This window comes from Coccinella septempunctata, chromosome 8, assembly GCF_907165205.1.
Source record: "Coccinella septempunctata chromosome 8, icCocSept1.1, whole genome shotgun sequence".
NCBI classification, from domain to species: domain Eukaryota; kingdom Metazoa; phylum Arthropoda; class Insecta; order Coleoptera; family Coccinellidae; genus Coccinella; species Coccinella septempunctata.
The window spans coordinates 7,333,874-7,405,962 of NC_058196.1; the positions used below are offsets into that span (position 1 = coordinate 7,333,874).

The window sequence follows — 72,089 nt, forward strand, 5'->3', positions numbered from 1 at the left end:
GAAATCACTACCTGTTATCATGAAAAGGTGGTTTTTCATGTCAAAGACGAAGTTTTTTATGCAGCAGTAAATAACTACAGAAGCCGTCCAGATGTTATAAATTCCAGTTCCAGAGGCCCAGTCTCAGGGTTCTCGAAATGGGAGGCAACGGCAACATCGAAGAAGGAAACGTCGACGCGGAGAAGAAGCGCGCAGGAGCGGGAGCAGCCGTCAACGTCAGACAAAACTAGAACTGACAGAAGCCGAAGTTCCAGATCTACTTGTAGAGTCTGTGGGAAATTTAATCATTTGGAAGATAAGTGTTTTTTCACAAATTATACATGTAGAAATTGTAATACTAGAAAACACTTAGCGGTAGTTTGCAGGTCCCATGAACAAAATTACTTAGCTTCAGAAGATATTGATCAAATTTATTCCTTGTTTGCAAGTAATAATAATCCACCAGTTCCATTGAACGTTGATATTGATAATAAGAACTTTGAATTTGAATTAGACACGGTAGCATCGGTGTCAGTAATTTCATTAACATTTCAAAAAGATTATTTCAAAGGATATGAAGTTCACAAGACTGATAGGCGATTGATTAGTTATACTGGCACAGATATTGTACCTGTAGGTTACATTGTAGTAAACATAAAATTCAAGGAGATTAATAAGGAATTGAGGTTATATGTAATTGATAACGGAGGACCACCCTTGTTAGGTAGAGACTTTTTGTATAATTTCAATGTAGGGTTGAACATGTTGAAGGTAGTTGAGAATAATGATGATATAAAGAAGAAGTTGACTTTGAAATTTCCTAATGTTTTTTCGGGAGTTTTAGCTGTATATTGAGGCGGTACAATGCACCTTCATATCGTATAGGATTGTCATCCCACATTCTTTAAACCGAGACCATTACCATTTGTCCTTAAAAGTGGAGTTGACACAGAACTGGAGCGATCAGTACAACAGAACATTTTAAGTCCAGTAAGTCATAGTGAATGGGGTACTCCTATTGTACCAGTGGTAAGGAATGATCGCACAACTAGAATTTGCGGAGATTATAAGGTAACAACAAATCCTTTTCTGAAGATTGATAAATACCCTCTGCCACGTATTGAAGATTTATTTTTCAAATCGCAAGAGGGAGAGGAATACACAAAGATTGATTTGTCACAAGCATATCAACAAATAGAATTAGATGAGGAATCTCAGTTGTTGACAACTATTAGTACCCATAAAGGGCTTTTTGTTGTTAATAGATTAGCTTTTGGAATATCAAGCACACCAGCCTTGTTTCAGAAAAAGATGGAACAAGTTTTAGGGGATTTAGAAGGGGTGGCTATATTTCTTGACGACATTTTAATAACTGGTAAAGATAAGGCGGAATATATGAATAGAGTTTACATGATATTAGAAAGATTAGAAACTTGTGGTTTAACGATTTCCTTGAATAAATGTCAGTTTTTTGAAAAATCAGTTACATATTTGGGTTATGTTATCAATAGGGAAGGCATGCAGACTTGTGCCGACAAAGTAAAGGCTATTGAAAAAGCACCTGCTCCAGAAAATTGTACACAACTAAAATCTTTCTTAGGGTTGGTTAATTTTTACAATAGATTTATTCCTAATGCTGCAACTGTACTTCAACCATTATACAATTTATTACGCAAAAATGTTAAGTTTGTATGGTCAGATTCCTGTGCACAAGCATTCAAAAATATTAAACAAATTCTGAGTTCGACTGATGTTTTGGCTTACTACAATCAAGATCTACCATTAATATTAACAGTTGATAGTTCTTTTTATGGTATTGGTGCAGTTATATCACATCAGTACAAAGACGAATCTGAACGTCCTATTTCGTGTGCTTCGCAAATATTAACAAAGGCTCAACAAAATTATTCACAAGTGGAGAAGGTGGCATTAGCCATTATGTTTGGAATAAGAAAATTTTATCAATATATATACGGTAAAAAATTCATTTTGAGAACTGATGCAAAATATTTAGTTTGGCCCCAAAAAGGCAAAGATGGGCCTTAATTTTATCAAATTACTCATATGTTATGTATGTTATTTATTGAAATACAACTATCAATCAAAAATTATGTTGTTATATGTTGACTTATAACTAAGTTTTTGAATTTATTAAATGTACACTTTAATGAATTCTTGATATGACCTGGCATGCTATTAAAAGTTGTCAAGCTAGCATATATGGGACCCCTCCTTCGACTTTCCGTATTTGCTCTATACAGGGTCTTTCACGAGGAAACTCACCCATATTTATACGGGAAACTACTGAACGTATTTTCATGAAATTCAGCACTTATAAGTATTTCACGATGCTGATGAAATCTAAAATATTTTTAAGGCATGCGCACCTCCGGTTTTTCCGGAAATGACATCAACTTCCGTTTTTCAAATAAGAACACCATTTTTTTATTGCAGAAATAAATTCCTTAGAAAATTTCAAGTTATTTTGATGTAACATTTTTCAGTTTTGGTTGGAAAATTCTCTCTGAGCGGAAAAATTCGAAAAAAAAATCGAAAATAGAGCTCCGCTGAAACAAGAATAACTTCGAGGTTTTTGGATGGAAAATTTTCATTTTTGGGGATTTTTTAAGATGTAAAATTGATGTATCCACTTTAAAAATCGAAATCGCGATTCATGATACAGGGGGTTAAAAAATCGCTTTCAAAGATAGGGATGACAAAATCGTGAAAAATCAATTTTTTCAAATTAGAACCCCATTTTTTTATGGCAGATATTGAATCTACGTTAAAAAATAATGTGAGTGTATGCATCACACCCTTGCCCTAAAATGGATATTTTCTGAGTTATTCACAAAAAACTGTTTTTCGTCTTGAATTTTCAGCTATTTCTTCTCCCTTCACGCCAAAAAGATGAAATTTTCAGGAACTGTTACTTGAACCATGCTGTAGATTTTTCACCCCTTCTTGAAACCGACTTCAAGTTACTATTAGGAGAACCATGGCAAACTCTCGCAGTTATAACTAGAGAAGATGCTCAAAGTTTTGACCGTTAATTTCTATAAATTTATTTATACGTCTCAGGAATGCTTCGTGCCTTGCTCTTCTTATTTCATCGGGAGGAAGAGATCTGCAAAAGTGTTTGAAAACCAAATTGAGTTTCAAAACTATGAATCTAAAAATCTAAACAAACCCGAACGCATTTCTGACTCATTCTATGCAGTCCTCTTTATCAGTCAGGGGAGTTGGGAAGACAATATTTTTTATCCTACCCCAAACATAATAGTCTAAAGGAGTTAAATCGGGAGAACGTGGTGGCCAAAGATGTGGACCATTGTTCGCCAACCATCGATCTTCAAATAGCCTGTAGAGGATATTTGACACATTGAGTGAATTGTGTGGAGGCGCGCCATCTTGTTGATATCATAAGTCATTATGGTTCTGTACTAGCGGCTCAATTATTTGAGTCAATATGTCAGAATATCTGTCTCCTTAGGGAGAACATTCTTTAAATAATGCAAACATGTGTAGTGTTCTATCTTACCAGTTAAAGTTCCATCATAAATGTGAACATCGAGAATTGCATTATTTTTGATGGCGCAAAAAACATTGAAACTCCAGGTCTCCTGTAAGTTCCATTACTTCCAGCATTGATTCACCTGGATACAACATTTCTAAGGTAGTGAGTGATATTTTAAGTAACCTTATACCTTCTTTCAAATACAATGTTAAAAATTCCATAGTAGTTGTTGAGAAATTGAAAAATGTAAAGATTCCTGTCGGTTACATTTTAGTTTCCTTTGATGTGGATAGTTTATACACAAATATAGGTCACAGACTTATTAAATCTCTTATCATCGATAAATGGCCCACTACAACAGATTTTTGTACTTTTGACCTTGAAACTGTTTTAGAGTTGGTTGAGTTTTGTTTTAAAAGTAGCTACGTACAATATTCCAATAAATTTTACGAACAAGTTTTTGGATGTCCTATGGGAGCTCCATGTTAGACAATTTTTGCATACTTAGTCATGAACTACATAATTAATGAAGTCATTTGTAGATCTAACATATTTTTCTCATTCGTATTTATTTATGTCGATGATATTTGCATGGCTATCCCGAGGAGCTTGTTGGATTATATTTTGAATATTTTTAATAGCATAGAGCCTAATCTCAAGTTCACATTTGAATTAGAGGATGATGTAAATCTCTCATTACCCTTTTTAGAAATCCTGTTAATTAGAGATCCTAGTAGTAAAAGTATAAGAACGAATCTGTATAAAAAACCCACGAATACATGCAGGACAATTAATTATTGGTCCCAATATCCATTACATCAAAAGATGAATATCATTAGACAGGGATATTTGTGAGTGCTTAGAATATGTAGCCCAGAGTTTGTGTCATGCAACTCAGATATTTTAAGAAGTGACTTAGGTAAAAACGGTTATCCAATGAGATTAAAGTTGTAAATTCTAACCCTAATGCTATTCCAGTGAACGATATTAGCCCAAATAACATAGACAATGATATTGTTAAATTTAACACACAATCTGAAAAGAGTTGCGACCTTTCGTCACACCAAAACGCAAGAAATACCCGGGCTGCGAAGCGAGGGTATCCACGGCTCACTCAGTGAAGATGAGGTGGGTTCAATGTTAGGAACCGACAAAAGAGAAGTAGGGCGCCAGGTAGATTTCTTTCCCCAGTAAATACCCTTAGGAACAGCAACAACCCCAAATCAACCAAACGAGTTGTACTGGAGAACGATTTATTCAGGCAGCAAAGAAAATACACGGGCCTACTTGTATGGCTATAGTTGTATTGAACGCCAAGGGGGGTGTGTGGTGTCTAATAATAATTGTAATACTTCAAAAGGATGGCCTTTATATAATTATCCGAAATCGCGTCGCTTGAGCTCAGGCGCAGCGCGAAGTTCTTCAGAAATCCCAAATGTACGAACAACACTAATATACGTTCAATTTAACTGCACAGAATATCAACGTCACCAGGATGACGTACTCTAAGTAAATTAATCTATATCTCATTCCACAAGCAATAGAATACGATAATAATAGCAATACATTATGGTTTTACAATATAAACCGTTATCGTTAAGGAATGCAGCAATATAATACGATATGCAACTTCTATAATACACTTGCGTGTCCTGAGAGTTCTCTCTTTCCGCTCCTGAATGGGGGAGACGGCCTCTTCGTTATGAAATTCTACAAGGTTTCTGTTGTAACGGCTTCACTTGGACTGGATTCCACGAGTAGTTCTAGAAGGCTCGACTTGGACTGTGACTTCTGATCTCGGTTGGGTGGCTGCGGCTGTCCACGATTACTCTTTTTACGCAGCTCTTCCAGTGTTTCCAACGCCTTATCTGTAGTTGCCTTCATTTGTTCAACTAGTTGTAACTGTGTTGTGTCTGCAGTGACAATAAAGTCCAGCCTTCCTTGAATGTGTATTAATCTGGTGTAAATTCGCGAAATTTCGTTAGCCGCATTCTCATGATTGAAGTTCTGAAGGGATTCCACCAAATCGGTGAGTTTATTTTGGCAAATCTCAATCTCCGAGGCGGGATTCAATGATGTTGGGGGTATTAGAGGTTCATTAGACTGAAGTACTTGTCGTAGCAGACTCCGTTTAGTCATCATAGTACCCGGTATCGATTGTCCCCTCAGTTGTAATTCGTATGTAAGTTCATCACTGAGTAACCGGTTCACATCCATGTTCGACATATTAAATTCAACACTAAGTCCGATTCAGAACGCACTAATATTTGACACTCGGTATGTCCTTCACAATCCGTTTGTTCCAAGTCCGACCCGGTAAGTTAACCGTTAGCCAACCTATTCACTTGAGTTTGAAGTGGGTATCGGTGTACCACGAAAAAAAATAAAGTCTAAGTCCCGGTGTATCAGAAAAAAAAAGTGTAAGTCCCGGCGCACCAAAAGCAATCTAAGTCCCGATGTATCACAAAAAAAAAATTTACAAGTCAACCCCAAGGGCTATAACGCACCATGACTGATAGCGAAGAAAAGGTCTATTTTTAGCGCAACTACGGGATTTCACTGACGACGAGCGGTATCTCTTATTCTCTACCCCAAGGGCTATAACGTGCCATGACTGATAGAAAAAGAGAGATTTCGGATTCAACACCAAGTGGAAGACTGAAGTAAAAGAGCAAAAGTGACCGTCGCGGGGGAAAATTTGCTTTTATAGGCAAATCCCCCCACACGTTAAAAATCTGATAATTCCAGAATGCAACAAGAATGAAAAACGTCGTCAGCTCCGGTTTATCGCAAATCAACATCAGAAAAACGTTGAAATCTTCAACGGCATGCAAGAAAAACAACGTCAAACACAGATAATAGGTTTTATTACATTTACTCTGCCCATCGGAATGAACGTTCTGAATATTTGAGAATTAAATATATTCAAAGGCGGAAATATGAAAACGAAAGGAATGCACTAAAATGAACTCCAATTTTCCTCAGAAAACTGGGATTCATTACAGAACTGTAACCCTGACGAAATCCCGATTGCTTTGATGGAAATAAATCAAATTCAGACAAGTGCCTTCTAATCTGTGTCTCCATTATTTTTTCAAGAACCTTTGAAAGTGTAGGTAAGATACTAATAGATCTCAAATGACTCAGCTCATTTGGATGACTGATTTTAGGAAGAGGAATAACGTCAGCAAACTTCCAGGATTTTGGAAAATATGATTTCTGAATACACTCATTAACTATATGTGCTATAAACGGTATTATGAATGTACAATTTATGTACTCTCATAAAACACCTTCTGCTTTTCTAATAGACTTGCTATTCCTGTAAGCGTTGGTAATCATCTCTCTCTCATTCTGTCTCATTATACCTGTCTCACTACATTACATATCTCTAACTTCTCAAGTTGTCACTGCAACCTTCTGTTTTTCTGATAGCGAGACAGTTTATGAAATCGTAAACTCTATCACTGTAAACGTTGTGCTTGCATGATAACACTCACATCAATTTATAACTATCAAGCTCAATTATTATGCAACTCAAAATACATAGACACGTTTTTAAGTAGATCTATCTCAATTCTCTCAATTCTTATCAAACGCATAATAATTGATCTTGTTACTCGATACATAAAATTCACTCAACTTGCTCTTTCTCTCAAGCAAATACAACGTTGATTTTCTCGTTGATACATTACTCTCAAATTCTCTCAATAACTTCTCAATGCTTGTAAATAGGTTCACTCTGTTTAGATGTTGCATATAATTTTACTTCATGCGAGTGTCTATTTATTATGTGACGTGTTTGATATACAATAAAGATTTTATTTTACCATCTCCAACTCAATCATTTGGTAACAGTCCACTTTTAAGTAATTGCCAAAAATCTCAACACCCAGATTTTTGAACATTTGGTCCTTCGGGCCGGATGGTTGAGTTGGAATAATAATTCATTCATATCACATTCATCTCAAAAAGGTCATGTCTCAAAAGTCGGGAAGATCTTCTCCATCTCCAAAAGTGGATGACACTCAACTGCAGGTCCCTCCTACTCGATCGTCCAGATCTTCCACATCTTCGCAGCCTGATGTTGGACCTCGAACTCGCTCGGCTGGTCTTCCCACCAACCTCAAATTAAAAGTCGCTACTCAAATGAGTAGACTACAACTCATGAAGGACATCTTCTCCAAGCTCTCCAACGTCTCAACATGGACTGTGCAAGACCTGTCCCACACTCAAGAACAACTGCAAGACCTTCACAAGAACTTCTCAAAAACTCACTCGTATTTTGAGTCAGCGTGGCCTGAGTCGTGTCTCGACCACGAATACTTCGCATCCTCAGTCTTCTTCGAGGAATACTCTCTATACCAATCAGCCATCTCGAAATTAATACAACTCAATATGTCACTAAATCCTGTGGATTCACAGCCATCCACTTCTGCTCAAGCCCCTCAGCCTTCTCAAACTCGTCCTCGATTGCCTGACATCTCAATTCCCACCTTCTCAGGCGACTTCTCAAAATGGCCTGCATTCCGAGACCTTTTTCAATCACTCGTGATCAATAGCACCTCAATTTCTGACATTGAAAGGTTACATTACCTTCGGACATGTCTCTCTCACGAACCTCTCGACACCATCTCTAGTCTTCCCTTAACGGAAGTCTCGTTCCCCATAGCTTGGAAGAAGCTTATGGATAAATATGAAAATAAAAGGCTGCTCCTCTCTTTTCAATACTCAAAACTTCTCTCCTTCTCATTGGCGAATCAGAAAAATTCTACCGCCTCATCTCTTCGTCAATTTATTGACAGCATCGTCAATCCTCTCCAAAGTTTGAAAGCTCTAGGTGAAGATCTAGAGCAGAACAATAATCTTTTGGTGTTTCATATCATCAACCGTATGGATCACGCCTCTCGAACACATTGGGAAACTCTCATCTCCTCTAATAACGAATTTCCCTCCTTCGCTCAGTTGATGGAGTTCCTCCAATCTCGCTCCAGAGCTCTAGAATGGACTGAGTCCAACCAGAGACAGTCACCTCAAGAATCATCTCGCTCTCGCACAACAGTGCATACAATTTCTCAAAAGGCTACAGCTCAAACTAAACCTTCTCCATCACTCACCTCAAGCAAACCGGCCTCCTCGAACACTCCAATCTCAAAAGTCTCTTCTATGCACAACTACACCTGCGATGATTGTGGACACGACCACTTTATTGCAGATTGCCCTCGCTTCTCCAAACGCTCACATCAAGAAAAAGCTGATGTAGTATTACATCGCATCCTCTGCTCTAACTGCCTCGGTAGACATCATCGCCACTCTTGCAGAACGACAAAGATCTGCAAAATCTGTGGAAGTCGTCATCATACACTTCTACATGATGCTCCTCTCAGCAGTAAACCACACTGCAAAGTTCCACCGGTACCCCCTCGAGTGCTTCCACAATACGCTCTCACATCTCAAAAATCTGCTCAAAGGGAGGTGAGTTCTAGCAACTCAGCTCTAAAGCCTTCAAAATAGTTCGAAGAAGCGTTGAATTATTTTTCTTCAGCTACCTCAACCACGACTCAACACTCTCCTCGCCACTGCCATCGCCCATCTCATCACCTCAACAGGATCGCACACGGTTCGACTACTCATCGACAGTGGATCCGAGCTGACCTTCATCTCTCAAGATCTAGCCAGAAAACTCAACATCTCTAGAAGGAAGTCGCATGTTGTAATTGTGGGAATTCATGGAAAGACTTCTAAGACACAAGGATCTCTCGCCCTCACTCTCAAGTCGACGTATGACCATCAAACCATAAATATTGATGCTCACATTCTTTCATCATCTTTCTCTAATTTGCCTTCCTTCTATACATGTTTTCAGCAATCTCTACATCTCCAGCATCTCAAGTTAGCTGATCCAGAATACCACATCTCAAGAGCCATCGACATCATTTTGGGTGCTGATGTATATGGCTCAGTTGTTCTTCCTCAGATGAAAAACGGCCCTCCATCATCTCCAATCGCGCAACTCTCAATCTTCGGCTGGCTAATCCTAGGCCCTGTGTGTCAAGAACAGGAACGCCTTCCAATTCAATCTCCAATGTTTCACACCATCTCACAACAGTCACATACGGAACTAGATCAGCTCCATTTTTGGCAGAGTTCTTCTCCAACTTCTCAAAGATGAGGGTCACAACTTTCCATTAGCCATTCCTCCATTAACAAAAGGTCGTTATGTTGATGATATTTGTGGTGGAGCAGATACTGAACATCAACTTCTCGAAATTGCCAAACAACTCCAGAACCTTTGCATGGCGGCCGGCCTTCCGCTAGCAAAATGGCAGTCAAACGTCTCAAGTCTCTCTCACGTCGTTCAAGAGGAAGAATCAACGCCCACTCCAATCTCATTCGACGAAAGTTCTCACTCAACTAAAGTGTTAGGTCTAATCTGGTACCCTCAAGAAGACTATTTCACTTTTAAAGTCAGCTCCAATCTATCTGGGTCTTTGATCACCAAGCGATCAGTTCTATCTCATATTGCTCAAATATTTGATCCACTCGGTTTAGTCTCCCCTGTTACGATTAGGGCTAAAATATTGTTGCAGGAATTATGGCTCCAAAAGTTATCATGGGACGAACCTCTACCTCAACTACTCCAACAGAAATGGTACGACATCAGTGAAGATCTCTCCAGGCTGGCCAGCATCACAATTCCAAGATGGATTAACACTCAAGAGGGTTCTTTCATCCAACTCCATGGCTTCTCTGATGCATCTCAACTCGCCATTTCAGCCGTTCTCTATCTTCTCGTTCGAACTCCGTCCAAGGAATGCAAAGTTATAATGCTTTGCTCCAAAACCAAAGTATCGCCTTTAAAACCACTCACAATCCCGAGACTCGAATTATCAGCTGCTCTTCTCCTCTCTCGACTCGTTAATTATGCGCATAATGTTTTAGCTCTCAATATTCACTCAACCACTCTATGGACGGACTCCTCAATCACTCTAGCTTCACCCTTCACGTTGGAAGGACTTTGTACGGAACAGAGTTGCAACAATCCAAGATCTAACTCCAAGGGCCCATTGGAGGTATATTTCCGGCAAAGACAATCCTGCTGACTGTGCATCACGAGGGTTAACTTCATCTCAACTTCGCAACCACTCGCTATGGTGGACGGGACCACCATGGCTTTCCAAGTCAGAAGAATCATGGCCAAATCGTCAGCCGGCACCGACAACCGACCATGAATCAGAAGCAAGACCAGTCATCTCTATACTCACCTCCACTACGTCAGACTACTCATGGGATCTCATCTACAGGTATTCCAATTTGAATAAATTGTTGAGAATTACCTCTATTTGTTCAAAGGTTCTCGCACGACTCCAACGCAAGCTGGATCCAGCACACCTCACACACCTGACTTCAACTGACTTGGAAGCATCTCGAATTTTCTGGATAAAGGCAACTCAAAAAGTCTACTTTCCACATGAACTCAAGGCTCTTCAATCACACACTCCACTTCTCTCTTCACATGTATTCAGTAGACTCACTGCATTCCTCGACAACAATGGTGTAATTCGTGTAGGCGGACGAATTTCCCATTCTCAACTCGACCCAGATAGCAAGCATCCAATTATTCTCCTCGACACTCTCAATTTACTTCTTTGGTTATAGATGAAACTCACCAAACAACTCTACATGTACAAGGCAATGTGGCACCGCTCTCAACAACTCATGGCACAACTACCCACATCTCAAGTGCAGCCATCTCATCCATTCCTCCACACTCTGAGGATTGAAAGCAGTCTTTTCGCTCCAGTTATGGGTGGATTGAGTAGCTCAGACACTGGAGTGATGGATTGCCTCAACTTCCTCACAATGGATAATTTACGAAGACCTACTCGATTATAATCAACTCCGTTAATTATGGCGGCCGGAATGTTAAAAATTGGAGTAATTTTTAACCCAACTCTATCAGCTCGATGCACATCTTTAGCAACTCAGTGACTACGTTTATCGTTACATGCTTCTGTGAACGTAACCTTAAAATCGCTGTCAATCAGCTGTTCAAAAAAAACCGGTGGAACCTGTTGAATCTGCTCAATTCAATTCATTCTCTCCAGATTCTTCGTTCGCTCAAGTGAATTGGAACTTGGTGTGAATTCTTAACGTGATTTTTTGTTGCACTCTCAACTTTCTCAGTCTGCTCAAATCTAATCATATTATTTTATATTATAATAATCAATCGATTAACATCTCAAAAAGGTACAGTACTTTTTTCACTCAACAAAAAATGTAATCATTTTTTGCATGTGTCACGTTAGAATTTCATTCTACATAATTTTCCTCTCAACATTCACTCCATCGCTATGCATTTTCTCACAATTACATTTGCAATATTCTGCTCTACATCTCTCTATCATATTTGCATGTATATTTTCTCAATTTTCTCCAAATCTCTCAATCAACCACGTGCTCAATGTACCTAACTGCTTCAACCTCCTCAAAATGCATCGATATTCCATTCACTTAAAATCACATCACCTCGACAACCACTCACATTTTAATTTCTCTAATTTTAGCACCAAGTTCACATTTCACACCACTCTATTAGAAGCTTATATACTTGTATTCACTCTCATTTTGTATACATGTCACCTCAGATTAACTTAACACCTCTTACGATCAGACTTCTCAGGCCTCTTAAGTTTCAGGTACCTCTACGCTCAAGTTGGACACTTCGAAGGCTTCTCATAGACCAGATCGAGATCCATCTCACTACACTCAGAACTCTGAATAATGGAATACACTCTATCAACTCTATTGGACAGACTGGTTTGTGATAATGCTCGAGGAGGTCCAATCTGATTTCAACTCAATAAGTATAATTTATTATACACTTTTGCATGTCTCTATTACCTGAAACTTACGATACCTTATTTATTTTCTCTAACGTTGTGAACTGCTCTTCTTGTTTCATCTCAATTATGAATACTATTCATTAATTCTTTCTACGTTTACAATATTTCATTTCTCTACATTGCATTTGTAACACAACTGACCTCAATTTATGTACTCTCATACAACACCTTCTGCTTTTCTAATAGATTTGCTATTCCTGTAAGCGTTGGTGATCATCTCTCTACATTACATTTGTAACACAACTCACCTCAATTTATGTACTCTCATAAAACACCTTCTGCTTTTCTAATAGACTTGCTATTCCTGTAAGCGTTGGTAATCATCTCTCTCTCATTCTGTCTCATTATACCTGTCTCACTACATTACATATCTCTAACTTCTCAAGTTGTCACTGCAACCTTCTGTTTTTCTGATAGCGAGACAGTTTATGAAATCGTAAACTCTATCACTGTAAACGTTGTGCTTGCATGATAACACTCACATCAATTTATAACTATCAAGCTCAATTATTATGCAACTCAAAATACATAGACACGTTTTTAAGTAGATCTATCTCAATTCTCTCAATTCTTATCAAACGCATAATAATTGATCTTGTTACTCGATACATGAAATTCACTCAACTTGCTCTTTCTCTCAAGCAAATACAACGTTGATTTTCTCGTTGATACATTACTCTCAAATTCTCTCAATAACTTCTCAATGCTTGTAAATAGGTTCACTCTGTTTAGATGTTGTATATAATTTTACTTCATGCGAGTGTCTATTTATTATGTGACGTGTTTGATATACAATAAAGATTTTATTTTACCATCTCCAACTCAATCATTTGGTAACAGTCCACTTTTAAGTAATTGCCAAAAATCTCAACACCCAGATTTTTGAACAATGTGCCTAAAACTATTTGATAAACTTCCGAGGAATTATCAAATTCTCGATGGTAATAAGTTCAAGACTAGAATCAAGAAATTGTTGATAGAATTGGAACCGTACGATGTGAAGGAGTACCTAAATCATAAATTTCAAATCTGAGCGTTTTATATTTGTTCAGTTGCTTCTTATATTGACGTATTTTCTCTTCAATATTATTTGATTATGGAAATAAATATTATTATTATGACTTTAGCCTTGCGGCTTTCACACTCCTCTCCAGAGGAAAATTCACTTATCCCAGATATCTCAGATATCAAAAGGATTAAGCTCTGTTGGAGCCCTTTCCAGGTTTTCGGGCTCGTGGTGGTGGTCGGGTTCGGGTCGCTCCTCGGCTCCCTGCTGTAGGTTGGATTCCTGCTCCACCTGCACTTTCTGTCGGAGCAGACGGTGTTCCTCTCAATTTCCCATGTACATGCGTACAGTTCTCGCCGTTCCCAGCAGTACCGCCTTCTGCATGACTCTATAGATATTTTCGTCCAGCTGAAGTTTATTTAAGTTCTCTAGTAGTTTCTTCGGTATCAGGCCTGTAGATGATATGACAATAGGGATTGTCTTGACATATTTCAGCTTCCACTGTCTCCTGGTTTGCTCCTCGCTATCTCTGTACTTTGAAATTTTTTCAGTGTGCCTATTTAGAAGATTGTTATTATTTGGAATCGCCACATCGATGAATAGTGCTACGTCCTCATCCTTATTGAGCAATATGAGGTCTGGTCTATTGTGGGTTATTTTCCGGTCTGTGAGAACCGTGCGATCCCAGTATAGCTTGTGATGTTCATTTTCCAATACAGCATCCGGATGGTAATTGTAATAAGGAACCTTTTTCGAACTTAGAAGTTGGTGTTTTAGTGCCAATTCTTGGTGAAGAATCTTGGCAACGGCATCATGTCTATTTTTGTACTCCGTGCCCGCGAACTTCTGACATCCCCGGTGATGTGCTGGATAGTTTCATGTGTCGCACAGCCATAACGACAGCTATCGTCCGCCACTGAGGCATCCTTGGCGATGTATTTCATGTAATTTCTCGTTGGAATCACCTGATCCTGGATGGCGAGCATGAAGCCCTCTGTCTCAGGAAACAACCTTCCGGAAGTCAACCAGTAGTTCGACACAGATATGTCGACGTAATCATGGTTGACCTCGTTCTGGTGCCTCCCATGCGAAGGTTTGCCAATCAGTTTCAGCATTTTACTTTCTGTAGAGTGTTCGACGGTTTCCAAGTGATCCTGTTGTAGCTTTAATGGTGTAGAACTATCAGCAACACAAACTACTCGATGGAGTTCTGACGAAGCTGCCTTGCTCAAGAAATATTTCCGAAGTCCTTCAATTTCCTGGGACATACGGTTGGACAAATCAACAATTCCTCTACCCCCAAGATGTCGTGGCAGCTCTGTCCGTTCTATTGAGCTTTTGGGGTGATGTTTATTGTGTTTAGTCAGCATCGTCCTTATTCTTCTCTGTAAAGCTGCTAAATCGGTGGTCATCCAAGAGATAATACCAAATGAATAGGTCAGCGCCGAGCAAGCGTAGGTGTTAATCGCTTTTATCAGATTCTTGCTGTTAAGACCAGTTCTCATTATATTCCTCAACCTCCGGGTGAACTCCTCCGTTAATTCTTTCTTCATCTGGGTCTGATTGATTTTTCTTGCCTGCTTTATGCCTAGATACTTGTATGTGTCTCCTTCCTTTAATGCTTCAATTTCTGCATCTTCCTTGAGTTTGAACGTACCATCTTCTATTTTCCCTCTCGTTATGTTTAGCAGTCGACATTTTTCTAGTCCAAACTTCATTTTGATGTCTTCCGAGAATTCTTCCACCATTTTCAGCATCAGTTGCATTTGTTTTTTGGTAGATGCGAAGAGTTTCAAGTCGTCCATGTAAAGGAGATGATTCAGTTTCATCATAGTTCTACTGCCGCTCTTGATGTAAAATCCGTAGTCCGTAGAATTCAATCTATGAGACAAGGGATTCAGGGCCATGCAAAACCACAGAGGGCTCAGCGAGTCTCCTTGGAAAATTCCGCGTCTTATTGGAAAAGGTCCTGTTGTAATGGAGCATTCTGCTGCTTTCATTTGAAGACTAGTACGCCAGGTTGACATGGCGTTTTTCAGGAACTTAACAATATTGGGATCCACCTTATGAATCTTCAAGATCGTCAAGAGCCATTCGTGAGGTATAGAATCGAATGCTTTTTTGTAGTCTATGTACGCAGCGTAAAGATTCCTTCGCTTGGAGAACGCTTGATTGCAGATAACTGAATCTATTATTAGTTGTTCTTTGCACCCTCGGCTGTCTTTGGTGCATCCTTTCTGTTGCATGGCGATGATGTTATTCCTTTCGCAATGGTTGTGAATTCGGTTTGAAATGCACGATGTGATTAATTTGTACATCGTTGGAAGACATGTGATTGGTCGGTACTTGGATGGGTCTTCTGTATTCCTTTGGTCTTTAGGTAACAGGTATGTTGTGCCATGTGTAAGGGATACTGGCATTCTTTCAGGATTTTCAATGACATCATTTATTGCGGAGGTCAATTTGTCATGCATGATCCAAAGTTTCTTGATCCAGAAGTTCTGTAATCTATCAGGCCCAGGTGCTTTCCAGTTGTGCAGTCCTCTGATAGCTGATTTTACTTCTTCAATTGTGATCATGTCATGCTGCATCGGCTCATATTTTATAGCTTCAGATTTTTCATCTTCAATCCATCCGGTATCTCCATTGAATTGAGGTTTCGTTTATAATTGTTCGGTCCAGAATTGTTCAATGGCTTCCTTTGGTGGTAACTTTCCATTTTCCCCATCCGACGATGTGAGTAACCGGTAGAAAGATTCTTCCGACTTTTCGAATGAATTATTGTCTCTTTTCCGGCTATAATTGCTCTTATATCTCCTCAGGCGTTCTGCATACAGACTTAATTTTTGCTTCAGAGTGTCCAGGCAATGGTGAGCTGTAGCATTCTCCGTCTCTCGTTTCGTGTGTGTTCTGTTTCTATCCATGATTTCCTTGGCAGCTTTCACAACCTTTCTTCCGCGATTCCCGTTCAAGTACTCCGTCAGTCGCCCAATGTCTCTTCTTAGTTTCTCTGTTTTGTGTTGAAGACGTATCTGCCATGGTGGCGAATATAATTTGTGTAATTTTGGACCATCGTTGTTCGTTCGGCGAATTTTTGCCCCCATGGTTTTCGCTGTCGTTAACGCTGCACAGTGAAAAACTAGATGCAGATATTCCAATGAACTTCGGTTTTGTAGGTATTCAGGTAAAACGTTCTTGTTCAAGATGTCGATTATAAGTGACAGTTTCTTGGATGTATTGAGTCGTGGAGGTGCTACTCGATGAAGAGGATCTGTTCCTTTCAGTTCGGCAAAGTATCTCCTCATGTCAGAGTCAACTTGTCGGTGGAGCTCTTCCCTATCGTCCTGGTGTTCAGGCTCACTTGCGTTGCAGGATGGACTTTCAGTATCAATTTCTTCTGCCTGTTGTTGCCCAGGCATATGAATTTTATCAGAGGTGTTGGTGTTATTCTCTATTACTAGCGAACGCTGAAGTTCTCATTTAATTGCGTCGATTCGGGCCGTTGGTATTAGTTCATTTCTCAGAATTACGCGGTACTCGTTGTTCAGTGACATTGACATTTGGGTAGGCGTTGCAAAATTCCTCATGGAGCCTTTTCCTATAGTTGTTCGTGTTCTGCCCTAGTCCCGTGATGGAGTTATATATGCGCACAATAGTTTTATTCATGGACGTTGTCCACATGCGCTTTCTAACTAACCCCGCTTGGGTGAGCACTGGCTGAATATCCTGCGCAGCACCTTCAGCGGTTCGAGTCGGCAATTGAATTGGACTCGTTGGTTGCTGTTGTTGCTTTGGAGCTGTAGCTTCTTTTGCAGCAGGAGCCCGCTTCCTCAACATCCTGCCACCGACGTCCCGCATGCTGTCATGTCCAGCTGCGGCTCCAGATATGCCCTGACGATCCCCAGGCAGCGACTTGTTTCCGAGGCTTCTCGTTATCACCATTTTCATGGGTTTGTGCTCCCCTTTCTCGGATTGGGTGAGGGGTAGAAAAATGAGAGCAGAAAGAGCACCCCTATAAAGGATGTGAAAGAAAGAGGAAAAAGGAATGGGACTGCGGACAGCAGGCGTGGCTGGCTGCACTGTCTACGTCGTTACGATGGCTACCTGGCAGGCCATCTACCAGATAGGTGCCAGGCAGGCCAGACATTACATTATTATTATTATTCTTAACATTAACATTATAAGACTTTAGAAAATTGGTAACTTCCTTGGAACGAAACTGCACGCCATTATCCAAAATGATGGAATTTGGACACCCAAAGATAGGAAAAACATGGGTATCCAATATCTTCACAATCGACGATGCGGTAGCGAAACGTAACGGGAACAGTGAAGGGAACTTTCTTGTGCAGTTTCAAGATTTTGTTCGAATTAATCCAAAAGTTTTCGAGGAATTTATATCACACTTCGCCGAATTGACCGCTGAAATCTCCCTATCTGAACAATCGAACTGAAATTCAACACATGCATCTCAATTCGAAAACTGTGTACAGTTTCGAGATTTTGGTCGAATTGATCCAATAGTTCCTTAGGAATTGAAATGATACTTTGTCGAATCGAAATGTCCATTCCTATCAGAACTATCGAACTGAAATTCAACATGTGCATCTCAATTCGAAAACAATGTGCAGTTTCAAGATTTGGGTCGAATTGATCCAACAGTTGTTGAGGAATTGATATCACACTTTGCCGAATTGACCACTGAAATCTCAATTTCCATCTGAAATATCGAACTGAAATTCAACATGTGCATCTCAATTCGAAAACTGTGTACAGTTTCGAGATTCGGATCGAATTGATCCAAAAATTCCTTAACTGTACACAATTCGAACCAAATTTTGAAACTGCACATAGTTTTCGGAATGAGATGCACATGTTGAATTTCATTTCGATAGTTCAGATAGGAATTGAGATTTCAGTGGACGATTCGACAAAGAATGATTTAAATTCCTAAGGAACTATTGGATCAATTCGACACAAATCTCGAAACTATACACAGTTTTCGAATTGCGATGCACTTGTTGAATTTCAGTTCGATAGTTCTGATAGGAATTGAGATTTCAGTGGTCGATTCGACAAAGTATGATTTCAATTCCTAAGGAACTATTGGATCAATTCGACACAAATATCGAAACTATACACAGTTTTCGAATTGCGATGCACATGTTGAATTTCAGTTCGATAGTTCAGATAGGAATTGAGATTTCAGTGGTCAATTCGGCACAGTGTGATATCAATTCCTCAAAAACTGTTGGATCAATTTAAACCAAATCTTGAAACTGCACATATTTTTCGAATTGAGTTGCACATGTTGAATTTCAGTTCGATAGTTCAGATAGGAATTGAGATTTCAGTGGTCGATTCGACAAAGTATGATTTCAATTCCTAAGGAATTATTGGATCAATTCGACCCAAATCTCGAAACTGTACACAGTTTTCGAATTGAGATGCACATGTTGAATTTCAGATCAATAGTTCAAATAGGAATTGAGATTTCAGTGGTCAATCCGGCAAAGTGTGATATCAATTCCTGAAAAACTGTTGGATCAATTCGAACCAAATCTTGAAACTGCACATAGTTTTCGAATTGAGATGCACATGTTGAATTTCAGTTCGATAGTTCAGATAGGAAATGAGATTTCAGTGGTCAATTCGGCAAAGTGTGATATCCATTCTTCAAAAACTGTTGGATCAATTCGAACCAAATCTTGAAACTGCACATATTTTTCGAATTGAGATGCACATGTTGAATTTCAGTTCGATAGTTCAGATAGGAATTGAGATTTCAGTGGTCGATTCGACAAATTCTGATTTCAATTCCTAATGAATTATTGGATCAATTCGACCCAAATCTCGAAACTGTACACAGTTTTCGAATTGCGATGCACATGTTGAATTTCAGTTCGATAGTTCAGATAGGAATTGAGATTTCAGTGGTCAATTCGGCAAAGTGTGATATCAATTCCTCAAAAACTGTTGTATCAATTTGAACCAAATCTTGAAACTGCACATATTTTTCGAATTGAGATGCACATGTTGAATTTCAGTTCGATAGTTCAGATAGGAATTGAGATTTCAGTGGTCGATTCGACAAAATATGATTTCAATTCCTAAGGAATTATTTGATCAATTCGACCCAAATCTCGAAACTGTACACAGTTTTCGAATTGAGATGCACATGTTGAATTTCAGATCAATAGTTCAAATAGGAATTGAGATTTCAGTGGTCAATCCGGCAAAGTGTGATATCAATTCCTCAAAAACTGTTGGATCAATTCGAACCAAATCTTGAAACTGCACATAGTTTCCGAATTGAGATGCACATGTTTAATTTCAGTTCGATAGTTCTGATAGGAATGGAGAATTCAGTAGTCTATTCGACAAAGAATCATTTCAATTCCTAAGGAACTATTGTATCAATTCGAACCAAATCTTGAAACTGCACATAGTTTTCGAATTGAGATGCACATGTTGAATTTCAGTTCGATAGTTCAGATAGGAAATGAGATTTCAGTGGTCGATTCGACTAAGTATGATTTCAATTCCTTAGGAATCATTGGATCAATTCGACCCAAATCTCGAAACTGTACACAGTTTTCGAATTGAGATGCACATGTTGAATTTCTGTTCGATAGTTCAAATAGGAATTGAGATTTAAGTGGTCAATCCAGCAAAGTGTGATATCAATTCCTCAAAAACTGTTGGATCAATTCGAACCAAATCTTGAAACTGCACATAGTTTTCGAATTGAGATGCACATGTTGAATTTCAGTTCGATAGTTTAGATAGGAAATGAGATTTCAGTGTTCGATTCGATAAAGTATGATGTCAATTCCTCGAAAACTGTTGTATCAATTCGAACCAAATTTTGAAACTGCACATAGTTTTCGGAATGAGATGCATATGTTGTATTTCAGTACGATAGTTCTGATAGGAATTGAGATTTCAGTGGTCGATTCGACAAAGTATGATTTCAATTCCTAAGAAATTTTTGAATCAATTCGATCCAAATCTCGAAACTGTACACAGTTTTCGAATTGAGATGCACATGTTGAATTTCAGTTTGATAGTTCAGATAGAAATTGAGATTTCATTGGTCAATTCGGCAAAGTGTGATATAAATTCCTCAAAAACTGTTGGATCAATTCGACCCAAATCTCGAAACTGTACACAGTTTTCGAATTGAGATGCACATGTTGAATTTAAGTTCGATAGATCAGATAGGAATTGAGATTTCAGTGGTCAATTCGGCAAAGTGTGATATTAATTCCTCGAAAACTGTTGGATCAATTCGATCCAAATCTCGAAACTGCACATAGTTTTCGAATTGAGATGCACATGTTGAATTTTATTTCGATAGTTCAGATGGGAAATGAGATTTCAGTGGTCGATCCGATAAAGTATGATGTCAATTCCTAAAGAATTATTGGATCAATTCGACCCAAATCTCGAAACTGTACATAGTTTTCGAATTGAGATGCACATGTTGAATTTCAGTTCGAAGTTCAAATAGGAATTGAGATTTCAGTGGTCAATTCGGCAAAGTGTGATATCAATTCCACGAAAACTGTTGGATCAATTCGAACCAAATCTTGAAACTGCACTTAGTTTTCGAATAGAGATGCACATGTTGAATTTCAGTTCGATAGTTCTGATAGGAATTGAGATTTCAGTGGTCGATTCGACAAAGTATGATTTCAATTATCAAGGAATTATTGGATCAATTCGACCCAAATCTCGAAACTGTTCACAGCTTTCGAATAGAGATGCACATGTTGAATTTCAGTTCGATAGTTCAGATAGGAATTGAGATTTCAGTGGTCAATTCGGCAAAGTGTGATATCAATTCCTCAAAAACTGTTGGATCAATTCGAACCAAATCTTGAAACTGCACATAGTTTCCGAATTGAGATGCACATGTTTAATTTCAGTTCGATAGTTCTGATAGGAATGGAGAATTCAGTAGTCTATTCGACAAAGAATCATTTCAATTCCTGAGGAACTATTGTATCAATTCGAAACAAATCTTGAAACTGCACATAGTTTTCGAATTGAGATGCACATGTTGAATTTCAGTTCGATAGTTCAGATAGGAAATGAGATTTCAGTGGTCGATTCGACTAAGTATGATTTCAATTCCTTAGGAATCATTGGATGAATTCGACCCAAATCTCGAAACTGTACACAGTTTTCGAATTGAGATGCACATGTTGAATTTCAGTTCGATAGTTCAAATAGGAATTGAGATTTCAGTGGTCAATCCGGCAAAGTGTGATATCAATTCCTCAAAAACTGTTGGATCAATTCGAACCAAATCTTGAAACTGCACATAGTTTTCGAATTGAGATGCACATGTTGAATTTCAGTTCGATAGTTCAGATAGGAAATGAGATTTCAGTGTTCGATTCGATAAAGTATGATGTCAATTCCTCGAAAACTGTTGTATCAATTCGAACCAAATCTTGAAACTGCACATAGTTTTCGGAATGAGATGCATATGTTGTATTTCAGTACGATAGTTCTGATAGGAATTGAGATTTCAGTGTTCGATTCGACAAAGTATGATTTCAATTCCTAAGAAATTTTTGAATCAATTCGATCCAAATCTCGAAACTGTACACAGTTTTCGAATTGAGATGCACATTTGAATTTCAGTTTGATAGTTCAGATAGGAATTGAGATTTCAGTGGTCAATTCGGCAAAGTGTGATATCAATTCCTCAAAAACTGTTGGATCAATTCGATCCAAATCTCGAAACTGCACATAGTTTTCGAATTGAGATGCACATGTTGAATTTCATTTCGATAGTTCAGATGGGAAATGAGATTTCAGTGGTCGATTCGACGAAGTATCATTTCAAATCCTAAGGAACTATTGGATCAATTCGACCCAAATCTCGAAACTGTTCACAGCTTTCGAATTGAGATGCACATGTTGAATTTCAGTTCGATAGTTCAGATAGGAATTGAGATTTCAGTGGTCAATTCGGCAAAGTGTGATATCAATTCCTCAAAAACTGTTGAATCAATTTGAACCAAATCTCGAAACTGCACATATTTTTCGAATTGAGATGCACATGTTGAATTTCAGTTCGATAGTTCAGATAGGAATTGAGATTTCAGTGGTCGATTCGACAAAGTATGATTTCAATTACTAAGGAATTATTGGATCAATTCGACCCAAATCTCGAAACTGTACACAGTTTTTGAATTGAGATGCACATGTTGAATTTCAGATCAATAGTTCAAATAGGAATTGAGATTTCAGGGGTCAATTCGGCAAAGTGTGATATCAATTCCTCGAAAACTGTTCGATCAATTCGAACCAAATCTTGAAACTGCACATAGTTTTCGAATTGAGATGCACATGTTGAATTTCAGTTCGATAGTTCAGATAGGAAATGAGATTTCAGTGGTCGATTCGATAAAGTATGATGTCAATTCCTCGAAAACTGTTGGATCAATTCGAACCAAATCTTTAAACTGCACATAGTTTTCGAAATGAGATGCAAATGCTGTATTTCAGTACGATAGTTCTGATAGGAATTGAGATTTCAGTGGTCGATTCGACAAAGTGTGATTTCAATTCCTAAGAAATTTTTGTATCAATTCGATCCAAATCTCGAAACTGTACATAGTTTTCGAATTGAGATGCACATGTTGAATTACAGTTTGATTGTTCAGATAGGAATTGAGATTTCAGTGGTCAATTCGGCAAATTGTGATATCAATTCCTCAAAAACTGTTGGATCAATTCGACCCAAATCTCGAAACTCTACACAGTTTTCGAATTGAGATGTACATGTTGAATTTCAGTTCGATAGTTTAGATAGGAATTGAGATTTCAGTGGTCAATTCAGCAAAGTGTGATATCAATTCCTCAAAAACTGTTGGATCAATTTGACCCAAATCTTGAAACTGCACGTAGTTTTCGAATTGAGATGCACATGTTGAATTTCAGTTCGATAGTTCTGATAGGAATGGAGAATTCAGTAGTCGATTCGACAGAGTATGATTTCAATTCCTAAGGAATTATTGGATCAATTCGACCCAAATCTCGAAACTGTACACAGTTTTCGAACTGACATGCACATATTGAATTTCAGTTCGATAGTTCAGATAGGAATTGAGATTTCAGTGGTCGATTCGAAAGAGTATGATTTCAATTCCTAAGGAATTATTGGATCAATTCGACCCAAATCTCGAAACTGTACACAGTTTTCGAATTGCGATGCACATGTTGAATTTCAGTTCGATAGTTCAGATGGGAATTGAGATTTCAGTGGTCAATTCGACAAAATGTGATATCAATTCCTCAAAAGAAATTGGATCAATTCGAACCAAATCTTGAAACTGGACATAGTTTTCGAATTGAGATGCACATGTTGAATTTCATTTCTGTTAAAAATTGGAGTAATTTTCAACCCAACTCTATCACTCGGTGCACAACTCTATCTACTCAGTGACTACGTTTATCGTTACATGCTTCTGTGAACGTAACCTTTAAATCGCTGTCAATCAGCTGTTCAAAAAAAAAAAACCGGTGGAACCTGTTGAATCTGCTCAATTTAATTCATTCTATTCTAGATTCTTCGATCGCTCAAGTGAATTGGAACTTGGTCTGAATTCTTAACGTGATTTTTTAGTGCACTCTCAACTTTCTCAGTCATCTAATAATATCATTTTATATTATATTATCACTCGATTAACATCTCAAAAGGTACAGTACTTTTTTCACTCAACAAAAAATGTAATCATGTTTTGCATGTGTCACGTTAGAATATCATTCTACATAATTTTCCTCTCAAAATTCACTCCATCGCTATGCATTTTCTCACAATTACATTTGAAATATTCTGCTCTACACCTCTATATCATATTTGCGTGTATATTTTCTCAATTTTCTCCAAATCTCTCAATCAACCACGTGCTCAATGTACCTAACTGCTTCAACCTTCTCAAACTGCATCGATATTCCATTCGCTTGAAATCACATCATCTCGAAAACCACTCACATTTCTCTACATTACAGTTGTAACACAACTCACCTCAATTTATGTACTCTCATAAAACACCTTCTGCTTTTCTAATAGATTTGCTATTCCTGTAAGCGTTGGTAATCATCTCTCTCATTCTGTCTCATTACACCTGTCTCACTGCATTATATATCTCTAACTTCTCAATTTGTCACTGCAACCTTCTGTTTTTCTGATAGCGAGACAGTTTATGAAATCGTAAACTCTATCACTGTAAACGTTGTGCTTGCATGATAACACTCACATCAATTCATAATCATCAAGTTCAATTATTATGCAACTCAAAATACATAAACACGTTTTGATGTAAATATATCTCAATTCTTATCAAACACATAATAATTGATCTTGTTACTCGATACATGAAATTCACTCAACCTGCTCTTTCTCTCAAGCAAATACAACGTTGATTTTCTCATTGAATTATTACTCTCAAATTCTCTCGATAACTTCTCAATAATTGTAAATAGGTTCACTCTGTTTAGATGTTGTATATAATTTTACTTCATGCGAGTGTCTATTTATTATGTGACGTGTTTGATATACAATAAAGATTTTATTTTACCATCTCCAACTCAATCATTTGGTAACAGTCCACTTTTAAGTAATTGCCAAAAATCTCAACACCCAGATTTTTGAACATTTGGTCCTTCGGGCCGGATGATTGAGTTGGAATAATCATTCATTCACATCACATTCATCTCAAAAGGTCATGTCTCAAAAGTCGGGAAGATCTTCTCCATCTCCAAAAGAGGATGACACTCAACTCCAGATCCCTCCTACTCGATCATCCAGATCTTCCACATCATCGCAGCCTGATGTGGGACCTCAAACTCGCTCGGCTGGTCTTCCCACCAACATCAAATTAAAAGTCGCTACTCAAATGAGTAGACTGCAACTCATGAAGGACATCTTCTCCAAGCTGTCCAACGTCTCAACATGGACTGTGCAAGACCTGTCCCACACTCAAGAACAACTGCAAGACCTTCACAAGAACTTCTCAAAGACTCATTCGTATTTTGAGTCAGCGTGGCCTGAGTCTTGTCTCGACCGCGAATACTTCGCATCCTCAGTCTTCTTCGTGGAATACTCTCTCTTCCAATCAGCCATTTCGAAATTAATCCATTTCAATATGTCACTCAATCCTGTGGATTCACAGCCATCCACTTCTGCTCAAGCCCCTCAGCCTTCTCAAACTCGTCCTCGATTGCCTGACATCGCAATTCCCACCTTCTCAGGCGACTTCTCAAAATGGCCTGCCTTCCGAGACCTTTTTCAATCACTCGTGATCAATAGCACCTCAATATCTGACATTGAAAGGTTACATTACCTTCGGACATGTCTCTCTCAAGAACCTCTCGACACCATCTCTAGTCTTCCCTTAACGGAAGTCTCGTTCCCCATAGCTTGGAAGAAGCTTATGGACAAATATGAGAATAAAAGGCTGCTCCTCTCTTCTCAATACGCAAAACTTCTCTCCTTCTCATTGGCGAATCAGAAAAATTCTACCGCCTCATCTCTTCGTCAATTTATTGACAGCATCGTCAATCCTCTCCAAAGTTTGAAAGCTCTAGGTGAAGATCTAGAGCAGAAAAACAATCTTTTGGTGTTCTATATCATCAATCGTATGGATCACGCCTCTCGAACACATTGGGAAACGCTCATCTCCTCTAATAACGAATTTCCCTCCTTCGCTCAGTTGATGGAGTTCCTCCAATCTCGCTCCAGAGCTCTAGAATGGACTGAGTCCAACCAGAGACAATCATCTCAAGAATCCTTTCGCTCTCGTACAACAGTGCACACAATTTCTCAAAAGGTTACAGCTCAAACTAAACCTTCTCCGTCACTCACCTCAAGTAAAGCAGCCTTCTCAAGCACTCCACTCTCAATTAAAGTCTCTTCTATGCCCAGCTACACCTGTGAAGATTGTGGACACGACCACTTCATTGCAGATTGCCCTCGCTTCTCCGAACGCTCACCTCAAGAAAAAGCTGATGTAGTATTACATCGCATCGTCTGCTCCAACTGCCTCGGTAGACATCATCGCCACTCTTGCAGAACGACAAAGATCTGCAAAATCTGTGGAAGTCGTCATCATACCCTTCTACATGATGCTCCTCTCAGCAGTAAACCACACTGCAAAGTTCCACCGGTACCCCCTCGAGTGCTTCCACAATCAGCTCTCACATCTCACAAATCTGCTCAAAGGGAGGTGAGTTCTAGCAACTCAGCTCTAAAGCCGTCAAAATAGCATCTCAAGAGCAATCTCTACATCTCCAGCATCTCAGGTTAGCTGATCCAGAATACCACATCTCAAGAGACATCGACATCATTTTGGGTGCTGATGTATATGGCTCAGTTGTTCTTCCTCAGATGAAAAAAGGCCCTCCATCATCTCCAATCGCACAACTCTCAATCTTCGGCTGGCTAATCCTAGGCCCTGTGTATCAAGAACAGAAACGCCTTCCAATCTAATTTCCAATGTTTCATACTGTTCAAGATGCAGACCTACATCATCTCCTCACTAAGTTTTGGGAACAGGAAGAAATTCAACCAACGTCTACGTCACATCTCACCTCTGACGAGCAAGAATGTGAAAACCACTTTGTCTCCACTCACTCTAGGCTCTCCTCAGGGAAATACATGGTAAGATTACCATTGAAATCATCTATTGACGTCTTAGGTTCTTCCAGACAACGAGCCTTTCGATGTCTGCAAGCCTTGATTCGGAAATTCGACAAGGATCCTGACTACTCTCTGTTCTACCATCAATTTCTCCATGAATATGAACTCCTCCAGCTCATGCAACCAGTCTCGTCAGAAAAGGTCAACTCAAGATATTTTCTTCCTCATCATGGTGTTCTCAAAACAGACAGCTCTACAACGAAACTGCGAGTAGTCTTCAACGGCTCCAGCCCCACCTCGACTGGCATTTCTCTCAACGATATTATGCACACCGGAGCGAAACTGCAACTCGACGTGATAGATGTTCTTATGTGGGTGCGTAAATTTAAATTTGTCTTCTCTACAGATATCACAAAGATGTACAGACAGATTCTGGTTCATCCTGATGATTGGGATCTTCAAAGCATCCTTTGGCTCGACTCAAATAACAACGTAAAGACATACTAATAAGCCCATAGATCTACCTTTATTGATAGATCTACTTTTTTTGGCAGATCAGTATAGCCAGGAGATCCACCTTGTAGGTAGATTCGCCTTCATGGACAGATTCGCCTTTTGTCCGTAGCTCGGGCCTACGGCCCTCGTGATTCGCCTTCCGCCGTAGCTCGAGCCTACGGCCCACGCGATTCGCCTTTCGTCAGTAGCTCGGGCCTTCGGCCCTCGCCATTCACCTTCCGACCGTAGCTCGGGCCTACGGCCCTCGCTTTTAATGATACGCGAATACTATACAATACTGAGTATCACACATAACTCACAGCGTTCGATATATTCAGGCATTGTCGCAAATTTCACGAAAAAATACAAATAATCTCATACACAGCTTAAAAATTGGCAAAAATCAGTTATATTCAGTTGGACAGAAGCCTTATAACGGAGATTCCATGCATTCAGTTCATCTTGAATAGAAACTTACAAAGTTCTTTCTTTACGATGAAACAAAAAACTAAGTTGAAATGAGAATAACTGGTCAAAAGTCTATAAAAGTAGAATTTTAACGCAAAAAAAAAACACCCTGCTATTGTATTCCAATAATCATTATATCATTCCACTCAAATAAGTTATTCGAAAACATTTTTCCTTCCATTTGGAATGATTAAATACAATAATCCTCGTACAATAATCAAAAAGCTTAAAAATTGGCCGAAATATGTTATATGGAATGGGAAAGAAGCCTAATTATAAAAATTTCAAGCATCATAATATTTAATTCAGTTTATTTTGAACAAAATCTACAAAATCCTTTCATCTACGATAAGAAAAAAAAACTAACCTCAAATGACAAAAACTTGGCGAAAGTCTATACATATATAGAATTTTTATGTTAAAACTTACTCATAGATTGTGTTTCAATATGCTTTTTATCATCCCAATAAGCATTTTATTATTCCACTTGAATGAGTTATTTGAAAACATTTCTCCTATTATCTGGAATGAGTAAATATAATAATCCTTGTACACTAATCAAAAAGCTTAAAAATTGGCCAAAATATGTCATATGGAATTGAAAAGAAGCCTTATTATGAAGATTTCAAGTATTATAACATTTCATTCAGTTTATTTTGAACAAAAACCTACAGAGTCCCTCTCTCTACGATAAGAGTAACAATCTTACGTTAAATGAGAAAACTTGACAAATGTCTATAAATATAGAATTTTAACGCAAAAACTCACTCATAGATTGTGTTTCAATAATCATTATATCATTCCAAATGAATAACTTATCTCAAAACATTTTTCCATAGATCTAGACTAAGAAAATCATCTCCGTACACTACCCGATTGCATGGAAGTTGTCAGAAATCTGTTGTATTCAGTTGAAAAAAAGCGAAATAGATCATTTACTTCACATAGAAACTATCCTGAATGATATGCTTTATAAACTTACTCTGAACTACCTCTTTTTTACCAAATAACACTGTCCGAGAAATGATATTATACATTTCTTGATCTGATAAATTTATATGTGCCTGAAAATAAATTTCAATTATGAAATATAGAATCTCCTGGTCGATTTTCTGTGCAGACTCACCCCCAAGAACGGTTTGTTATCTAGAAATTCTTATGTTCATACACCAAGATCAAAGATGTTTCTCATTCTGTGAGTTTGCATGTAATTTGATCTGAAGTACATTATGTAAACTTGACAAATGGATCATATATTTCAAATAGAAACTCTCCTGAACGAACTGCTTCAGGACTTTACCCCTGAAGAAGGATTTTCATTCCAAATACAGTCTCTCCGAGGGATGATAATTGCCATCCTAGGATTTTTTCATTTCTGTATCTGATAAATTGATATGTGCCTGAAAAAATAAGTATTATTAGTGACAAAATATACTATCAGTTATAATATTCGATCTCTCATACAGATTCACGTCCAAGAACTGTGTTTTATATCTCAGAATTCAATAAAAACCTAACTTTCCGATTATGGAAAAAAGTTCAACTGTGATGAGAGCTTCGAAGTTTTATCGTACGGGGAGAAATGTAGTAAATATATTGAATATATCCTTTAATTTCAATAATAATTAAACCTTAAAAATTTGCATCAATTTTTTCACGGTCTGTCAACAGTCAAATGAAACTGGCCTAAGGATCCCTCAACACTTGACAGGAAAACACGTTATAGGGATTGAAAAATTATGGAAATTTTAAAATTTTAAGTTATTTTTGGTTGAATAGTGACCTCGACTTTCCTAATATAAATTTATTTTGGCAATTTCAACGCTAAAAATCACGGAATGACTGAAAATATTCAGGGCCAAAACGAAGGTTATGAACGGTGCTTAACTGAGGTGGTTTCGTAATATCGAAAATTGCAAACTTACCTATACATATTGAGCCGAAATATGGGTACCTGGAGATGCTACAGGCAATGAAGAATGATTCTCTAGCATTTATCTTCCCTATTTTGGCATTATTCATATAATAATCGACTCGAGTTTCCGAAAACTGCAAAAACCCCTTTCGAAACGTCAGAAGTGAAATTACCTCTATGCTCTTGGAAATTAATTTATCAAATTTTCGTAGACGTCAAAAATTTTCAAATTTCTTACGCTTTTTTGGGAAATTTCGTTCGGACTCCGGGAAAAAAAACAGGCCTATTTTAATTTCGGGTCCTTCGAGCTTAGTTCGACACCCATCCCGGCTCTCGAGCTACCGCGGATCTCTCAAGCTAATCAAATAACTTTGGCACCTTTTCGCGAAAATCGTGAATTTCGCGATTTTCTCACGCAATTTTCGGACACTTCTAGACGGGGTAAAAATACGATCTAGGCATTTTCGGAAAGCTCGATTCTTACTCTTGCGTTCCATTTACCGCTCTACCCGGCCACGCGCCTTCGGCGCTCGGCATTTCAAATTTCCCATACCCTCCACCGACACTTCAACGTGGCAAAAAAATTGATACGATTCGGTGATCATTTTTTATCAACGTTATAGTATTAACTAGTAAGCCCATAGATCTACCTTTATTGATAGATCTACCTTTATTGATAGATCTACCTTTATTGATAGATCTACCTTTTTTGGCAGATCAGTATAGCCAGGAGATCCACCTTGTAGGTAGATTCACCTTCATGGACAGATTCGCCTTTTGTCCGTAGCTCGGGCCTTCGGCCCTCGCGATTCGCCTTCCGCCCGTAGCTCATGCCTACGGCCCTCGCACTTAATGATACGCGAATACTATACAATACGTAGTAACACACAAAATTCACAGCGTTCGATATATACAGGCATTGTCGCAAATTTCACGAAAGAAAACAAATAATCTCATACACTGCTCAAAAATTGGCGAAAATCAGTTATATTCAGTTGTACAGAAGCCTTATAACGGAGATTCCATGCATTCAGTTCATCTTGAATAGAAACTTACAAAGTTTTTTCTCTACGATGAAACAAAACACTAACCTGAAATGAGAATAACTGGCCAAAAATCTATAAAAGTAGAATTTTAACGCAAAAAACACACCCTGCCATTGTATTCCAATAATCATTATATCATTCCACTCAAATAAGTTATTCGAAAACATTTTTCCTCCCATCTGGAATGATTAAATACAATAATCCTCGTACAATAATCAAAAAGCTTAAAAATTGGCCAAAATCTGTTATATAGAATGGGAAAGGAGCCTAATTATAAAAATTTCAAGCATTATAACGTTTAATTCTGTTTATTTTGAACAAAAACCTACAGGGTCCCTCTCTCTACGATAATAGCAAAAATCTTACCCCAAATGGGAGAACCTGACAAATGTCTATAAATATAGAATTTTAACGCAAAAACTCACTCATAGATTGTGTTTCAATAATCATTATATCATTCCAACTGAATAACTTATCTCAAAACATATTTTTCCATAGATTTAGCCTAAGAAAATCATCTCCGTACACTACCCAATTGCTTGAAAGTTGTCAGAAATCTGTTGTGTTCAGTTGAAAAGAATCGAAATAGATCATTTGCTCCACATAGAAACTCTCCTGAACGAACTGCTTGAGAAACTTACTCTGAAGAACATTTTTTTTTACCAAATAACACTGTCCGAGAGATGATATTATACATTTCTTGATCTGATAAATTTATATATGCCTGAAAATAAATTTCAATTATAAAATATAGAATCTCCTGGTCGATTTTCTGTGCAGACTCACCCCCAATAACCGTTTGTTATCTAGAAATGTTCATACACCAAGATTAAGGATGTTTCCCATTCTGTGAGTTTGCATGTAATTTAATCTGAAATCCATTATGTAAACTTGACAAATGGATCATATACTTCAAATAGAAACTCTTTTGAACCAATTGCTTAGAAGCTTACCCCTGAAGTAGCTTTTTTTATTTAAAATGAGACTTTCCGATAGATGATATTTGACATTTATGAATTTCATACATTTCTTGATATGATGAATTAATATGTGCCTGAAAAATAAGTATTATTAGTGACAAAATAAACTATCAGTTATCACATCCGATTTTGATACAAATTCACGTCGAAGAACTGTCTTTCATATCTGGAAATTCAATAATAACCTAACTTTCCGATTATGGGAAAAAATTCAACTGTGATGTGAGCTTCGAAGTACTATCGTACGGAGAGAAATGTAGTAAATATATTAAATATATCCTTCAATTTGAATAATAATTAAACCTTAAAAATTTGCATCAATTTTTTCACGGTCCGTCAACAGTAAAATGAAACTTGCTTGAGGACAAAGAGTAACAACTCTTTTTAGTCGAATGACAGGAAAACACGTTATAGGAATTGAAAAATTATGGAAATTTTAAAATTCTAATTTATTTTTAGCTGAATAGTGACCTCAACATTCCTAATATAAATTTATTTTTTTTAATTTCAACGCTGAAAATCACGAAATTACTGAAAATATTCAGGGCCAAAACGAAGGTTATGAACGGTGCTCAACCGAGGTGGTTTCGTAATATCGAAAATTGCAAACTTACCTGTACATATTGAGCCGAAATATGGGTACCTGGAGATGCTACGGGATATGGAGAATGATTCTCTAGCATTTATCTTCCCTATTTTGGCATTATTCATATAATAATCGACTTGAGTTTCCAAAAACTGCAAAAACCCCTTTCGAAACGTCAGAAATTACCTCTATGCTCTTGGAAATTAATTTATCAAATTTTCGTAGACGTCAAAAATTTTCGAAATTCTTACGCTTTTTTAGGTAATATCGTTCGGGCTCCGGGAAAAAAAACAGGCCTATTTTAATTTCGGGTTCTTCGAGCTTAGTTCGACACCCATCCCGGCTCTCTAGCTACCGCGGATCTCTCAAGCTAATCAAATCATTTTGGTATCTTTTCGCGAAAATCGTGAATTTCGCGATTTTCTCACGCAATTTTCGGACACTTCTAGACGGGGTAAAAATACGATCTAGGCATTTTCGGAAAGCTCGATTCTTCTTCTAGCGTTCCATTTACCGCTCTACCCGGCCACGCGCCTTCGGCGCTCTCCATTTCAAATTTCCCATACCCTCCACCGACACTTCAACATGGCAAAAAACTTGATACGATTCGGTGATCATTTTTTATCAACGTTATAGTATTAACTAGTATAGCCAGGAGATCCACCTTGTAGGTAGATTCACCTTTACTGGCAGATTCGCCTTTCGTACGTAGCTCGGGCCTACGGCCCTCGCGATACGCCTTTTGTTCGTAGCTCGGGCCTTCGGCCCTCGCTCGATTCCCCTTTTATGAATATATATAGGCCAAAAACGTTTTTTAAAAGCCCGATCGATTTAAGGCACCTCGTTCTGTGATCGCTGCCAAGCCGTCAAAACTGACGTTAACCTTTAAATCACACTCTGACATCGATTGTCAAAGTGCACTTCCACTTAATTTTCTCTGATAATCAATAGAAAATAATTTAATTTTGTGGAATGTCACTCGATTTTTAATAGACGTCAAAAATTTTCAAAATTCTTACGCTTTTTTAGGTAATATCGTTCGGGCTCCGGGAAAAAAAACAGGCCTATTTTAATTTCGGGTTCTTTGAGCTTAGTTCGACACCCATCCCGGCTCTCGAGCTACCGCGGATCTCTCAAGCTAATCAAATCAAATTGGTACCTTTTCGCGAAAATCGTGAATTTCGCGATTTTCTCACGCAATTTTCGGACACTTCTAGACGAGGTAAAAATACGATCTAGGCATTTTCTGAAAGCTCGATTCTTACTCTTGCGTTCCATTTACCGCTCTACCAGGCCACGCGCCTTCGGCGCTCGGCATTTCAAATTTCCCATACCCTCCCCCGACACTTCAACATGGCAAAAAATTTGATACGATTCGGTGATCATTTTTATCAACGTTATAGTATTAACTAGTAAGCCCATAGATCTACCTTTATTGATAGATCTACCTTTATTGATAGATCTACCTTTATTGATAGATCTACCTTTATTGATAGATCAACCTTTTTTGGCAGATCAGTATAGCCAGGAGATCCACCTTGTAGGTAGATTCGCCTTTTCGGGCTGATTCGACTTTTTGGGCTGAGACGCCTTTTCGGGCTGATTCGACTTTTTGGGCTGAGACGCCTTTTCGGGCTAAAACCCACTTGATTACTCCAACGCCTGAATGTTAAACATAAATTTAATTAACAGGGTGATTCGTGCAGTTTCATTCAGTCTATCCGCTTCATTTCAAATAAAACACCCTGTATATTATTATGTTTTTCAAAACTCCTCAACAACCTGATTTCAACAAACTATCGATGCATGGTCTATTAGGACCATTATTATTTCATCTGAAACTTCTAACAAAGTTAGTGTGTTTAATAGGAGACTGTGTTATGCGCATATATTCCAATGCATTAAAATTAATTAGAACATATACATAATTTGAGTAGTCAGTTTATCAAATCTTTGAGTAACATACCACAACCTGTCTTCGAAAATCTAAAATTGAATATTAAGAAAACAATGGAAAGATGAAAGATATATTCAAATTTAATTGGTTTTCGAAAGTGAATATTATTATATCGAATATTAAAAAAATACTTAATCAATTTTGCTGGGTTAGTGCAACGGGGTACCATACTGTTTTGCGTATGATATAAAAGCTCAGGGAAAAACCTCAGCAGAAAAAACCCTGTCTCCCCGTGTTTACAAACATTAAAAACATTTCTATATACATTACGAAAATTAAAAACAATTCTATATGCATTACTAACAATATATACACAATATATACATAAGAATAACAGCTATGCAACAGATGGGATAAGGTTGGTTGGTTTTCGTCAGCTTTCTCCTTTATTCCTTGATGATGATCTGAAAATTTCAAATTGAATTGAGTTATTAGATAAAAAAATTAATTTGGAAATACTTACGTTTATATGGCCCTAGAAAATATGGTATGGTCTTCCGTAAAGTTAAATGCACCTCCGTTAATATTTCCCGACATGATAATTCAGAGTGAATTCCAGAAACTCAAAAAAAAAGACGAAGAAATTTTTTTTATGATTCAACAATTTTGACGAATGGAAACAATTAAAAAAATATATAATAACGAAAAAAGATAGGGGTAGGGGGTTATTGATATGAAATATAAAAATTTTGGGTTTTTCCGAGATTTGTTTGTGTGATTTGAAGTGTGAATAGAAACAGTTAAGTTACCATATAATCCATAATTTATCCATGAAATAATGCATGAGAATTTGGAAAACAATTTGGAAATAGAAATTTGGAATAAATTTCGAAAAACGTGGAATATCGAAAGATGATGCGTTAATAAGTGTGAATTGCTTGAGAATGAGGGAAAATGGGAATTTTGAAAAAAATTGGGTTGAGAATACGTTACAAAAAAAATATTAAACAAAGAATGCGAATGGGTTATGCTGAATTTGGAAAAGAATGATTTAATTGTTAATGGTTGCGAAACGTGAAAATTTTGTATAATGAAGAATATTGTCGGTATGAACTTCGAGACGAACGATGAATTGATTTTGAAAAGGGCCAGAAATCACAGAAAACTTTGACGAAGAAATTCATTTGATAGGGATAATAAAGCGCGCGCATGAGGTCGGACAGCGATTAATTTTCATCCTGAGAATTTGATTTCAATTTACTCAATGAGGTAATTAACGAACAATTTGGAAAAAAAAGCAATTTTGAAAATGATGATTGTGCAATTTTGCTGTTTCCGAAAATCGATGGATTGATTTGAAAAATTGATCAAAAATAGGATTACTCATTTTGGATAGAATTCAAAATGTTACCGAACACTATATTTTTAGTAAAAACTTTTTTAGATGATTTGAGCAAATACCCTTGATGTTTTGTCTTTACCACTTCTACCTTCACGGAATCCCAAGAGCGAGCTCTTGAGAAAGCCACATAGAGTTGTCCATGAGAAAAGACAGGACTCGCTAGGTATATGCCAACGCGTTCAAATGTTTGCCCCTGTGCTTTATTAATGGTGAGGGCAAAGCAAAGTTTCAACGGAAATTGTCGTCTTTTCAGTACAAACGGCAAGTTTTGGTCGGAAGAAGTTAGATCCATTCTAGGAATGAGAACTCTTCTCCCGCAAAAACGGCCGGTGACGATCTCGGCTGTTATCAACATATCTGTCACAGCTAACACCAGTAGTCGTGTACCGTTAATCAATCCATCTTCAAGACATAAATTTCGAAGAAGTATAACCGGTACACCTACTTTGAGTTTGAGTTTGTGATGAGGCATTCCGCTTGGTGTTATGCTGTTCAAATATTCTTCCGGAAAGTTTGCCACCTCGTCTTCGTCACCCGAAGCCACGCTATCGTTACTGTGAATAACGAAGGTCTTTCCGGTAAACGATTCGAGAATTTTGTCATTGAGTAAATTACAATGTTCATTCTTGGGACAGAGAATAGCTCGCTGTGCGAGTTGCTGTGGTGTAAGAGCGTGAAGCTGTCCGTAAATCTCTCTAACAACATCAACCGTCAGACAACGATCTGGCAGATTAACAAAATCACCATCTTTTGTGTCCTTGTCTTTGACGATTTGGGTGTTGGTGGTACCCCTGCCCAGATCTTCTAGCCACCGGGTGAAATCCTCCCCACCTGCATTTACACGCATATTGGTCATCAGATGGACCACTTGAAAAACTCTCCAGAACCTATAATTTGTGAAAAAGAGCTCGATTTGTTCTACACGACCAGAAGCTACTGGAAGTAGCTGTTTAACATCTCCTCCAAGTAGTATGCATTTACCTCCGAAAGGCCGGGGGTCCATACATACATCTCGAAGTAGATCGTCCACAATATTAAGGACATGGTAACTGGCCATAGAAACTTCGTCCCAAATTATAAGCCGAATTTTTCTCAAGTGGTCAGCCTCCTGGGATTGTGCCGTTATAGAGGAGCGGGAAGATGCATTCAGATGTAATGGCAACCTGAACGTCGAATGGACCGTTCTTCCGTTTCTGAGCAATAACGCAGCTATCCCAGTGAAGGCTACGGCAAGAGTTGGTATATGCCGTTCCTCGCAATATTCCAGCAACGTGTTGTACAGATGAGTCTTTCCCGTACCACCACTGCCTTGGAGATAGAAATATCTATCTACACCTAACGCCGCTGACTCGACCGCAGAAATGATTTTGTTGAACACATTGCGTTGTTCCTGGTTCAAACTCCCAAGACTTGAATCTGACGACTCCGTTCTCGAAGTCTCATCGTCGTCGTTGGTGTTGGTAACGTTGACTCCCGAACTTGAGGTCGGCTCCGGCAGATTAAAGTCTCTGAGAGTTTTTCCCAGAAAACGTAATGTCTTCTCGATTCTACGCAGAGCGCAATCTTCAGATTGGCATTCTGAGATACCTTTCCTCACATAATCCTCTATCATGAATCGCTTGAACTCATTCCAAAGTGACAGTGGTTCGCCGATCTCACAGAAACACAGCATGTACGCGAATAATTTCCGCATACACCCGGGCATTTCTACCAGGGCTGCGTGTTCCAGAGTTCTGAACCACTCCGAATCTGACGCTATCAGATTTCTGGCCAGTACCGCTTCTTTAAACGTAGAATATAATGTGCCGCCGAAGAATTTTAAATCATTAAAAGATTTTGCTCCTGGAACGTGAAGGAGCAAAATACGCAAATTAAACTTTTCTATGTACTTCGGACTTATAGTGTACATCCTAGGTATTACAGATCGTTTTCTCAAACGTCTAACCCAGCGATGTTGGGTGGCATTAAAAGAATAAAGGAGAGGTATTTCACAATACTTCCATTCACGTGCGCTAGGATCGTTCACATTAAGTTCGAAATACGCCTCCAAACGACTGAGTTTTGAACGTTGTAACGCTGTCATCTCTTCCCCTTCTTCAAAATATACCTCACGTTCTCCAGGCAAATGGACGGGTAACCTATAGATTGTATGACTTTTGTCTTGAATATGGAAAGACAACAATCTCCAAGCTGATTCACCGGAAGAGATGTAGCGGGAATCAATGAATGCTTGGATTTCGTCCCAAACGACCTCATTTCGCAACTGAAGAACGGCAGCATCAGGACCTTTATTTATGTATTTGAAAACATATTTGATAGCTCCTACTGAAGTTATCACTTCCACGTTTATATGAGATTGATATTTCATGGATAAATATGGATTATACGGAACTACGTCTCTGTTATCTATCACACACATTCCTTTGTTTCTTTTGAATATCGCGGTGCGACCGTCATTTCTTCGCCTATATACGGGCAACGCACAATTAATTTTGGTAATTTCCGAAAACTCTTTGGGATAATGCTTGGTGCACTGTCCGTCGACCATACATGGAGAATCCGGTGCGCGATCACCACAGGGTCCGTGAATCATGGTGGACATTATAATATCAAAAAGCCGGGTTTTTTCGGCTGGTAGCTCGGCGCAAATCAGCTTGTCTACATCCTCAGAATTTCGCAGTTTATATTCATCTGCCAAAGTCAGAAGGCAGTGCATATGAGGAAGACCGCGTTTTTGAAATTCTATAACGTAAACGTAAGCGATCACATCACCGAAAATTTTGAATTTCAATATATCCTCGAAAAATGCCCTCCTTTTTAAATCGAACACTCGCGCGATTAGTTCCGGTCTATCCTGAGGATTCAACAGTTTACTTCCCATATTTTCAGTGATCTCACGCCAGTTGGGGTTACAGGTGAAAGTGACGAAAAGGGAGGGTCTGCCATATTTTGCTACAATGGCCATTGCATCTTGATAATTTTGCTGCATGAAACGTGCCCCTCCGATGAACGAACTCGGTAGGATAGTAACTCTACCTATTCTTTCACCACCGTCTGGTTCCACTACCGTTCTTCGCGCAATATAATCTTGGAGCCCGACGTAGCTCTCGACGCGTAATTCCTTCTGATGTGTTCGCAAAAAATTTAATCGGAAACCTTCTAACTCAACGTATTTGTCAACGATGAACTGTTGAGCCAAGCGCCCAGAAAGAAGGATCGGGTTAAAATGATTTGCACGAATCATCAGACGGTAGCACTCGAATTCTAATTTTGAAATCCGTTTATTTCCAATTGTTTTCTGCAACCCAGTCGACCATCCCAATTCTCCGTTAGGGAAAAGTAATGGATAACAGAGAGCATCAACAATTGGAGACAATTTTGGGATATCCTTAATTTGGAAACTATTACTTGTACTTATTAAATTCACACGAACTGTGCCTGGTGGAGGTATATCCCCGTCGACTGTACGAAAAATAGCGCCGATTTCGGTGGAAGTGGAAGGTGCCGCGTAGACCTTCCTGTTGGTTCCTGGTTGTTGGTGGAAATATAGGCCAAGTTGCGGAACGGAATCGTTACCACTGGTTCGTCGTGTGTCACGAACCACTTGACCTAGGGTAGAGTACATTTGGGCGTATGGGTGAGTTTCCCTCAGCAGAGCATCTATTTGCCCTAATAATCGGGGGTTGCAACCGTCTCCAACTCCTTTTGATGCCCTCTTCTTCGTGGCTTCTCCTGAATCCACGAAATACAGCGATCCAAATGCTGGATCGGATGGACAAACATCGCCTACTCGGTGGTATATCTGTCCTGAGACCACAACAACAGGGGCTCCTCTCGCCAAACCTTCTCTTTGAACGATTGTCGTGGAGCCAAGGGCGAGCAGCGTGTTGTAACTTCTTATATGTTGTATGAAGTTCTTCGATTGAGGGTGGTTGTTCATGATCAAAGCCTTCAGCAGGTCCGGATAAGCGGCACTCACCGGAAGGCTCACTGCGCCTCTTTTGCAGCAAATCATATTCTCGGTGCGAAAAAATAGAGCTCCACAGAAAGAGCACTCACTACTAAGCGCCTCAAGGTAATGGGCAGGCGTGTCCTCCTGATGTTCAGCGACATCACACACAACAGACGTAGAGGTTTCCGTTTCGTAATTATCGTCCTGTCCAACTTCGCAATTTTCCGATATCATCGATGACAAAACTGCTTTTGTAGATATTCTTTCAGATGGAACGACTCCAAATGAGGAGGAATCGTATTCCTCCAGTAAATAATACTGGTCTCCATCTGACAAATTATCCACAGAAACCATTCGCACCTCTATCGGAGTCAAATTGTAGAGCAGAACAGGAGAATAATTTTGCAATAAATAATTCAATAAATATTGGAGATTATTGAAGCTGAGCAAGCATGCTTTACCTTCCTCTTCTATACATTCACCGTTCGCCCCACGACTGTGAGAATCAAATAGATAATAGGAGTTCGCTATTTTTCCTATACAGGTAGATAATTCCCCAGACGTAAATATAGCGGAAGTATAATTTCGAAAAACCTGTGGTAGACCTTGCGCTAACGGAATATCGAATTCTTCATGATTTTCAATGTTTATATGACCCACAACTGAATCTTCCTCATTTATATGCAATGAAAAACAAACGTTATTGATTTTGAACTTTGGAAACACCTCCACAACTAACAAATGATTAAAAATGGGTAAATTCCGCGAAAAAATTGATTTTAAATATAATTTATCCCCGTAATCCAAAATATTATCTATGATCGTAGTGCACCAAGCATTGAAGGGGAGAAGTTTGCTATAAGCCAATGCAACTGCCGCGATTGCAGTACATTGGTGACCTCTGGAATCCGGACTAAATCGTAAATCATTTTGGTTTCGAGAACCTCTTATGATGGTTCTGAATATCACGGATTGCCTTTCATCATTATTATCACGTTGAGAAGATGAAATTAACGGAGTCATTACTTTGTCCTTGCTGGTTCCTGCTATTCCAATTCCATCAGAAATATCTGAATTTGAAAGTAATAAAATAAATATAATTTACTGAACGTGAGTGAATGTTTTCAATTCATGTGATATATTAGTAGTTTTATGAAACATAATTCAATACATTGAACTCTCATTGGATATAATGAAATTTAGTTATAATATGGAATTGCTGTAGAATATGCTAAATTTGAATATTATATTTCGTAATTTATTGTTCTTGAATATGAAAGATATAATTAATTTTCCAAAGTATTGAAGGTGAAAAAGGAATATTGGAAAATATAACACTCATTGAATTTTTCTGAAAACATTTTCAGATTCTATAAAATTCCACAGATTTCTGATTCATTTGTGAAAAAGTCGAAAAAAAATATTATACAAAAATATCTCAAATACCTGGAACGAAAACTTTCTTTCCCTTCCTCGTTTGCTTACTCAATTTGCTTGCTCCTCTCTTCCTTCTCTTCATGATTCGGCTCGAAGCTGAAATAAGTCAATTTGTAATGTGTTATTAATTCGTCACAATCTTAATTTTGTCCTATTAAAAATGACACACAAGGAAGCTTTAAGCTAGAATAAGGGACCGTAATTTTCAATTTGGAACGTTTGTATTTTCAATTCAGAAACATTTTCATAGAAACGTTTCAGATAAACCTTTCATACGTAGGTCATTTCTGGTGTTGGGTGTACCTATGTCTCGCAAATATATATGAACCAAAAAGAGAAACGTTTCACGTGGAAAATTAGTGGTTTCAGTAACAAATTTTGGTTTACCTACTGCAGGATTATTCATATCCACTTCTGAATGATTTAATTAACGAAACTTTCTTATAAAATTGAATGACACTATTTCTTACCTTCTATTAAGTTTCGCAAAGTCCAAAATCCTTCTGGAGATTATTATATGTGGTACCTATTGAATCGATAATAGTATATTAAATATATCGAATAAACGGGGGAATAATGATAATATAAATTTGTTTTAAAATCCAAAAAATCATTCGAAACTATTCAACAACTTCATAACATTCCTTCAAGATTTTGAATTTTTTCTGAGAAAAATTATGCTATATCACCATCTTGTTTCTGGAATACCCAATAGTTATATCTATATAATGTGAAATTTTTCAAAAAATTATTCTAGTATTGATAAATATGTATAGGAAAATGAATTGATTACTTGAAATCGAGCTAGTTTTGATAATTATTAACTGAATCTATAATTAGTTCGAAGTAATAATAGTAATAATACCTTGAGTAACACAACACAAGCTGTCTTTTGAAACCTGAAATTCAAAAGGGCGCTTATTCCGAGTTCTTCACCTAAAAAGTATTCTAGTTGCCATAGGAACCAATTCGTGAAATCCAATCAGATCAACTCAAAAATCAAAAGTTACTTCCGGTTTTTTGCAACAAAGTATATAAGTTCAAAAATTATCCCATTCATGTCTAATCCCGTCATTTAAATAAAAAATCAATATTTCAAACATCAATAAATTCCCCAAATATTATTCCAAGTGGAAAATTCATCATCAATGGTATTTAAATATCGCGAAACGGAAATGACGACATACGAAAATTCGCTGTTTTTCAAGCCTCTCTCTGCGAATAAAACAGAAAATCTCAAACTGTGCGTATTTCATTGTAAAGTAATAAGAATTCTATGTTCTAAGATTGTTTACGACTTGACATTTATTTTTGATTCACAAGAATGGCACTCATTCATTTCTAGAAAAGCTTCAATTCCCTTAACATTTATATCAAATCATGACAGGTATTTCAAAATAACCAATATGTCCAATTTATGTGATAGGAAATGCAAGCTTTTTAGAACTTCTGTTGTTTGAACCACAGAGCACTAATTTTGGAGAAGTGAAAGATAACAGCAGTGCCAACTAAGAGCACTCTATGGCTAAGAGCTTTCATGTCTATGATCGAAAGCTACACGACAGTTTATTCGAAATCGAAATTTGGATTGAATTTCTCATGTCATTTTATTTTATATTTCTGGAGCGTCGTATTTATTCAACTTCAATGTAAATTTACAGCTTCAAGTTATATATTCTGATTTACTTAGAATAATCCATTTATTATTTGTTAAAAATTACATCGATTATGAATTAACAGACTACTAAAATTGGGAATGAGAGAAAAAAAATAGCCAGTGAAAATATATTGATCAAAAATATAAAATGATTTTCCTATTTCAATAATATACGATAGAGATTATCACATAACATATATGTCTAACAGCGTTCCTTGAAATCAGGCGTTGTTCCAGTTTTTTCCCATTGAGAAAATTCTTTCGAAACAAAATTGAGCAGTATCAGAAAATGAATATTACTTATGAAATATAGAACCTCCTGGTTGATCTTCTATAAAGACTTAGCCCCCCAGAACTGTGTGCTATGTATAAAATCTCATGTTTATATACCTAAAAAAAAGGATATTTGTTATTTTATGAGTTTGCATGTAAAACATATGAAATATATTATGTGAACTTGTAAAATAGATCATATACTTCAAATAAAAACTCTCCTGAACGAATTGCTCTAGAAGCTTATCCATGAAGAACCTTTTTTATTTCAATTAACTCTCTCCGATACATGCTTTTTTGACATGACATTTCTGATAAATTTATGCGTGCCTGAAACTGAATATTAATTATGAAATACAGAACCTCCTGGTTGATTTACTATACAGACTTAGCCCCAAGAACGGTGTGTTATGTATAAAATCTCATGTTTATATACCTTAAAGAAGGATATTTGTCATTCTATGGGTTTGCATGTAATGTATATGAAATATATTATGTGAACTTGTAAAATAGATCATATACTTCAAATAAAAACTCTCCTGAACGAATTGCTCTAGAAGCTTATCCATGAAGAACCTTTTTTATTTCAATTAACTCTCTCCGATACATGCTTTTTTGACATGACATTACATTTCATGATCTGATAAATTTATGTGTGCCTAAAACTGAATATTAATTATGAAATACAGAACCTCCTGGTTGATTTTCTATACAGACTTAGCCCCAAGAACAGTGTGTTATGTATAAAATCTCATGTTTATATACCTTAAAGAAGGATATTTGTCATTCTATGGGTTTGCATGTAATGTATATGAAATATATTATGTGAACTTGTAAAATAGATCATATACTTCAAATAAAAACTCTCCTGAACGAATTGCTCTAGAAGCTTATCCATGAAGAACCTTTTTTATTTCAATTAACTCTCTCCGATACATGCTTTTTTGACATGACATTACATTTCATGATCTGATAAATTTATGTGTGCCTAAAACTGAATATTAATTATGAAATACAGAACCTCCTGGTTGATTTTCTATACAGACTTAGCCCCAAGAACAGTGTGTTATGTATAAAATCTCATGTTTATATACCTTAAAGAAGGATATTTGTCATTCTATGGGTTTGCATGTAATGTATATGAAATATATTATGTGAACTTGTAAAATAGATCATATACTTCAAATAAAAACTCTACTGAACGAATTGCTCTAGAAGCTCATCCATGAAGAACCTTTTTTATTTCAATTAACTCTCTCCGATACATGCTTTTTTGACATGACATTTCATGATCTGATAAATTTATGTGTGCCTGAAACTGAATATTAATTATGAAAAACAGAACCTCCTGGTTGATTTTCTATACAGACTTAGCCCCAAGAACGGTGTGTTATGTATAAAATCGCATGTTTATATACCTGAAAAAACGATATTTGTCATTCTATGAGTTTGCATGTAATTAATCTGAAATATATTAAGAGAACTTGAAAAATAGATCATATACTTCAAATAAAGACTCTCCTGAACGAATTGCTCTAGAAGCTTATCCATGAAGAACCTTTCCTACTTCAATAAACTCTCACCGATACACATGCTTTTTTGACATTGCTTTACATTTCATGATCTGACAAATTCATGTGTGCCTGCAAATGAATATCAATTATTAAATATAGAATATCCTGGTTGATTTTATACACAGACTTACCCCCAAGAACAGGTTGTTATCTATAAATTCTCATATTTATACACAAAGTAAACATATTTGTCATTCTATGAGTTTGTATGTAATTTAATATGAAATACATTATGTAAACTTGAAAAATAGATCATATATTTCAAATAGAAGCTCTCCTGAACGAACTGCTTCAGGACTTTACCCCTGAAGAAGGTTTTTTATTCCTAATACAGTCTCTCCGAGGGATGATAATTGCCATCCTAGGATTTTTTCATTTCTGTATCTCATAAATTGATATGTGCCTGAAAAAAATAAGTATTATTAGTGACAAAATATACTATCAGTTATAATATCCGATATCTCATACAGATTCACGTCCAAGAACTGTGTTTTATATCTCAGAATTCAATAATAACCTAACTTTCCGATTATGGAAAAAAGTTCAACTGTGATGAGAGCTTTGAAGTTTTATCGTACGGGGAGAAATGTAGTAAATATATTGAATATATCCTTTAATTTCAATAATAATTAAACCTTAAAAATTTGCATCAATTTTTTCACGGTCTGTCAACAGTCAAATTAAACTGGCCTAAGGATCCCTTGAACACTTGACAGGAAAACACGTTATAGGAATTGAAAAATTATGGAAATTTTAAAATTTTAAGTTAGTTTTGGCTGAAAAGTGACCTCGACTTTCCTAATATAAATTTATTTTGGCAATTTCAACGCTAAAAATCACGAAATTACTGAAAATATTCAGGGCCAAAACGAAGGTTATGAACGGTGCTTAACTGAGGTGGTTTCGTAATATCGAAAATTGCAAACTTACCTGTACATATTGAGCCGAAATATGGGTACCTGTAGATGCTACAGGATATGGAGAATGATTCTCTAGCATTTATTTTTCCTATTTTGGCATTATTTATATAATAATCGACTCGAGTTTCCGAAAACTGCAAAAACCCCTTTCGAAACGTCAAACATGATTGAAATTACCTCTATGCTCTTTGAAATTATTTATCAAATTTTCCTAGACGTCAAAAATTTTCGAAATTCTTACGCTGTTTTAGGTAATATCGTTCGGGTTCCGGGAAAAAAAACAGGCCTATTTTAATTTCGGGTCCTTCGAGCTTAGTTCGACACCCATACCGGCTCTCGAGCTACCGCGGATCCCTCAAGTTAATCAAATGAATTTGGTACCTTTTCGCGAAAATCGTGAATATCGCGATTTTCTAACGCAATTTTCGGACACTTTTAGACGGGGTAAAAATACGATCTAGGCATTTTCGGAAAGCTCGATTCTTCTTGTAGCGTTCCATGTACCGCTCTACCCTGCCACGCGCCTTCGGCGCTCACCATTTCAAATTTCCCATACCCTCCCCCAACACTTCAACATGGCAAAAAATTTGATACGATTCGGTGATCATTTTTTATCAACGTAATAGTATTAACTAGCATGGCCAGGAGATCCACCTTGTAGGTAGATTCACCTTTACTGGCAGATTCGCCTTTCGTTCGTAGCTCGGGCCTACGGCCCTCGCGATACGCCTTTTGTTCGTAGCTCGATTCCCCTTTTATGAATATCTAGGCCAAAAACTTTTTTTGAGAGCCCGATCGATTTAAGGCACCTCGTTCTGTGATCGCTGCCAAGATAATTCCGTCAAAACTGACGTTAACCTTTAAATCACACTCTGACATCGATTGTCAAAGTGCACTCACTTAATTTTCTCTGATAATCAATAGAAAATGATTTAACTTTGTGGAATGTCACTCGATTTTCAATAGACGTCAAAAATTTTCAAAATTCTTACGCTTTTTTAGGTAATATCGTTCGGTCTCCGGGAAAAAGAACTGGCCTATTTTAATTTCGGGTCCTTCGAGCTTAGTTCGACACCCATCCCGGCTCTCGAGCTACCGCGGATCTCTCAAGCTAATCAAATCAGTTTGGTACCTTTTCGCGAGAATCGTGAATTTCGCGATTTTCTCACGCAATTTTCGGACACTTCTAGACGGGGTAAAAATACGATCTAGGCATTTTCGGAAAGCTCGATTCTTCCTCTAGATATTTACACCCAGCCTGTCTCCGCGTCGCGCCTTCGGCGCTTGCCATTTCAAATTTCCCACACCCTCCCCCGACACTTCAACATGGCAAAAAATTTGATACGATTCAGTGATCATTTTTATCAACGTTATAGTATTAACTAGTAAGCCCATAGATCTACCTTTATTGATAGATCTACCTTTATTGATAGATCTACCTTTATTGATAGATCTACCTTTATTGATAGATCTACCTTTAGTGATAGATCAACCTTTTTTGGCAGATCAGTATAGCCAGGAGATCCACCTTGTAGGTAGATTCGCCTTCATGAACAGATTCGCCTTTTGTCCGTAACTCGGGCCTTCGGCCCTCGCGATTTGCCTTCCGCCCGTAACTCGGGCCTACGGCCCTCGCACTTACTGATACGCGAATATGGCGTATCACACATAACTCACAGCGTTCGATATATACAGGCATTGTCGCAAATTTCACGAAAGAAAACAAATAATCTCATACACTGCTCAAAAATTGGCAAAAATCAGTTATATTCAGTTGTACAGAAGCCTTATAATGGAGATTCCATGCATTCAGTTCATCTGAAGTTCTTTCTCTACGATGAAACAAAAAACTAACCTGAAATGAGAATAACTGGACAAAAGTCTATAAAAGTAGAATTTTAACGCAAAAAACACACCCTGCCATTGTATTCCAATAATCATTATATCATTCCACTCCAATAAGTTAGTCAAAAACATTTTTCCTTCCATCTGGAATGATTAAATACAATAATCCTCGTAAAATAATCAAAAAGCTTAAAAATTGGCCAAAATCTGTTATATGGAATGGGAAAGAAGCCTAATTATAAAAATTTCAAGCATTATAACGTTTAATTCTGTTTCTTTTGAACAAAAACCTACACGGTCCCTCTCTCTACGATAATAGCAAAAATCTTACCCTAAATGGTAGAACTTGACAAATGTCTATAAATATAGAATTTTAACACAAAAACTCACTCATAGATTGTGTTTCAATAATCATTATATCATTCCAACTGAATAACTTATCTCAAAACATATTTTTCCATAGATCAAGCCTAAGAAAATCATCTCCGTACACTACCCAATTGCTTGAAAGTTGTCAGAAATCTGCCGTGTTCAGTTGAAAAGAATCAAAATAGATTATTTGCTTCACATAGAAACTCTCCTGAACGAACTGCTTAAGGAACTTATTCTGAAGAACATTTTTTTTTACCAAATAACACCGTCCGAGAGATGATATTATACATTTCTTGATCTGATAAATTTATATATGCCTGAAAATAAATTTCAATTATGAAATATAGAATCTCCTGGTCGATTTTCTGTGCAGACTCACCCCCAAGAACCGTTTGTTATTTAGAAATTCTTATGTTCATACACCAAGATCAAGGATGTTTCTCATTCTGTGAGTTTGCATGTAATTTAATCTGAAGTACCTTCTGTAACCTTGACTCATGGATCATATACTTCAAATAGAAACTCTTCTGAACCAATTGCTTAGAAGCTCACCCCTGAAGAAGCTTTTTTTATTTAAAATGAGACTTTCCGATAGATGATATTTGACATTTATGAATTTCATACATTTCTTGATATAATGAATTTATATGTGCCTGAAAAATAAGTATTATTAGTGACAAAATAAACAATCTGTTAATACATCCGATTTTGATACAGATTCACGTCCGAGAACTGTTTTTCATATCTGGAAATTCAATATTAACCTAACTTTCCGATTATGGAAAAAAATTCAACTGTGATGTGAGCTTCGAAGTACTATCGTATGGGGAGAAATGTAGTAAATATATCAAATATATCCTTTAATTTCAATAATAATTAAACCTTAAAAATTTGCATCAATTTTTTCACAGTCTGTCAATAGTAAAATGAAACTTGCCTAAGGATCCCTCAACACTCCAATGTCAGGAAAACACGTTATAGGAATTGAAAAATGATGGAAATTTTAAAATTTTAATTTATTTTTAGCTGAATAGTGACCTCAACATTCCTGATATAAATTTATTTTGGCAATTTCAACGCTAAAAATCACGAAATGACTGAAAATATTCAGGGCCAAAACGAAGGTTATGAACGGTGCTCAACCGAGGTGGTTCCGTAATATCGAAAATTGCAAACTTACCTGTATATATTAAGCCGCAATATGGGTACCTGGAGACGCTACATTATATGGAGAATGATTCTCTAGCATTTATCTTCCCTATTTTGATATTATTCATATAATAATCGACTCGAGTTTCCGAAAACTGCAAAAACCCCTTTCGAAACGTCAGACGTGATCAATTTACCTCTATGCTCTTGGAAATTAATTTATCAAATTTTCGTAGACGTCAAAAATTTTCGAAATTCTTACGCTTTTTTAGGTAATATCGTTCGGGCTCCGGGAAAAAAAACAGGCCTATTTTAATTTCGGGTTCTTCGAGCTTAGTTCGACACCCATCCGGGCTCTCGAGCTACCGCGGATCTCTCAAGCTAATCAAATCATTTTGGTATCTTTTCGCGAAAATCGTGAATTTCGCGATTTTCTCACGCAATTTTCGGACACTTTTAGACGGGGTAAAAATACGATTTAGGCATTTTCGGAGAGCTCGATTCTTCTTCTAGCGTTCCATGTACCGCTCTACCCAGCCACGCGCCTTCGGCGCTCACCATTTCAAATTTCCCATACCCTCCCCCAACACTTCAACATGGCAAAAAATTTGATACGATTCGGTGATCATTTTTTATCAACGTTATAGTATTAACCATCTCACAACAGTCACATACGGAACTAGATCAGCTCCATTTTTGGCAATCAGAGTTCTTCTCCAACTTCTCAAAGATGAGGGTCACAACTTTCCACTAGCCATTCCTCCATTAACGAAAGGTCGTTATGTCGATGATATTTGTGGTGGAGCAGATACTGAGCATCAACTTCTCGAAATTGCCAAACAACTCCAGAACCTTTGCATGGCGGCCGGCCTTCCGCTAGCAAAATGGCAGTCAAACGTCTCAAGTCTCTCTTTCGTCGTTCAAGAGGAAGAATCAACACCCACTCCAATCTCATTCGATGAAGATTCTCACTCAACTAAAGTGTTAGGTCTAATCTGGTACCCTCAAGAAGACTATTTCACTTTTAAAGTCAGCTCCAATCTATCTGGGTCTTTGATCACCAAGCGATCAGTTCTATCTCATATTGCTAAAATATTTGATCCACTCGGTTTAGTCTCCCCTGTTACGATTAGGGCTGAAATGTTGTTGCAGGAATTATGGCTCCAAAAGTTATCATGGGACGAACCTCTACCTCAACTACTCTAACAGAAATGGTACGACATCAGTGAAGATCTCTCCAAGCTGGCCAGCATCACAATTCTAAGATGGATTAACACTCAAGAGGGTTCTTTCATCCAACTCCACGGCTTCTCTGATGCATCTCAACTCGCCATTTCAGCCGTTCTCTACCTTCTCGTTCGAACTCCGTCCAAGGAATGCAAGGTTACAATGCTTTGCTCCAAAACCAAAGTATCGCCTTTAAAACCACTCACAATCCCGAGACTCGAATTATCAGCTGCTCTTCTCCTCTCTCGACTTGTTAATTATGCGCATAATGTCTTAGCTCTCAACATTCACTCAACCACTCTATGGACGGACTGCTCAATCACTCTAGCTTGGATCAACACTCACCCTTCACGTTGGAAGGACTTTGTACGGAACAGAGTTGCAACAATCCAAGATCTAACTCCAAGGGCCCATTGGAGGTATATTTCCGGCAAAGACAATCCTGCTGACTGTGCATCAAGAGGGTTAACTTCATCTCAACTTCGCAACCACTCGCTATGGTGGACGGGACCACCATGGCTTTCCAAGTCAGAAGATTCATGGCCAAATCGTCAGCCGGCACCGACAACCGACCATGAATCAGAAGCAAGACCAGTCATCTCTATACTCACCTCCACTACGTCAGACTACTCATGGGATCTCATCTACAGGTATTCCAGTTTGAATAAATTGTTAAGAATCACCTCTATTTGTTCAAAGGTCCTCGCACGACTCCAACGCAAGCTGGATCCAGCACACCTCACACACCTGACTTCAACTGACTTGGAAGCATCTCGAATTTTCTGGATAAAAGCAACTCAAAAAGTCTACTTTCCACATGAACTCAAGGCTCTTCAATCACAGACTCCACTTCACTCTTCACATGTATTCAGTAGACTCACTGCATTCCTCGACAACAATGGTGTAATTCGTGTAGGCGGACAAATTTCCCATTCTCAGCTCGACCCAGATAGCAAGCATCCAATTATTCTTCCTCAACACTCTCAATTTACTTCTTTGGTTATAGATGAAACTCACCAAACAACTCTACATGTGCAAGGCACTGTGGCACCGCTCTCAACAAATCACGCACAACTACCCACATCTCAAGTGCAGCCATCTCATCCATTCCTCCACACTCTGAGGATTGAAAGCAGTGTGTTCGCTCCAGTTATGGGTGGATTGAGTAGCTCAGACACTGGAGTGATGGATTGCCTCAACTTCCTCACAACGGATATTTCACGAAGATCTACTCGATAATAATCAACTACGTTAATTATGGCTGCCGGAATGTTAAAAATTGGAGTAATTTTTAACCCAACTCTATCACTCGGTGCACAACTCTATCTACTCAGTGATTACGTTTATCGTTACATGCTTCTGTGAACGTAACCTTTAAATCGTTGTCAATCAGCTGTTCAAAAAAAAAACCGATGGAACCTGTTGAATCTGCTCAATTTAATTCATTCTATTCTAGATTCTTCGATCGCTCAAGTGAATTGGAACTTGGTCTGAATTCTTAACGTGATTTTTTAGTGCACTCTCAACTTTTTCAGTCATCTCAAATCTAATAATATCATTTTATATTATAATTATCACTCGATTAACATCTCAAAAGGTACAGTACTTTTTTCACTCAACAAAAAATGTAATCATTTTTTGCATGTGTCACGTTAGAATATCATTCTACATAATTTTCCTCTCAACATTGACTCCATCGCTATGCATTTTCTCACAATTACATTTGAAATATTCTGCTCTACACCTCTATATCATATTTGCATGTATATTTTCTCAATTTTCTCCAAATCTCTCAATCAACCACGTGCTCAATGTACCTAACTGCTTCAACCTTCTCAAAATGCATCGATATTCCATTCGCTTAAAATCACATCATCTCGAAAACCACTCACATTTTAATTTCTCTAATTTTAGCACCAAGTTCACATTTCACACCACTCTATTAGAAGCTTATATACTTGTATTCACTCTCATTTTATATACATGTCACCTCAGATTAACTTTACACCTCTTACGATCAGACTTCTCAGGCCTCTTAAGTTTCAGGTACCTCTACGCTCAAGTTGGACACTTCGAAGGCTTCTCATAGACCAGATCGAGATCCATCTCACTACAATCAGAACTCTGAATAATGGAATACACTCAATCAACTCTCTTGGACAGACTGGTTTGTGATAATGCTCGAGGAGGTCCAACCTGATTTCAACTCAATAAGTATAATTTATTACAAATTTTCTCATGAGTCTATTACCTGAAAATTATGATGCCTTATTTCTTTCCTAACGTTATGAACTGCTCTTCTTGTTTCATCTCAATTATGAATACTATTCATTAATTCTTTTTACGTTTACAATATTTCATTTCTCTACATTACAGTTGTAACACAACTCACCTCAATTTATGTACTCTCATAAAACACCTTCTGTTTTTCTAATAGATTTGCTATTCCTGTAAGCGTTGGTAATCATCTCTCTCATACTGTCTCATTACACCTGTCTCACTACATTACCTATCTCTAACTTCTCAATTTGTCACTGCAACCTTCTGTTTTTCTGATAGCGAGACAGTTTATGAAATCGTAAACTCTATCACTGTAAACGTTGTGCTTGCATGATAACACTCACATCAATTCATAATCATCAAGCTCAATTATTATGCAACTCAAAATACATAAACACGTTTTGATGTAAATATATCTCAATTCTTATCAAACACATAATAATTGATCTTGTTACTCGATACATGAAATTCACTCAACCTGCTCTTTCTCTCAAGCAAATACAACGTTGATTTTCTCATTGAATTATTACTCTCAAATTCTCTCGATAACTTCTCAATAATTGTGAATAGGTTCACTCTGTTTAGATGTTGTATATAATTTTACTTCATGCGAGTGTCTATTTATTATGTGACGTGTTTGATATACAATAAAGATTTTATTTTACCATCTCCAACTCAATCATTTGGTAACAGTCCACTTTTAAGTAATTGCCAAAAATCTCAACACCCAGATTTTTGAACAATTTCGATAGTTCAGATAGGAAATGAGATTTCATTGGTCGATTCGATAAAGTATGATGTCAATTCCTAAGGAACTATTGAATCAATTTGACCCAAATCTCGAATGAGTTCACAGTTTTCGAATTGAGATGCACACGTTGAATTTCAGTTCGATAGATCTGATAGGAATTGAGATTCGAGTGGTCAATTCGGCAAAGTGTTATATCAATTCCTCAAAAACTGTTGGAGCAATTCGAACCAAACTGCACATAGTTTTCGAATTGAGATGCACATGTTGAATTTCAGTTCGATAGTTCAGATAGGAAATGAGATTTCAGTGGTCGATTCGATAAAGTATGATGTCAAATCCGAAGGAACTATTGGATCAATTCGACCCAAATCTAGAAACTGTACACAGTTTTCGAATTGAGATGCACATGTTGACTTTCAGTTCGATAGTTCAGATAGGAATTGAGATATCAGTGGTCAATTCGGCAAAGTGTGATATCAATTCCTCGAAATTTATTGGATCAATTCGAACCAAATCTTGAAAATGCACATGGTTTTCGAAATGAGATGCACATGTTGAATTTCAGTTCGATAGTTCTGATAGGAATTGAGATTTCAAAGGTCAGTTCGGCAAAGTGTGATATCAATTCCTCAAAAACTGTTGGACCAATTCGAACCAAATCTTGAAAATGCACAAAGTTTTCGAAATGAGATGCACATGTTGTATTTCAGTTCAATAGTTCAGATAGGAATTGAGATTTCAGTGGTCGATTCGACTAAGTATGATTTCAATTCCTAAGGAATTATTGGATCAATTCGACCCAAATCTCGAAACTGTACACAGTTTTCGAATTGAGATGCACATGTTGAATTTCAGTTTGATAGTTCAGATAGGAATTGAGATTTCATTGGTCGATTCGGCAAAGTGTGATATCGATTCCTCAAAAACTGTTGGATCAATTCGAACCAAATCTTGAAACTGCGCATAGTTTTCGAATTGAGATACACATGTTGAATTTCAGTTCGATAGTTCAGATAGGAAATGAGATTTCAGTGGTCGATTCGATAAAGTATGATGTCAATTCCTCGAAAACTGTTGGATCAATTCGAACCAAATCTTTAAATTGCACATAGTTTTCGAAATGAGATGCATATGCTGTATTTCAGTACGATAGTTCTGATAGGAATTGAGATTTCAGTGGTCGATTCGACAAAGTATGATTTCAATTCCTAAGAAATTTTTGTATCAATTCGATCCAAATCTCGAAACTGTACACAGTTTTCGAATTGAGATGCACATGTTGAATTACAGTTTGATTGTTCAGATAGGAATTGAGATTTCAGTGGTCAACTCGGCAAAGTGTGATATCAATTCCTCAAAAACTGTTGGATCAATTCGACCCAAATCTCGAAACTCTACACAGTTTTCGAATTGAGAAGCACATGTTAAATTTCAGTTCGATAGTTCAGATAGGAATTGAGATTTCAGTGGTCAATTCAGCAAAGTGTGATATCAATTCCTCAAAAACTGTTGGATCAATTCGACCCAAATCTTGAAACTGTAAACAGTTTTCGAATTGAGATGCACACGTTGAATTTCAGTTCGATAGTTCAAATAGGAATTGAGATTTCAGTAGTACATTCGACAAACTGTGATATCAATTCCTCAAAAACTGTTGGATCAATTCGACCCAAATCTTGAGACTGCACATGGTTTTCGAATTGAGATGCACATGTTGAATTCCAGTTCGATAGTTAAGATAGGAATGGAGAATTCAGTAGACGATTCGACAGAGTATGATTTCAATTCCTAAGGAATTATTGGATCAATTCGACCCAAATCTCAAAACTGCACACAGTTTTTGAATTGCGATGCACATGTTGAATTTCAGTTCGATAGTTCAGATGGGAATTGAGATTTCAGTGGTCAATTCGCCAAAATGTGATATCAATTCCTCAAAAACAATTGGATCAATTCGAACCAAATCTTGAAACTGCACATAGTTTTCGAATTGAGATGCACATGTTGAATTTCCTTTCGATAGTTCAGATAGGAAATGAGATTTTATTGGTCGATTCGATAAAGTATGATGTCAATTCCTAAGGAACTATTGGATCAATTCGACCCAAATCTCGAAAGTGTTCACAGTTTTCGAATTGAGATGCACACTATAAATTTCAGTTCGATAGTTCTGATAGGAATTGAGATTCGAGTGGTCAATTCGGCAAAGTGTTATATCAATTCCTAAAAAACTTTTGGAGCAATTCGAACCAAATCTGAAACTGCACATAGTTTTCGAATTGAGATGCACATGTTGAATTTCAGTTCGATAGTTCAGATAGGAAATGAGATTTCAGTGGTCGATTCGATAAAGTATGATGTCAAATCCGAAGGAACTATTGGATCAATTCGACCCAAATCTGGAAACTGTACACAGTTTTCGAATTGAGATGCACATGTTGACTTTCAGTTCGATAGTTCAGATAGGAATTGAGATATCAGTTGTCAATTCGGCAAAGTGTGATATCAATTCCTCAAAATTTATTGGATCAATTCGAACCAAATCTTGAAAATGCACATGGTTTTCGAATTGAGATGCACATGTTGAATTTCAGTTCGATAGTTCAGATAGGAATTGAGATTTCAGTGGTCAATTCAGCAAAGTGTGATATCAATTCCTCAAAAACAGTTGGATCAATTCGACCCAAATCTTGAAACTGCACGTAGTTTTCGAATTGAGATGCACATGTTGAATTTCAGTTCGATAGTTCTGATAGGAATGGAGAATTCAGTAGACGATTCGACAGATTATGATTTCAATTCCTAAGGAATTATTGGATCAATTCGACCCAAATCTCGAAACTGTACACAGTTTTCGAACTGACATGCACATGTTGAATTTCAGTTCGATAGTTCACATAGGAATTGAGATTTCAGTGGTCGATTCGACAGAGTATGATTTCAATTCCTAAGGAATTATTGGATCAATTCGACCCAAATCTCGAAACTGTACACAGTTTTCGAATTGCGATGCACATGTTGAATTTCAGTTCGATAGTTCTGATAGGAATTGAGATTCGAGTGGTCAATTCGGCAAAGTGTTATATCAATTCCTCAAAAACTGTTGGAGCAATTCGAACCAAATCTTGAAACTGCACATAGTTTTCAAATTGAGATGCACATGTTAAATTTCAGTTCGATAGTTCAGATAGGAAATGAGATTTCAGTGGTCGATTCGATAAAGTATGATGTCAAATCCGAAGGAACTATTGGATCAATTCGACCCAAATCTAGAAACTGTACACAGTTTTCGAATTGAGATGCACATGTTGACTTTCAGTTCGATAGTTCAGATAGGAATTGAGATATCAGTGGTCAATTCGGCAAAGTGTGATATGAATTCCTCGAAATTTATTGGATCAATTCGAACCAAATCTTGAAAATGCACATGGTTTTCGAAATGAGATGCACATGTTGAATTTCAGTTCGATAGTTCTGATAGGAATTGAGATTTCAGTGGTCGATTCGACAAAATATGATTTCAATTCCTAAGGAATTCTTGGATCAATTCGATCCAAATCTCGAAACTGTACACAGTTTTCGAATTGAGATGCACATGTTGAATTTCAGTTCGATAGTTCAGATAGGAATTGAGATTTCAGTTGTCAATTCAGCAGAGTGTGATATCAATTCCTCAAAAACTGTTGGATCAATTCGACCCAAATCTTGGAACTGCATTCTGATATGAATGGAGAATTCAGTAGTATATTCGACAAAGAATCATTTCAATTCCTAAGGAAATGTTGGATCAATTCGACCCAAATCTCGAAACTGTACACAGTTTTCGAATTGAGATGCACTTGTTGAATATCAGTTCGATATTCAGATATTAATTGAGATTTCAGTGGTCAATTCGGCAAAGTGTGATATCAATTCCTCAAAAACTGTTGGATCAATCCGAACCAAATCTTGAAAATGTACATACATTTCGAAATGAGATGCACATGTTGAATTTCAGTTCGATAGTTCTGATAGGAATTGAGATTTCAGTGGTCTATTCGGCAAAGTATGATATCAATTCCTCAAAAACTGTTGGACCAATTCGAACCATATCTTGAAAATGCACCAAGTTTTCGAAATGAGATGCACATGTTGTATTTCAGTTCAATAGTTCAGATAGGAATTGAGATTTCAGTGGTCGATTCGACTAAGTATGATTTCAATTCCTAAGGAATTATTGGATCAATTCGACCCAAATCTCGAAACTGTACACAGTTTTCGAATTGAGATGCACTTGTTGAATTTCAGTTCGATAGTTCAAATAGGAATTGAGATTTCAGTAGTCGATTCGACAAACTGTGATATCAATTCCTCAAAAACTGTTGGATCAATTCGACCCAAATCTTGAGACTGCACAAGGTTTTCGAAATATGTTGAATTTCAGTTCGATAGTTCAGATCGGAAATGAGATTTCAGTGGTCCATTCGATAAAGTATGATGTCAATTCCGAAAGAATTATTGGATCAATTCGACCCAAATCTAGAAACTGTACACAGTTTTCGAATTGAGATGCACATGTTGAATTTCAGTTCGATAGTTCAGATAGGAAATGAGAATTCAGTATTCAATTAGGCAAATTGTGATATCAATTCCTCAAACACTGTTGGATTAATTCGAACCAAATCTTGGAACTGCACATAGTTTTTGAAATGAGATGCACATGTTGAATGTCAGTTCGATAGTTCTGATAGGAATTGAGAATTCATTGGTCGATTTGACAAAGTATGATTTCAATTCCTAAGGAATTTCTGGATCAATTCGACCCAAATCTCGAAACTGTACACAGTTTTCGAATTGAGATGCACATGTTGAATTTCAGTTCGATAGTTCAGATTGGAATTGAGATTTCAGTGGTCAATTCGGCAAAGTGTGATATCAATTCCTCAAAAACTGTTGGATCAATTCGAACCAAATCTTGGAACTGCACATAGTTTTTGAAATGAGATGCACATGTTGAATTTCAGTTCGATAGTTCAGATAGGAAATGAGATTTCAGTGGTGCATTCGATAAAGTATGATGTCAATTCCGAAAGAACTATTGGATCAATTCGACCCAAATCTAGAAACTGTACACAGTTTTCGAATTGAGATGCACATGTTGAATTTCAGTTCGATAGTTCAGATATGAAATGAGATTTCAGTGGTCAATTAGGCAAAGTGTGATATCAATTCCTCAAAAACTGTTGGATCAACTCAACCCAAATCTTGAAACTGCTCATTGTTTTCGAATTGAGATGCACATGTTGAATTTCAGTTCGATAGTTCAGATAGGTAATGAGATTTCAGTGGTCGATTCGATAAAGTATGATGTCAATTCCTCGAAAACTGTTGGATCAATTCGAACCAAATCTTGGAACTGCACATAGTTTTTGAAATGAGATGCACATGTTGAATGTCAGTTCGATAGTTCTGATAGGAATTGAGAATTCATTGGTCGATTTGACAAAGTATGATTTCAATTCCTAAGGAATTTCTGGATCAATTCGACCCAAATCTCGAAACTGTACAGAGTTTTCGAATTGAGATGCACATGTTGAATTTCAGTTCGATAGTTCAGATTGGAATTGAGATTTCAGTGGTCAATTCGGCAAAGTGTGATATCAATTCCTCAAAAACTGTTGGATCAATTCGAACAAAATCTTGAAACTGCACATAGTTCTCGAAATGAGATGCACATGTTGTAGTACAGTACGATAGTTCAGATAGGATATGAGATTTCAGTGGTCGATTCGATAACGTATGATGTCAATTCCGAAAGAACTATTGGATCAATTCGACCCAAATCTAGAAACTGTACACAGTTTTCGAATTGAGATGCACATGTTGAATTTCAGTTCGATAGTTCAGGTAGGAATTGAGATTTCAGTGGTCAATTCGGCAGAGTGTGATATCAATTCCTCGAAAACTGTTGGAACAATTCGAACCAAATTTTGAAAATGCACATAGTTCTCGAAATGAGATGCACATGTTGAATTTCAGTTCGATAGTTCTGATAGGAATTGAGATTTCAGTGGTCGATTCGACAAAGTATGATTTCAATTCCTAAGGAATCTTTGGATCAATTCGACCCAAATCTCTAAACTGTACACAGTTTTCGATTTGAGATGAACATGTTGAATTTCAGTTCGATAGTTCAAACAGGAATTGAGATTTGAGTGGTAAATTCGGCAAAGTGTGATATCAATTCCTCAAAAACTGTTGGATCAATTCGAAACAAATCTTGAAACTGCACATAGTTTCCGAATTGAGATGCACATGTTGAGTTTCAGTTCGATAGTTCAAATAGGAATTGAGATTTCAGTAGTCAATTCGACAAAGTGTGATATCAATTCTTCAAAAACTGTTGGATCAATTCGAACCAAATCTTGGAACTGCACATAGTTTTTGAAATGAGATGCACATGTTGAATGTCAGTTCGTTAGTTCTGATAGAAATTGAGATTTCAGTGGTCGATTCGACAAAGTATGATTTCAATTCCTAAGGAATTTTTGGATCAACTCGACCCAAATCTCGAAACTGTACACAGTTTTTGAATTGAGATGCACATGTTGAATTTCAGTTCGATTGTTCAGATAGGAATTGAGATTTCAGTTGTCAATTCGGCAAAGTGTGATATCAATTCCTCAAAAACTGTTGGATCAGTTCGAACCAAACTTGAAACTGCACATAGTTTTCGAATTGAGATGCACATGTTGAATTTCATTTCGATAGTTCAGATAGGAAATGAGATTTCAGTGGTCAATTCGATAAAGTATGATGTCAATTCCTAAGGAACCATTGGATCATTTCGTCCCAAATCTCGAAAGTGTACACAGTTTTCGAATTGACATGCACATGTTGAATTTCAGTTCGATGGTGCAGATAGGAATTGAGATTTCAGTGGTCGATTCGACAGAGTATGATTTCAATTCCTAAGAAATTATTGGATCAATTCGACCCAAATCTCGAAACTGTACACAGTTTTCGAATTGCGATGCACATGTTGAATTTCAGTTCGATAGTTCAGATAGGAATTGAGATTTCAGTGGTCAATTCGACAAAATGTGATATCAATTCCTCAAAAAAAATTGGATCAATTCGAACCAAATCTTGAAACTGCACATAGTTTTCGAATTGAGATGCACATGTTGAATTTCAGTTCGATAGTTCAGATAGGAATTGGGATTTCAGTGGTCGATTCGACAGAGTATGATTTCAACTATCGAACTGAAATTCAACATGTGCATCTCAATTCGAAAACTATGTGCAGTTTCAAGATTTGGTTCTAATTGATCCAAGAGTTTTCAAGGAATTGATATCACACTTTGCCAATAGTTCCTTAGGAATTGAAATGATATTTTGTCGAATCGACTACTGAAATCTCCATTCCTATCAGAACTATCGATCTGAAATTCAACATGTGCATCTCATTTCGAAAACAATGTGCAGTTTCAAGATACGTTTCGAATTGATCCAACAGTTTTTGAGGAATTGATTTCAAACTTCGCCGAATAGAACACTGTAATCTCAATTCCTATCTGAACTATCGAACTGAAAATCAACATGTGCATCTCAATTCGAAAACTGAATACAGTTTCAAGATTTGGTTCGAATTGATCCAACAGTTCTCGAGGAATTGATATCACACTTTGCCGAATAGACCACTGAAATCTCATTTCTTATCAGAACTATCGAACTGAAATTCAACATGTGCATCTCAATTCGAAAACTATGTGCAGTTTCAAGATTTGGTTCGAATTGATCCAACAGTTTTTGAGGAATTGATATCAAACTTGGCCGAATAGACCACTGAAATCTCAATTCCTATCTGAACTATCGAACTGAAATTCAATAAGTGCATCTCAATCCGAAAACTATGTGCAGTTTCAGGATTTGGTTCGAATTCATCCAACAGTTTTCGAGGAATTGATATCACACTTTGCCGAATTGACAACTGAAATCTCAATTCCTATCTGAACTATTGAACTGAAATTCAACATGTGCATCTCAATTCGAAAACTGTGTACAGTTTCGAGATTTGGGTCGAATTGATCCAATAGTTCCTTAGGAATTGAAATAATACTTAGTCGAATCGACCACTGAAATCTCAATTCCTATCAGAACTATCGAACTGAAATTCAACATGTGCATCTGAATTCCAAAACTATGTGCTGTTTCAAGATTTGGTTCGAATTGATCCAACAGTTTTCGAGGAATTGATATCACACTTTGCCGAATTGACCACTGAAATCTCAATTCCTATGTGAACTATCGAACTGAAATTTAACATGTGCATCTCAATTCGAAAACTGTGTAAAATTTCAAGATTTGGTTCGAATTGATCCAACAGTTTTCAAGGAATTGATATCACACTTTGCCGAATCGTCCACTGAAATCTCAATTCCTATCAGAACTATCGAACTGAAATTCAACATGTTCATCTCAATTCGAAAACTATGTGCAGTTTCAAGATTTGGTTCGAATTGATCCAACAGTTTTCAAGGAATTGATATCCCACTTTGCCGAATTGACCACTGAAATCTCAATTCCTATCTGAACTATCGAACTGAAATTCAACTTGTGCATCTCAATTCGAAAACCATGTGCAGTTTCAAGATTTGGTTCGAATTGATCCAATAGTTCCTTAGGAATTGAAAGGATATTTTGTCGAATCGACCACTGAAATCTCCATTCCTATCAGAACTATCGATCTGAGATTCAACATGTGCATCTCAATTCGAAAACTGTGTAAAATTTCAAGATTTGGTTCGAATTGATCCAACAGTTTTCGAGGAATTGATATCACACTTTGCCGAATTGACAACTGAAATCTCAATTCCTATCTGAACTATCGAACTGAAATTCCACATATGCATCTCAATTCGAAAACTGTGTAAAATTTCAAGATTTGGTTCGAATTGATCCAACAGTTTTCGAGGAATTGATATCACACATTGTCGAATTGACCAGTGAAATCTCAATTCCTATCTGAAATATCGAACTGAAATTCATCATGGGCATCTCAATCCGAAAACTATGTGCAGTTTCAAGATTTGAGGCGAATTTTGGCGCTGTAACCACAGCTTACTATGGTTATGGTTATGTGTGACGTCATAGTTACTGATGACATTTATTGGAAGGTGTCAACTAGCAGTTCTGTCTGATTTGTTCGATTAATGGATTTCCAAATAAATTAATAAATGGAGGTTAGAGGGATAAGGAAAGGGAAACCATATCAAAATATGTTTCAACAAGGAGAAGATAAATATTTTTATGGAAAGTACCAATTGATAGAAGGACTTGTTTATCCCTGCAAACATTGGTTTATGTGTCCATATGATGAACATCTGATAATCTGAATGATATGGAAAGAGACATGGAATATGAATTCAAATTCACACATATCTTTCACCAGTTGGGAACTTAAGATTCATGTTTCTCAAATAATGAGCAGCAAAAATTTTTATATTGGTAGTGATAGTGGAAATTCAAGGGCCAAGGAGAAGCATTTCAATTTTCTACTCTCTGAAACGACACGAATTGAAAATACCATTGCTTTGTTTAAAGGAAGATAGTTCCTTAGGAATTGAAATGATATTTTGTCGAATCGACTACTGAAATCTCCATTCCTATTAGAACTATCGATCTGAAATTCAACATGTGTATCTCAATTCGAAAACTATGTGCAATTTCAAGATTTGGTTCGAATTGATCCAACAGTTTTCGAGGAATTGATATCACACTTTGCCGAATTGACCACTGAAATCTCAATTCCTATCTGAACTATCGAACTGAAATTCAACATGTGCATCTCAATCCGAAAACTATGTGCAGTTTCAAGATTTGGTTCGAATTGATCCAATAGTTCCTTAGGAAGTATGAAACACCAGTTCTTCTAAAAATTATGCCTCGCTGTGAAATACGAGCTGAAAGATTTTGGATCTATTTAAATTATTCTATTGCCTTCGTAATTCGACGTACAGCATGTAATATCCTCTCAGCATTTCCATCCAATTGAATTTTTAAGCGACTCAGGTTAAACAAATTTCGCACAGCTAACGTTCTGAGTGGTAAATAAGTGAACTCTTGTCAACTCCAGACTCTTTCAAGAATCGTAGTAGATTTCATAAGCGAAACGAGGTATCCTCAATACTTACACATGATTTTTATTTTACAGGACAGAAAAACTCTACTTCACCAGAGTCCAGCTTCCTCGAACTTCGAAGTAGACAGGGCTCTGAAGGAAATGATCATTATGAAAGCAAAACTTTCGCCTATTGTTCCCATTTCGGGGTTGGATATTAACAAAAAAGAATTGATCTTCCATCATCCTAAGTCAACGGTGAGTTTGATCAGAATTTTTTTTCCTATTTCAATCCTACATTTTCTTCATATTGATAGGGAGAAAAAGAAACCACACATCGATCAAAACTAATTCCTTTTTTCAATTTCAGCTATCAGAGATGCCCCTTTCTAAAGGTTCCTCTACCCCGAGTAAGTACAAATAATTTATCTCCACATTTACGCTCCCAACATTCAACTCATCTGAGAAACTAAAATTTCTTTCGAAACCAAATTTCTCTGATTTGTCTTTGCAATGAAATTTCAACGTATACACACAGACTTCATTTCAAATCTTGAGTCAAAGTTCAGGAGACGTCGAACGGAACATAAAAATCGCCAATCACGTGATAAAATTGAAATACAATATCACAGAAAGCCTGAATGGAAATCCGCGAACGGGCAGTTTTCAGCCGATGTGATGGTGGATAATTCTAAATAACCTGATTTCCATTCGAAAACTTGTTAGTTTTCACTTGCGAAAATTTTAAGGAATTCGATTTTTTGGAGGGGTCTTTCAGCTTGTTGAAACTTTTTTATTTATTCATTTATTTATTTATTTGTTTATTTGCCATAAACAGGATTCCTAACAGGAAAACCCAATTACAAGGATTCACTTAGATATAAGGAAAGAAAAAACATGAACACACATGATCATGAACACAAATTGATTTCAGAATAAAAATAAATTTAGTAATTGCTATAAAGATAAACATAAAGTCTTCTCCTAAACGAAGCAGGTGTGATGTTGAAAATATCAATAAAGTAAATACGCCAATTGTAAAACCGCATGATTCTCAAATAGATGGAGTTATAGAACAATGATGTGCGAGCTCTGGGGATATAAAAAAGTTCTCTTCGACGACCGGTAAAAGCACGTGCACTGAGCTGAATTTCATTAACGAGGGGAAAATCAAAGTGGCCATTCATTATCTGGTGTAAAAAAGTTTGATCGAAAATTACTCTTCTCTGCTCCAGAGTTATCACTCCATTTTTGTTTCGTTAAGGTCCATTTTTTCATAAATGATGAGATTTAAAGGAAGCTGAACAACTGAATTTCTTTATCATTTTGACGACGTTTCGGACATTATTCAGCCTTTTCCCAAGGCTACAATGTAAATTGATATGAAATGGACTCGTCGAAGTATTGCACATAATGCTGCTCATAACTTTAACTAGGATAACTTCTGATCATCTATGAGGTAATTGGTTGCGAGAATAGATCTAGACCTTGCTGGCTTTCACCAAAATTCGAAATTTTTATCTAGTAACCATTATTTTTCCTTTTCAGAACAGAATGAAATACTTTCCGATCAAACCTTGCACAACATCTCTGGGACATCAGCGTAAGTAACCCTCCGTCAAACGCTTTCGAACCGCATCCCAAACCGTAGATTCGCATTCAACTAATCCTTAATTTCTCTTCCAGCGATCTCAGAATACAATTGGCGTTGTCCGATATCAGCGACGACGAGGAATAAGACCATTCTGTAGTGAAAAAAACGCTGTCTAACATAACGGCGATACCAGCCGCCAATCACATGGACGTCATCCCGCAAATCCTGAAGGACTATCTTGAGAGAGTCAGCGCCCAAAGCAGCAGATTTTTCAGTGCCCATACTTTGTTATAATTATTCAAATAAATAAATAAGCCAAAAATTATATTTTTTCATTCTTGAAACCATCTAACAATTCAAATTTTCAAAAAAATAAAATAACGATTATGTTAATTTCATAACAAATATTTTTATGAAGTATGTTCACAACAGAAAATAACTGAAAATTTGTGTTTTTGAAAAATAATTACCCGCTCAGTAAGATAATTTTCCTGTTTTGTATTCAATCAACTTGTGAATTTTTTCGGAACCTTTCTCTTACCTCTTTCTCTTTCAATACATTCGCAGGTATAATTTCTTTTATTAAAACCATTTCTCCACTCATCGTATGGTTTCAAAATTGTGCTATAATATTTTCAACTCTTTCAGTATTTTAACTATAACTATCTTCTTTCTGTTTGCTCATCTAAACATGAAATTATTTTTCTGCTATTCATTCCTTTGGACTTTGAATAGTTAACATAATTTCAGTTTCTCAAAATAACATGCAACTTTTCAACCTGCAATATCTCGCTAACTATTCGTTGAAAGGAGGCTACGGAAAGCATTATTTATCAGGAATAAATGCCGGAGAGGAAAGACATAATAACTTGTATATTGCTTTATTTGAGGTTGCTCAAAACACCTCTTTAAATGGAGAATATTCTCGAATCAAATATATAACGTTGAAACGGATTAATTGGGTTATTCACGAGAGTTACATATATACAATCATTGATTTTATATAGAACTTTCTGAGCTCTACAAAAGAGGAGTTGAAAATTTTTCTTTATCTCTCATATCGTCTATCTGAGCTGAATTTGCATTATCGATTCTGTTTTCAATTGAGAACATTTCAAAACTTATCGTACGGTTTTATAGTCCTGATTCAATATTTTCAACTCTTTCAATATTTGAATGATCGCTTTATTCTTTCTGTTTGCTCTTCTGAATTAAAATCAATATAAAAAATGTTAATAATAATAATACAAATAATATAAAGCTCTGTTTCATAATAGGCAGTGATTTCTCTGAATTTCAGGATTTTCATAATTTTCAATAGAGAATTACTGAATTTTTTCGGAACGTTACTGTGAAGCAGAACGTATAGAATAAATGATTTTGTTGAGCAGTTTAGCTTGTTTCGGGATTGTGTCACGGAGGCGACGAAGAATTCGCGCATTCTGAGTTTTCGATTGACTGGCGCTGGAGGTAACTCACTACAGCCATTTTAGAGTGTGCAAATTTTTCGGTACCAAGATAATTTGTTGTTCTAGGTGCAGGTAAGAGAAATTGTATTTATTTTCTTTTTATATAAATTCTAATTGTACCCATTTCTTGTGTTTAGTTTGTTGCATTCAGCTCTAGAACAACCAAAAGTGGCATTTATATTGTAAAAGAATAAAGCCTAGTAAGGGAGGAATACGATTTTCTTTCATCCCCATCAACCCTTTACAACTTGGCGCCCAACTCGGGGCTAGGCTTCTTCACAAAATTCCACTGCAACATTCACCGCAACAAAAAGAAGATCAGAAAGGCGGATATAATTTGAGAAATCGTTCTAAAAGTTTCAACAATATTTTGGAGGAAAATCGGACAGGGGCTGTGAAGAAAACAAGGGTAGTATCATCGAGGAGCGACGTAAGTCCAGAGAACACATTGGAGCGAGAGAGAGGTAATTCTCCATATGCAAGACAAAGAAGGAACATGCCATTTTTGTCTGAGACTCACACAGTGGGTGACGAAGTTGATAAATTAGACGATAAGATTCCAAGACAAAATTATGATGCGGATTTATCTCTCGCATATGTGTGTGATGCTGATAAAAACCAATATAAACAAATATCGCAACCGATGGGTATTGCGGAAGATTGTAATTTTCAGAAGAGATTGGCCATATATAATGCGCGAGATAAGTCAGTAAATAATGAATTGTTTATTCAGGATATTAAAATAAGACATAATGAAATGAAAAATTCGAATTTGAATGAGAGAAGAGTTATGGATATGGATGAAATATTCAATTACACACTTTATAATGTACCTAAGGTTTCTTCACAGGGTCAATCATTTAATAATTTAGTCAATGAAAGTAAAAGAAATCACAATCGAATGATGAAAGATTCTTATAGCCAGTCACCAAATGAAAAAGATCAATATAAAAATAATGTACAAAATATAGTAAAACAAGGAGACAATTTAGAACATTTATTAAAGCAGGTCATATCGACAATGAATCAAATTAATTTAAATGTCAATAGAGATAATCAATAGGATGTTTATAATATTCCACGTAATAATGTGAACAATTTTGAGGCAAGCAAAAAACTGCCAGTTTTTGATGACACAGGGACTCACCACCCTATGGAAGCTGGCTAAGAAGCTTGATTTCACATTGAAAGAAATGGGACTAGAACAGTCGAAGCAGGATCTTTGCATTTATTATAAAATCAAAGACAAAGACAACATGGTTTTTCTAGCCATATATGTTGATGATTTGATTTTATTCACTAATAATGAGGAGTCGAAATGTTACATAAAGGGAGAATTGCATAAAAAATTCAAAATGAAGGATCTTGGAGAGATACGTTACTGTATAGGAATACATGTTGAACGAGATAGAGAGAAAGGCATAATTTATTTAGATCAGAAAAAATATATACAACAAGTATTAGAAAAATATGGAATGTCAGATTGTAAATCTGTGAAAACTCCAATGGATTTGAATTCCAAGTTACAAAAATCAGAGGAAACAAAAATTTTACATGATATTCCATATCAGGAGATAATCGGATGCTTGTTATACATTTCTCAAATTACAAGGCCTGACATAAGTTTTGTTATTAATATGTTGAGCAAATATAATAACAAGCCTGAAATGAAGCATTGGATTGCACTTAAGAGAATTATGCGTTACTTGAAAGGCACTCAGGATTGTAGACTGAGTTATAAGCAAAACTTGGAGGAGACTATGACCCATGGATACTGTGATGCAGACTGGGCCAGCTCAGAAGATGACCGGCGTTCCTGTACAGGTTACACATTTCTGTTTCAGGGAGGAGCAATTAGCTGGAATTCAAGGCGTCAGCCTACTGTGGCTCTATCTACAACAGAGGCTGAATACATGTCTTTGTCGTCTTGTGTACAAGAAGCTTTGTGGTTAAAGCAATTTCAAGAAAGTTTTTGGCCACAACTCAAGGATGAGGCCATGATTATTTACAGTGATAATCAAAGTTCTATAAAACTTTCAGGTTGTGACAACTACCACGCCAGGACCAAACACATAGATGTGAGGCACCATTTTGTTCGTGACAGAGTACTTGGAGGGGCCATTGATGTTCGCTACATACAGACGGATGCGATGGTTGCTGATGCACTCACTAAAGTCACCTCACACCCTAAATTGGTTTATTGTTCTTCGAAGATGGGGTTATGTTTAAGGGAGGATGTTGGAAAAATATTAAACACAACCTAATATATAATATTCTGTAGTCATCATGTTTCATAGTAACCACATAATTCTGTTAATGGAGTTAGCTTTGAATCAGAATAGTTGAACGTGTGTCATTTGTGTGCAATATACGTTTTTCATTAATCAATTCTATTTTCTTGGTGTATTTAATTTCCTCAGAACGTTATCCACTAAAAGAGTAGGGATGCTTAATTTTGAGAAAACGCATTAACTATCGGTCAGGTTTCTACCTGGAGTTTCGAGAACATTCTATCTTTTTCTTTTTCGAAATAATAATATTTTGCTGAAAGTCTATATTCGTGAAACTGTATAATGATTATTTGTTATTTCGATTCTTCATGTAATTTTAAGAAACTGAAATTATGTTAACTATTCAAAGATCACAAGAATGAATGAAAAAAAAAATTTTTATTTGGAAAAGCAAAAAGAAAAAAAGATAATTGAAATATTGAATCACAATTGAGAAACCGAACGAAGAGATTTCAGTGGTCAATTCGGCAAAGTGTGAATCTAATTCCTCGAACAATGTTGGATCAATTCGAACCAAATCTTAAAATTTTACACAGTTTTCGAATTGAGATGCAAATGTTGAATTTCAGTTCGATAGTTCAGATAGGAATTGAGATTTCAGTTGTCAATTCGGCAAAGTGTGATATCAATTCCTTGAAAACTGTTGGATCAATTTGAACCAAATTTTGAAACTGCACATAGTTTTCGAAATGTGATGCACATGTTGAATTTCAGTTCGATAGTTCTGATAGGAATTGAGATTTCAGTGGTCTATTCGGCAAAGTGTGATATCAATTTCTCAAAAACTGTTGGACCAATACGACCCAAATCTTGAAACTGCACATAGTTTTCGAAATGAGACGCACATGTTGAATTTCAGATCGATAGTTCTGATAGGAATGGAGATTTCAGTGGTCGATTCGACAAAATATTATTTCAATTCCTAAGGAACTATTGGATCAATTCGAACCAAATCTTGAAACTGCACATAGTTTTCGAATTGAGATGCACATGTTGAATTTCAGTTCGATAGTTCAGATAGGAATTGAGATTTCAGTGGTCAATTCGGCAAAGTGTGATATCAATTCCTCGAAAACTGTTGAATCAATTCAAACCAAATTTTGAAACTGCACATAGTTTTCGAAATGGGATGCACATGTTGAATTTCAGTTCGATAGTTCAGATAGGAATTGAGATTTCAGTGGTCAATTCGGCGAAGTGTGATACTAATTCCTCGAACAATGTTGGATCAATTCGAACCAAATCTTGAAATTTTACACAGTTTTCGAATTGAGATGCACATGTTGAATTTCAGTTCGATAGTTCAGATAGGAATTGAGATTTCAGTTGTCAATTCGGCAAAGTGTGATATCAATTCCTTGAAAACTGTTGGATCAATTCAAACCAAATTTTGAAACTGCACATATACTTCATTCACTTTTATTTTAGCAGTCGGTTGGCCATGGAAATTTGACACATTTCACTCTGTATAGTACGAAAATGTGGGGTTATGAAGCTTGTCAAAACATTTTTGGGTTTTAAATCAACGCTATGTTGCCCGTTCTACGTAAAAGTTTCTGCTATTACGTATTTTATCACAATGTCGAATTTCTTCGGAAAATATTATATGTGACGAACAAAATTGAAGTTTATGCAAACTGATTGAAGGCATACCAAATCCAGTTATTCACATGGAATATACAAGAGATCAATATAATATCATAATATGCACTAGCTTGAGGAGAGTTGATGTTCGTTATCTTCTTTGGCTTACATCATTTGTAGATTTCAAAAATATTAACTAGAAGATGAAATGCATATGATGCAGTAGTTGGGAATGGGTATCTCCCGAAGGAATTAACAGATAATTACAAGAATGTTAAATTCTTCAACAAAAATCATCTTGCATCAATATAAGTAAAAGAAATTGAAGGAAGTTTCAAGTTAAGATGAACTTCACCTTTGAACAAAAATTTCACATGAATGAACAAGTAACAGGGTAACTTGCGCGTATTTGTGGCTATTCATCTTAATACATTGATGTAATAATAATAATTATAGGTATTTATTAGTACCATAAGACATTTACATTGTATAGGACAAGTCAAATGAAAAATAGAAAAATCCATTTTAGGGAACTTATTCTCCGATGTTATTTATCGAAAATCCTGTAGTAAACTTTTCGCATTAATTCACTCAAACATAAAATTCTCGAATGCCACCACTTTTTTGGGTCTCCCAATAGAAGGAAATTCTTTGTCATCCTCTTCATTCACAATCTTTCTGATTTTGGAAATATTCAGCTGAAATATAAGTCGTTTAGATTCAGATGAAACATTATATAAATTCTCTTACATTGAATTATGTTCGCTACCGTCTAACGTATTGTGGATTTTAGAATATCAGGGTATAACTATTCGAATGAGCGGACCTGAATTCTAAATATCACTTCCTGAAACCCTGTCTCTTTTTTCAATCACTTTCGGCATTTTCGTAATAAAAATTGATATTAGTTGTGACAACGGCGTTATGACATTAACGACATTTCATGAGTGCCAACTTAACTTCGTTCTAGTTACAAAAACTTGAGAAAATTATTTCATGGCCAACCGACTGCTAAAATAAATTTGAATGAAGTATAATTATAAATGCCCTCTCCTTCCATGTCACTGTGCATTTGGAAAGTTTCGCACAACAGTTCCATAAATATATTTCTGATAAAAATTCTCGGAATAATTTCAATTTAAGAAAAACATTCCTTATTGCCCCCTTCCTAATCTGAATTCAAATTAACCGAAAAGTTAAGTCCCATCCCAAAATTATTACAGGGCCGTTATACCCAATTGGAAAATAAACATTAACTGTCATTTGTCAGGTAGTTTGAGATTTTGAAAGGGGGCAGAAATTTCGGTGGTCATCTTACGGTTCTCAGAAAAAAATTACGTACCTAGCTATTCCTACGAGTATATAAATGAACGTAAATGGGTGTCTTGGTACAGTTGTGCTTCGTTTTTCAATTCGTGTCAGTACAGTTAGAATTTTTAATCTACAGTGTGTTTAAAACCTGAAATATGTCGCGAAGAAAGAATAGAAGAACACACCACAATTCTCGCAAAATGGTAAGTGCATAAAAGTTTTCTGTAAAGAGATTTGCAATGATTCTTGAAAATCTTGTATACGCGGAATCTTTGATTCGTACAAACATTTTAACAGTTGATTCTTGAGGTCAAAAGAAACACTTTTTTTCTGAACCATTTTTTCCGAATCGGCTCGGTTTAAAAGATACAAGCTGATGAAAAACCATAAAAAAATGTTCTCTCACTAAAGGTTTCATCGAATGAAATGAATTTCGGAATATAG

At 36.8% G+C, this 72,089-nt stretch overlaps 3 protein-coding genes and 3 long non-coding RNA genes across 10 annotated transcripts; 1 reads left to right on the forward strand and 5 right to left on the reverse strand.

Annotated features, from left to right (window-relative positions):
- The first annotated feature begins 7,588 nt into the window (after positions 1–7,588).
- LOC123318427 lies at positions 7,589–10,022 on the forward strand. Its single transcript, XM_044905043.1, has 2 exons — positions 7,589–8,971; positions 9,042–10,022. Exons 1-2 carry the CDS (start codon positions 7,646–7,648, stop codon positions 9,666–9,668), a joined length of 1,953 nt encoding a protein of 650 aa, XP_044760978.1. The 5' UTR covers positions 7,589–7,645; the 3' UTR covers positions 9,669–10,022.
- Positions 10,023–31,272: 21,250 nt separating this feature from the next.
- Positions 31,273–32,580, reverse strand: LOC123318315. Of its 2 annotated transcripts, XR_006538280.1 has the most exons (3): positions 31,946–32,351; positions 31,779–31,863; positions 31,273–31,716 (listed from the first exon to the last, which is right to left on the reverse strand). It is a non-coding gene; the product is annotated as an uncharacterized LOC123318315 (long non-coding RNA). The 2 variants fall into 2 exon arrangements; XR_006538279.1 differs by having other exon boundaries at positions 31,779–32,580.
- A 1,989-nt stretch (positions 32,581–34,569) lies between these two features.
- Positions 34,570–36,911, reverse strand: LOC123318312 (ATP-dependent DNA helicase PIF1-like). Its single transcript, XM_044904929.1, has 2 exons — positions 34,979–36,911; positions 34,570–34,919 (listed from the first exon to the last, which is right to left on the reverse strand). Exon 1 carries the CDS (start codon positions 36,858–36,860, stop codon positions 35,835–35,837), a length of 1,026 nt encoding a protein of 341 aa, XP_044760864.1. The 5' UTR covers positions 36,861–36,911; the 3' UTR covers positions 34,570–34,919; positions 34,979–35,834.
- Positions 36,912–36,949: 38 nt separating this feature from the next.
- Positions 36,950–40,163, reverse strand: LOC123318261. Its single transcript, XM_044904879.1, has 2 exons — positions 37,021–40,163; positions 36,950–36,965 (listed from the first exon to the last, which is right to left on the reverse strand). The coding sequence occupies exons 1-2, from the start codon at positions 40,161–40,163 to the stop codon at positions 36,950–36,952; spliced, it is 3,159 nt and encodes a 1,052-aa protein (XP_044760814.1).
- Positions 40,164–43,017: 2,854 nt separating this feature from the next.
- Positions 43,018–44,096, reverse strand: LOC123318318. Its single transcript, XR_006538282.1, has 2 exons — positions 44,028–44,096; positions 43,018–43,293 (listed from the first exon to the last, which is right to left on the reverse strand). It is a non-coding gene; the product is annotated as an uncharacterized LOC123318318 (long non-coding RNA).
- Positions 44,097–44,400: 304 nt separating this feature from the next.
- Positions 44,401–45,674, reverse strand: LOC123318313. Of its 4 annotated transcripts, none has more exons than XR_006538277.1 (3): positions 45,219–45,639; positions 44,882–45,153; positions 44,401–44,819 (listed from the first exon to the last, which is right to left on the reverse strand). It is a non-coding gene; the product is annotated as an uncharacterized LOC123318313 (long non-coding RNA). The 4 variants fall into 4 exon arrangements; XR_006538278.1 differs by having other exon boundaries at positions 44,401–44,594; positions 44,681–44,819; positions 44,882–45,639; XR_006538274.1 differs by having other exon boundaries at positions 45,268–45,635.
- Between the last annotated feature and the right edge of the window lie 26,415 nt (positions 45,675–72,089).

What these genes read in the sequence shown, in the direction of transcription:
- LOC123318427 (XM_044905043.1), top strand. Translation starts at nt 7,646, where the DNA reads ATGAGTAGACTACAACTCATGAAGGACATCTTCTCCAAGCTCTCCAAC. An exon ending in AAAAATCTGCTCAAAGGGAG is followed by an intron (nt 8,972 to 9,041) that starts GTGAGTTCTAGC and finishes ATTTTTCTTCAG; the next exon opens with CTACCTCAACCACGACTCAA.
- LOC123318312 (XM_044904929.1), bottom strand. Translation starts at nt 36,860, where the DNA reads ATGGACCCCCGGCCTTTCGGAGGTAAATGCATACTACTTGGAGGAGAT.
- LOC123318261 (XM_044904879.1), bottom strand. Translation starts at nt 40,163, where the DNA reads ATGGTTTCTGTGGATAATTTGTCAGATGGAGACCAGTATTATTTACTG.